The sequence below is a fragment of the Argentina anserina genome, chromosome 3 (assembly GCF_933775445.1).
Source record: "Argentina anserina chromosome 3, drPotAnse1.1, whole genome shotgun sequence".
In the NCBI taxonomy this organism is placed as follows: domain Eukaryota; kingdom Viridiplantae; phylum Streptophyta; class Magnoliopsida; order Rosales; family Rosaceae; genus Argentina; species Argentina anserina.
This window is the reverse complement of record NC_065874.1, coordinates 12,995,001-13,059,001: the sequence shown is the minus strand read 5'-3', so window position 1 is coordinate 13,059,001 and position 64,001 is coordinate 12,995,001. Positions and strand designations below refer to the sequence as shown.

General features: G+C 37.2%; 5 protein-coding genes and 1 long non-coding RNA gene across 9 annotated transcripts in view; 2 read left to right on the top strand and 4 right to left on the bottom strand.

The window, feature by feature from the left end:
* Nucleotides 1-2,818: 2,818 nt before the first annotated feature.
* LOC126788076 (cyclic nucleotide-gated ion channel 4) lies at nucleotides 2,819-9,144 on the bottom strand. The gene is made up of 7 exons (XM_050514038.1): nucleotides 8,462-9,144; nucleotides 5,809-6,021; nucleotides 5,119-5,432; nucleotides 4,861-4,969; nucleotides 4,474-4,710; nucleotides 3,591-3,677; nucleotides 2,819-3,514 (listed from the first exon to the last, which is right to left on the bottom strand). The coding sequence occupies exons 1-7, from the start codon at nucleotides 9,071-9,073 to the stop codon at nucleotides 2,993-2,995; spliced, it is 2,094 nt and encodes a 697-aa protein (XP_050369995.1). The 5' UTR covers nucleotides 9,074-9,144; the 3' UTR covers nucleotides 2,819-2,992.
* A 27,102-nt stretch (nucleotides 9,145-36,246) lies between these two features.
* On the bottom strand, nucleotides 36,247-41,008 carry LOC126788583 (uncharacterized). 3 transcript variants are annotated; one of them, XR_007671388.1, is made up of 8 exons: nucleotides 40,858-41,008; nucleotides 39,697-39,866; nucleotides 38,982-39,611; nucleotides 38,759-38,834; nucleotides 37,853-37,922; nucleotides 37,470-37,547; nucleotides 37,015-37,329; nucleotides 36,247-36,915 (listed from the first exon to the last, which is right to left on the bottom strand). It is a non-coding gene; the product is annotated as an uncharacterized LOC126788583 (long non-coding RNA). The 3 variants fall into 3 exon arrangements; XR_007671387.1 differs by lacking the exon at nucleotides 40,858-41,008 and having other exon boundaries at nucleotides 39,697-40,025; XR_007671389.1 differs by lacking the exons at nucleotides 37,853-37,922; nucleotides 40,858-41,008 and having other exon boundaries at nucleotides 37,015-37,547; nucleotides 39,697-40,025.
* A 464-nt stretch (nucleotides 41,009-41,472) lies between these two features.
* LOC126787090 (double-strand break repair protein MRE11) lies at nucleotides 41,473-48,521 on the top strand. Its single transcript, XM_050513024.1, is given in 19 exon segments — nucleotides 41,473-41,912; nucleotides 42,272-42,407; nucleotides 42,622-42,704; nucleotides 42,774-42,876; nucleotides 43,054-43,161; nucleotides 43,255-43,317; nucleotides 43,385-43,456; nucleotides 43,563-43,640; nucleotides 43,800-43,862; nucleotides 43,959-44,019; nucleotides 44,675-44,757; nucleotides 45,146-45,211; nucleotides 45,213-45,260; nucleotides 45,392-45,469; nucleotides 46,220-46,291; nucleotides 46,403-46,650; nucleotides 46,956-47,073; nucleotides 47,692-47,883; nucleotides 47,997-48,521. Coding segments are annotated over 19 exon segments (1,728 nt in total). The 5' UTR covers nucleotides 41,473-41,895; the 3' UTR covers nucleotides 48,036-48,521.
* Nucleotides 48,522-48,639: 118 nt separating this feature from the next.
* Nucleotides 48,640-52,464, bottom strand: LOC126788202 (uncharacterized). 2 transcript variants are annotated; one of them, XM_050514176.1, is made up of 7 exons: nucleotides 52,325-52,430; nucleotides 52,141-52,177; nucleotides 51,950-52,014; nucleotides 51,808-51,837; nucleotides 50,813-51,692; nucleotides 49,794-50,108; nucleotides 48,640-48,911 (listed from the first exon to the last, which is right to left on the bottom strand). In XM_050514176.1, the coding sequence occupies exons 3-7, from the start codon at nucleotides 51,994-51,996 to the stop codon at nucleotides 48,843-48,845; spliced, it is 1,341 nt and encodes a 446-aa protein (XP_050370133.1). In that variant the 5' UTR covers nucleotides 51,997-52,014; nucleotides 52,141-52,177; nucleotides 52,325-52,430; the 3' UTR covers nucleotides 48,640-48,842. The 2 variants fall into 2 exon arrangements, with proteins under 2 accessions (XP_050370133.1, XP_050370132.1); XM_050514175.1 differs by lacking the exon at nucleotides 52,141-52,177 and having other exon boundaries at nucleotides 52,325-52,464.
* Nucleotides 52,465-59,579: 7,115 nt separating this feature from the next.
* On the top strand, nucleotides 59,580-60,756 carry LOC126789138 (chlorophyll a-b binding protein 3, chloroplastic). The gene is made up of 3 exons (XM_050515215.1): nucleotides 59,580-59,751; nucleotides 59,858-60,019; nucleotides 60,180-60,756. The coding sequence occupies exons 1-3, from the start codon at nucleotides 59,644-59,646 to the stop codon at nucleotides 60,687-60,689; spliced, it is 780 nt and encodes a 259-aa protein (XP_050371172.1). The 5' UTR covers nucleotides 59,580-59,643; the 3' UTR covers nucleotides 60,690-60,756.
* Nucleotides 60,757-61,068: 312 nt separating this feature from the next.
* LOC126789139 (myosin-2) overlaps nucleotides 61,069-64,001 on the bottom strand; it is a 10,832-nt gene continuing 7,899 nt past the window's right edge. Inside the window, exons 22-23 of the mRNA XM_050515216.1 lie at nucleotides 62,628-62,816; nucleotides 61,069-62,045 (exon numbers count right to left, since the gene is read on the bottom strand). Coding sequence (XP_050371173.1) covers nucleotides 61,617-62,045; nucleotides 62,628-62,816 — 618 coding nt within the window. The 3' untranslated portion in view covers nucleotides 61,069-61,616. The remainder of the gene's footprint in view (nucleotides 62,046-62,627; nucleotides 62,817-64,001) is intronic.

The window sequence follows — 64,001 nt, the reverse complement described above, 5'->3', positions numbered from 1 at the left end:
ACTTCATTCTGCCATCTCCCTATGAAATATTCTCTACAAATCCCTCATCACATATAGTTCCAAGGTCGACAGTAGCTAGTGAACCCTATGCATTAAACATGTATGACTCGACAAAATGCATGTAGTTATACAGAATTGCTCAATCATACACATGCCAAGTCGACTCAAGAACCCAATGATAAATGCCCGGAAGAGAACAAATCGTCCTGTTCTAGATCGATTAGGACCAGAAACTCGCTGTGCATTTTCATGCCTAACTTTATATGTAAGGGTGTGCATTTTTTACCGGAAATGTGATATTGCACCGCTATAAATCGGATAGTGAACAGTACCGTTTTATATGGACTATATTAGGATCATGAAAATACTAAACCGCTTTTAAATAGACTGAATTAGGATTATGTATTTTTCAAATCGGAAAAACCGAACCGCACATGTTTAAAATAAATAATTATTTTTATTATTTATTTAGTAATAACATGGGGATATTAGGATATAATAATACACTAATACTCTAATAGTTACAAAACCGTATCTCTAAAACTTTAAACCACAAGATTGCCAAGATATATTCTAAATTAACTAAATTATATCTTTTTCTACCACTTCGTCTTTCTTTCTCTCTTTGTTTTCTATATTCTAGTATATTTTTCAAGATTTAAGAGACATTTTTTATATAGTATTATTCTAAGATTTGTGCCTTCAAAACTTAATTACTATTTTAGTTTATAATATTATTCGGAGACTTGATAACTTTTATTTCAATTTAATATGTGAAAACGAATGATTTATCTAAAACTGCATCAGAAATGTAGTTTATCTGGATAAACAGTATGACTAAATCAAATACTGGATATGATTTACAAAATCATTTAACCATTTAAAATAAATTCGATATGATTTTACCTCTAACCCGTATCCGACCGTGCACGCCCCTAGTATAGACTTCTCGCTGTGTACTAGTAATCGATTCGATGAGCTCGAGCCACTCACTGTTGGACTAATTTGGTGGCCACACATCACACATGTAACGTGCACGTGGCAGAGACCCAGTATAACCACGGCCCTATTTTCTCGTTATCTCCATACACATAAGCTGCACCACTACAACTTATCTATCCAGAACCTGGTCCAGAAAAATCTCCTCCATAATTCTCTCTAAGAAAGTTAAGCTCGATCGGCAAAAGCCTCCAGCTCTTTAACCATGTTAGAAGGCAAGGCAGTGATTGTTGAGACTGATATGCTTCAAAACATGCAGCAGAATGCGGTTGACTTGGCATCAAAAGCCCTAGATTTCTTCGATGTTACTGAAGCCACTGAGATAGGCCGCTTTATTAAGAAGGTACGTAGCTAATCCATACCGATATTATTTCAAATGTTTAAGGGTGGATATCAGAATTACGAGCATGTTCTAGATCTACGCCTACATAATTCGATTCATAGAGCTGGATATTGATCGATTTGCCCGTGTTTAACTTAATTTGCAGAATTTTGACAGTACGTATGGACCTGGATGGCAGTGTATTGTAGGAACAGATTTTGGTTCATTTGTTACGCATTGTCACGGTTGTTTCATCTATTTTTGCATTGGAAGCCTATCAGTTTTACTCTTCAAGGGATCTGCAGGTCCAGATCAAACTCAGGCAAACCACTGTTCTTCCCTAGAGGCGGTAAAACCATGATGTTTGAATTCCTTAGTTATGGGTTTTCCGCAATTTCTTGTATTATATCTGCTGCTGTAGTTGTGCAGACAATAGTATGAAACATCTCATCTTCTTAAGGTTGAACTTTTAGATTCACCTATCCGGTCAAATCACTTAAATGTAATTTTTCGAAGGTATGCTTAACATTTTGTCACAGGCTCATAGCGCGCCTTTTGGAAGATTTTACATGGCCAAATAATAGGAATATACTGTGACTGATCAAAGAGAATGTGAAGCACAATTAATGGAATACACGATCATAATCCAGCAATATCACAAAATGGAAATATAATATATATATATATATATATATATGATTTTTCTCAGCTAAGGAGGTCTGCACCAATAGTTTTGGTACAGATTTCTATTTTTCACTACTTTTCGATCGTATTTCCTCATCTCTACCGTCTAGTATCTATATAATATTATGTAGACCATCTCTGCAAAAATTAAACCAATTTGGTGATCGTTAAGACCCTCAAAATCGAAAAATCAATGGACGGACTGAATTATGTTAAACATAAACCGTTCATATTTTTAGAAGAAAAACATAATTTTGAGGGACTTAATAATTACCAAATTAGCTGAAATTTTGCATAGATGATATATATAACATTATCTAGATAATAGATGGTGGAGATGAGAAAATTTAATCAAAAAGTGGTGAAAAAAAAGAAATCTGGACCAAAACATTAGTGCATACCTTTGCAACTAAGAATGGATATATATATAAACTTAAACCAAACTCATTTCACTTTCTTATCAGTGCAGTGGATTACTCGATCAAATCATGATTCTTGTGAAAAGAAGTGGCTAGGTTGTAGCCATAATGCCATATATGTAAATCCACCCTGGTTATGTAAGGAGACATAAATACTTACCGGTTTGGATTGTGTTAAACTCCAAGTCACCAACATTATATCTCGGGGCCGGGGGTTTCGGCCAGAACAGGTAGCATGCATGAGACAAGCAAAGAAATCAATATACACGTGCAAGGCGGGCGGGGATTCGGGCAAGGCAATCTAATCGGACTCTCATGAGGATCCAATCGTACATTGGAAATTATCAAAATTAAAGCATGCATCGATTTAATATGTTATATTGCTATTCATTATTCTTATATGATGTCCCTTACATCCTCACAAGTCCATTTATCCTATGTTACCTGATATATTACCGCTCAAATGTAAAGGCGACTCTTTTGTTCCGATCCATTTGTTCATCCGAAGCTGAGGCATTGATGACAAGAGCAAACATCCAAATGCATATACATCTCTTGATTTACCTCGCTAATCGATGAAAAAATCATCTTGATCACTTGGCTTTGGAGAAGTCAACAAGGCTGTGTATAGTCTCAACCTGTCCTCTCCCAATGAAGAACATCTCGACAGAGGTCTTCGAGGCCTTATAAATGACAATGAAGTTAAGGTTAAGCGATGCTTGTACCTCCTCCAAGCCAATTGAATTGCCACAGCAGCCCATGTCCTCCAACCTGGTGAGTAGTACCTTGCACTTCTCTTGACCTTTTCGTTCACGAATGTGTACCGAAAATGTTGCGTCACATATTTGACATCCTCTGCTTCAAGGCTGAACGCTTCTGTGGTCTCGAGAGTGATTAGTGTCGAGGAAGATGGTGGCAGTCTTTCTATGAAGGGCCTTCTGAGACACCATGACAAGAGCTCGTCACCACTGAAATTTCCAGGGCCTAACATGCAGAAACTTTTAACACCATCTCTGAGAACCTGGCTGCTTTGAAGATGTCCTCTCACTACAAATAGCATTCTTTGAACTGGGTCTCCCTCTCTTGTGATCTACATCAAATTCATATATATATAACTATCGATATAGTAAAAATTTCAAGTTCAATTAGCTCGCGTGGGAACTCACTGTTTCTCCTTTTGGGAAGATAAGAGACTTGACGCGATCACAAATGTTCTCAAGAACCAGATCATCCATATGTTGAAACAATGGTACCTGAAACAAACTTCTATAGGGTAAGAGCATCTCCAACAGCCTCTCCATATTTTCTCCAAAATTTCATGTTCAAACTCCAACAGTTTTCTTATTTTGCAGATTTCTCATTTATTACAATAAGAAAAATATTCAATTTTATCATTAATTATTACCATAAAGTATTATATATTCTTATATTGTTAGCTTAAAATAAATTATTCATATTTTTTATTGGTTGTAATCTAAGTTTGAATTGTTGGAGAAAGTGTAGAATTTAATATTTGATTATGCAATTTTTTTGCCAAATCCTGTAAATATGGAGAATCATCTCTCATCTTTCATCTCTTTCTCTATTTTGGAGAATGTGATGGAGAAGCTATTGGAGTGAAAATTTGGTAATTTTTCTCCAAAATGCATAATTTGTTGGCGATGCTCTAAGGAATTTGCAACAAATAGAATGAATGTGCACATTATTGGTATTGGTATTGGCGTTGTATATATATGTCCAAAATGCATATATGACATCATTTTAGAGCCCCAGCGATTTAAGACTATAATTACTGAATAGTGTCCATGAAGGACTTGTATTTTAAAACTCTGAAAAAGAAGTCTAAAACAATGGAAATTGGAAAGTCTTGGACATAAGCAATATCAACAATCAAAAAATAAGCAGATCGAGAAAATCATGCAACAATCAACAGTTCATTCCAACTTTGGTCATGGAGGCTGGCCGGCCTAGACCTAGTATTATTTGTGTAATTAAGTAAATTAAAGGGTGCAAAGCTTAATTAGTTTGTTCCTTGAAAGTTGTGCATACCTGTCTAACCAAGTCCAAGCACAGGTGATACTTGATGTCCCTTCTAAGGCCCTCAGGAAGGTTCCTGATCATCTCACATTCATCAACTCCGCGCATGGCTGCCCATCGCTGACGCTCGTAGTTGCGCACCCTTTGCCTGAACCCCATAGGCAACTGCCTCTTCCTCATCCACCACTCTATGTTTCTCATCTTCAATTGCATCGCTTGTTTCTTTGAAGTGGTTGCATGCAAAAATACCTGCACATAAATATATAGCATCCAAAAAAATAAAGCAACTTATATAACTAATTCGAAATAAGAGGAGTTTTCTCTACCCAAACAGTCTGCAATAATGTTTTCGTGCATATTGTTTGAGGTATTTCATCAAAATTTGTGATAGAAGATTACCTTTATGTTTCCGATCAACATAGTGACCAAAAGGAGTCCACTGGTTAAAACAATTATGTTGAAAACAACCTCTAACCATTCCGTTGAGCTTTCCAAGTTCCCGAAGGTGCTGCAGATCCCAAACATACATATATATAATTAGATCAAATAGCTAATATGCAACTAAAGAACTAGTAGATGAATGTCAACGTGATCAAGGGTACGGTAAGTCTAGCTAGGTGATTATGTATATGTTGTTAAGGGAAGGAATGTGAGTACCTGAGGGTCATGAGGCCCCAAAAGATAGGGAAAAGTATCTTCTCCAAGCGGCTGGTATTTGTGAAAAGCTGAACAGTCCATGAAAATGCTCCATAGTCGTAATGATCAGAACTATCTAAGCACGTAGACCTTGCTTGTTTGTTGTTTGCCCAAGCTATTCTTGCTATGTCTTTCAAGCTGGTTTCTTTTCCATAATAAAATGGATCTTTGCAAGATAATATTCTCAATCCACACCCAGCTGTTGCCCTGCATTGCTCTTTTAGGCATTTCTCTGCTCTTTGGATTCCTAACAAGTACCAACATGCTCCTGCAGCCTGCAAACATATTTGCATCTTGTTGTAAGTTTTTTTCTTCCAAGCATATCCATTTCTTCCCTAAAAAGAAATAACCAATGCAAATAAACTATGAAACACGTTCCAATCTTCTTTATAATCACCCTAAAGATCAAACTAGAGAAACCAAAGAATATATATGAGTTAACTTAGGAGTTAGGAGCTATCCTTTTTGAACATTTACCACACAATATATATATATATATGGGGCATTTTTAACATTTTGAGTCGTCTTGTGCGAAGATGAATCCTATCATGAAATACAATGTGCATATCTTCGTATGATCGATGCAATAGCTTCTTTATATCTGAGAAGAGGGATTTAACCTAGTTCAGACGAGTAGAAGGGAATACTTACATGAGCGGCAACAAAATATGCAATCAAGTTGAGGGCTATTCCCCACCAAACGGTGCCAAATATGTAGCCAGAGAGGTTTTGCATTCGCCGCAAGAGGCAAACTGAGTGATAGATTTTCGGAAGATATTGAATAAAGAACATCAAGAACACTGTCATCACCACTGTCACCGATCCCCTCTCTAATAGTGTAGGAATCACCACCCATATTACTATCTGCAAAATGCAAATGTTTGTAAATGGCAAAGAAAAAAAAAGAATAAGAATTAGTGATATGCTACGGTCGTCGGAAAAGTAAACAATATATGAACTTAGCGTAAAAGTAGATAGTCACGTTCATTGTCCGGAGTTTATTCCCAACTCTTAAATTAACAATGCCTCTCCTCTACAAACTACAATGATCATAGACAAAACAAGAAGTTGATCGATATTGGCTGGTAATTCGCTTGTTTCTGTGTAATTCTGTTCAAAGAAACGACAAACTCTAATGAAAGATATTACGAAGAAGGGACAAAGCAAATCAAGAAGAACAAAGACTTTCTAATTAGTACTAGTCGTACGAATTATAAGGAAAACGACGTCCGTCCGTAAAGCATAAACGATATATATGGGTGGGGTGGCTTCATAACCTTCACTTATACTAATATGTTCTAGCATGGTGAACCAGAATTTAAAGGTGACCTGGCCTAGCCTCATTATTGCACAACAAAAAACTGGTATGTAATAATATACATACCGTTCATTTCATTACTTTCAAAAAAACAAAATCATATCTTTTCTTCTTCTTTTTTTTGAACTTCCACTAAAAAAAAAAGGAACAACTACAGAAAAATATCCTGCAGTTTTGTGGTTGTCTCTATTTAGAGATATTAACTCAATCCATTTACAGCTTAAAGTTTGTGAACAGACTTGTTTCTAAATTCTACTTAATATTATCGTAGGTTTGTTTTCTCTTAGTTTGATTTTCCTGGGATTTTTGATTGGGTGAGTTCAAGTAAACGATGGTTTTTGGGTCTATCTTACTTGGCGTCTTATTTTATCAGATTATAAATACTTTTAGTTAGGGTAAATGTAAAATTTAGTTACCTAAAAAATTGTAAAATTAGTATATATATGAAGACAATCCCAGCACCACATATATACAACCAATAGTTTTGATAGATATTGTCGTCTACTATTCACCATTATTCCTAGATACAAGAAAATTAGAGATCGATGAAAAATGAACAAAGAAAGATTGCAGGTTCGTGTTGTCTTCTACCCCTTACCCCTACCCAATGGTCTAAATATCGCTTATCGGTATCGTATCGGTCGAGTGGTAAAACGATATATCGGAGATATATCAGGGATATATCGATATATATCGGTTTTATCGGATTTGCTTATTTTTAATAAAATTTATAAAATTATACTTCAATATGTATCAAATAAACTAAAAAAACGGTACTAAGTAAACTAAAGAAAATAAATACTTGATTTTGTAACAATTAAAGTACACGAACGACATCTAATAATAAAAATAAGTATTTAAGAATGATTATTTAGACTTAAAAGTCATCATATATATTTAAAATATATATAAATAAAAAATATATATGAAAAAATATATATAAGTTTTTCAAAAAAAAAAGAAATAAATATTAAAAAAGTAAACAAAAATTGAAAAAAATAAAAAATCAAAATTTGACCGATATTTGACCGTTGACCATCATTTCTGCGTTGACCTATAAATTTTGATCGATATGCCCTTATCGTATCAGATTCTAAATATTAGCGATATATCAGCCGATATATCCGATATTTTGATGTATGCCCCTACCCCTAAATACAAAGAGAGTCTTTGAGAGAAGAGAGGACATAATTAACCATGTATCACATGTTTCAATTTCGATCTCTCTCTCTCTCCTGCGTATGAGTCTCTGGATAGTTACTGCACTTGTTTGCATATGAAAACAAGTGAAGTCATGTATCTGTCATCTCAAAGTATACGATAAAGAACCTTAAACAGAAAACAGGCATACTTCTTTAATAATGCCAAAAAATGGAAAAATAGCCATGATCTTCGTGATAATAACAGCATCCATTTGTCACAGTACTACCAAACACAGAGATTAAAAATCAAAATGGCATCAGAAGGCCGGTTATAATTAAACTTATAATCACCATAATTAATTAGTGGATACTGGATAGTAATAATAAAATTCACTTAATTTCTATTATTCTTTCTGTAGTTTTTTTTTTGAAATGGAGAAAAACAACTACAGAAATAATAATAGAAATTTCTTTCTATTATTATAAAAATTAAGAATAATTAAGAATAACAGAAATTCTTTCTGTAGTTAGCTGGTGTGAAATGTTTTGAGTCAAATCCTCTCTTTTGTATCAAAGCTCATACAGCTTTTCCTTCAGAAAAAAAAAAGGAAGATCAGACAGCTTTAGGGAAAACTGGAAAAGAAGGAAGGGAAAATGTCTATATATGTAAATAGATATTGAAGAACATGAGGTGTGTTTTGGTCTGAGAAAGCTTGTTAAACAACAAATCTCACTGTTAATATAGAAATTAAAGTGAAGAAGCTGGAATTGGAATGCTGTGTTAGCCTAATTAATAAATGAGCTTGAGTACGTCATAAAATTAGGAAATTAATAAATTTCATACCTGGGGGATTGGCAGGATAACAAAGAGGTCAAAGAAAAACCCTTTCTTGCCCTTGAGATAACTCATCGCCACAGAGCGAGGACTGGTGTCGCGCAGCCCATTGTTTGCCCCTTCACCACCACCAACCATCGCAGTGAAGGAGTACCTCTTGGCCATTTTCAGCTGCAGCCACATGTTCCACACGTGCAGAACGTCCGTCATGCACCGGAGCACCGTCACCATTATGGCAAACCACCCGTCCACATACAGACACATACATCTCCCACTGATCGACAGAGCGTAGAAGAACAGAGGGTCGATCACGAGCCCGACGGCGCAAACCAGGAGGAAAGCCCGGTTCCATTCCTGAACCCATTTGGCTCGCGGGTCCAGGACCTGACCCAGAGACCAACCCGGTCTCCTGCAGCCAGAGCTACCGCCGACGCCGCACGCGGTGAGCATGCAGAATTTACTCCCTTTGCCGTTGTCATCATCTTCTTCTGCGTCTTCGTCGTCGTCATCGTCATCGTCTTCATAGTCTTCAAATACTCTCTCTACTTCTTCGTCGGAGCTGTTGTCGTCGGCGTAGTGGTGCATGCGGGACGAGTGGGAAATCTCTTGCTCCACAGGCATATTGGTGATGTTTTGTGATCAAGGGAGGGGGTGTTTTTATTCAGAGCAGGAGTGCAGCAGAGATATGTGTTTTTGTTTCATGAAAGGCACAATAATTGGAGAGGTGGTGAGGAGAGTGATGAGTTTATTGAGTTAGGTGTTGAAGGGAAAGAGGAAATTGACAATCTTTTCGAAGGACCAGATTGCCCTCCAGTTATTATCCACTCATTTCTTTAACTGAACTGCACAAGTGTGTACTCAATCAGACATGTCAGTACTGAAAGGCGAACAAATCCCTATAAATCCTTGTTCAAGACTTCAAGTGAATCAGGGCGTGAATCAGAATGAGTTCACTTCTAAAAATATATCAGATTAAGCCAGGTTGAAAACAAATTCATGTTTCCAAAGAAAGAAAATGTCACGGCCCCAAAATTTTAAGTATGAAACTCGAATTTGAAGCCATGAAAAACTCTAAATTAATCTCAATAAATCGAAATCATTTTATCATCACAGTGGATCATTACTGAGTTCATGGTACAACTCAGTCAAATTGATTATTACCAACCAAATTTATAATTCAAACATTATATCAAATGAAAATATAAAAATCCTCTCAATCCTCACCACAAGATGAAATAAGACAACTTCGAAGTCTTCAGAGTTGTCCGTTGATTCCGCGGTAAGCTTTGCAGCTAGTATGAGTAAAACAACAAGATAACATTCATAGTAATACGAGAATAAATATTGAAACATCCAATTATAAATGTATTCATGAGTCAAAGGACGGCTCATCTAGTTGTCCAATAATATTTAAAAATATAAGTGCTCATGAGAAATCAGGAAACCCATCTGTTTACCCAATTACATTTATAATACGGGTACTCATGAGACACAGGTACTCATCCGTTACCACTCATGCAGTACGCCGTCGGGCATTAAGCAACCCATCTGTCACCCAAAAATCTCAAAAATATGGGTACTCACAAGCCGGTAACCCATATGTTACCTCTCATGACAGTACACCGGCAGACATACTAGAGCTCTAACTGTATCGTAACTGTCGCCCGGCCAAGGCTAGGTTCTGACATACCAACACGTCCGAAGACAACAAAAACGTTTTAACATAACTCAAGTTAATACCACGTACAAAACAATCATCACATGTTATTGTACAATTCAAAGTGGCATGCTCAAATAAATAAATATCAATGCTATAAATGAACTTATTTGCAAACGGCAATATGACATTATATAATATAGCAACCCATATATATGTACCGATTTTACCAATTATACACATACACAACCCACCATATCATATACATATCATAGTTCAATCTTTTTATTTAAGTGTAATTATGAATCTCCGCTAAGGGTAGATCACCTAGAATAGATGAAAAGTGATTTTAGAAGCGTTACGTAAAACCTCAAATGCCGAAACAGTAATAATGGTTTACTGTTCAGCAATTTCTGGTTTTTACGAAATTACAGTTCACGTAATTATTATTCATGTATCAGTATTCAAATATGTATTGTCTACGTATTTCTTTTCATATATGTATTGTTTACGTATTAATGTACATCAATGTACTAAATAGTAAATACTGTCAGTAAATATAAATCACTTATTTACCTTTTAGAAATTATTTTTACAGTTTATTGTACGTAAATTACATTTACATTTATTGTACGTAAATTACATTTACATTTTATTGTACGTAAATTACTTTTACATTTACTGTACGTAATTTATTTTTTACAATTATTGTACAAAATCACTTTTTACAAAAATTACTGTTTAAAAATCACTATTCACGCGCCGCCGCCCGTGGCGGCGCGTGGCGCTCACGCGCCTCCCCACAATGGCAGCGCCGCTCAAACCGGCGTGCGTGGCTTGCCCACCGCCGCCCAAAACGTTTCCTTCCTTCCTCCCCTCCCACGGCCCAAGGCCGCCTCTTACGCCCCTCACCTTCCCTCACGCGCTGCCTAAGGCGACAGTGCGACTTTCCCCTCCTCCTCCGATTCACCATAATTCATCTACAAAATTCTCCCAAACAACACACAAACACTCTTATTAATCATCCAAATGTGTTACCATACCTATTTGAAGCCCTAGGACGGCCGGGAATCTCCGGAGGAGCTTGAGGTGCCGGCGGGGTCGATTTCACGACGGGTGAGACCGGCGGGGTCGATTTCACGACGGGTGAGACCGGCGGGGTCGATTTCACGACGGGTGAGACCGGCGGCGCGATTCCGCTCCAATCTTGCTTGCAGATGGCTTTGGTGGTAAGGATCGGCGAGGGTGGTGGTGTCTTTGTGCCCTGGTTTCGCCAGCGACGTGCTTGGACGGCGAAGGAAGTCACAGAGCTTCAGGTTGTCGCGCGATAGCTCACGACGGCGAGGGGAGGCGTGTCGAGCTCGAGGTCTGATGCGGAGGGCCGTGTGAAGCTCTTGAGGCCGGCGGTGAGAGCCACGGTGGTCCGGCTGGTGAGATCGCCGGCGCTGTTTTCTATGTAAGAGAGAGATCGGGGAGAGAGAGAGAGAAGAGAGAGAAAGAGGGGGAGGCGGGTGAGGGGTTTCCGAAAATGGAAACCCTAATCCCAAAATTCCATTTTTATACCCTCTTCTAAAATCGGAAACTAACTTCTGTCGTTAATAACTTCATGTACGACGTCTGATTAGAACGCGTGACGTGTCCACGAATTCGTACCAACGAGCTCTACAACTTTCGTGAATGAAGTTTTCGGAAACGAGCGACGGAGTAAAAGTCGATTCTCGCGTCGCGGTTCCGTTTCGTTTTGACATAGTCATAAAACGAAAAAAAATACACAATTTAATGACTTAACAAGTTTTAAAAATATCACAGAATCCTTACAAATTAACTCCGAAAATCGGGTTATTATAGAAAAGTTTTGGGATCCCAAAAATGTTAGGTGTTGATGCCTTTTGTCTTTAATTTATTTAGATTTTGGATTAATTTTGAAGCAGCTCAATTCAAGTTGATTTTTTTGTTCCAACTTTGTAATCTGTCCTTTCATCTACATTTTGTTTTTCTTTTAGATGTTGAATAGAAATTGTTAAATAGATAACTCAATCTACCACCCCTCTCATATTGAATGAGTTTAGGTAATCTAATTTCTTTCGCTCATCTCAAATTTTAACCAATATAATATGATATGTTACAACAATCACACTAACAACACCAAATTGCAAAACGATTAACTTTGGTAAGGAGACACATTGTGATGTATGTAATACCTATCTATGTAACGAAATCATAAAGGATGTTGTACTGTAACTATCTAAAACAAGCAAATTAATTATAAGGAAACCGGCCTATAGTATCAAGCAACACATTAGGGGTAGTCATCATTGCACGCACAAGCCGATATGCAAAAAAAAAAAAAATTTATATCACAAGTCCCAACCATGTTAAAACCTTGGTCAATGATAAAAGTTAAAACTAATGGCAATTCAATCTAGGATTTCTGCATGCTCCACCGAAAGCAGTCCCTCGAGAGGAATAGCTCATCCAGCTACCATATTCCCCAAAAAACCTAAGCCACATTTCCTCGTAGCTTATCGGTATGCGTGCATTTTCCACACTTTGGCTTCTAACAGTGAACAAATCACATATCCACATGCTAATGCAAGGTTCTCATTTTTAAATCTTTTCAACATTAAGTATAAATCAAAGCTTATGCTCATTGTTCCCTAGGGAGGATCGAGAGCAGATTTCTGCATTGCGTCGGTGATTCTGGCGACAGGCGACACACAATAACGGCGCGGATAGTGCCGACCGTGATCTCCTTTCCTGGCGCTCTTATCTGCGTCGGCCGAAGCTCCATCACAGCCCACGGTGACCAGAATCTGTAAATTTCCCACATACTTAAAATTTTCTGAAAATTTGCAGATTCTGACCGTCGTGGCCGGCGATGGAGCTCCGGTCGGCATAAATAGGAGCATCGGGAGGGGGGAGCACGGTCGGCATCATCCACACCGTCATTGTGCGTCGCCGGATGCTGGAACATACAAATCCGCACCGTGCGGACGTTTGCTCCATAATTGGCCTCCATTGTTCCCTACATAAAATTATGTGTGATGCAGGATGAAATAATTGTGTATTATTGAATGATATGGTGGCCTATATATAGGCATTTACAAAAAAAAACAATCCCGTAGGATTCGGAGTCCTAATATATTACGGAGATACTAATCTATCTCCTAATGGGAAACCTATTAGGCTAAGACACACACAATGGTAGAATAGTAATTCTCCCAGAACACTCCCCCTTGTGTCGCATGCCTAGGTTGCATGGCGCACAACGTTGCCTCGGTAAAAACCTTGTCAAGCAAAACAAAAACCTCTCGGGTAAAACAAAAGCTTGATCGAAGGGAAAAAGAGCACAACGCACCAACTACTTAAGGATCTTAACATGTGATGTAGACTCCCCCTGAAGTCTACCAAACTCTAGTGTTCCGATAAACGACGCGTGCCAATGCTCTTCACATGTTTCACAAAAGTAGATTTAGGCAAAGACTTGGTGAACAAATCCGCAACATTGGATTCTGAACTCAATTGATTGATCTGAACATTCAAGAACTTCTGTTGTTGAACGTTGTAGAAGAACTTAGGCGAAATATGCTTGGTGTTGTCTCCCTTGATAAAACCTAACTTTGTCTGCTCTATGCAAGCAGCATTATCTTCATAAATGCACGTAGGTTGATCAGTTGTAGAGACTAATCCACAAGAATCACGAATATGGCGAATAAGTGATCGTAGCCAAACACATTCTTTAACTGCTTCATGGAGAGCGATGATCTCCGCGTGATTCGAAGAAGTAACAATAAGAATTTGCTTTGTGGATCTCCAAGATATCGCCGTATTCCCAATGGTGAACACATAACCGGTTTGAGAACGAGCCTTGTGAGGGTCAGAGAGGTACCCTGCGTCGGCATAACCAACTAACAAGTTGTTTGGAGTCTTTGCATCGGGGGAAAGAGCTGCACGGGACCGGTTGCTGCTCTCGGCACCGCGCACGGTCTCCACGCCATGGCGGCCGGCGGCGTCGCTGCGGCGTACGGCGGCAAGGCCGGGGTCGGCGACGGCGGTAGTGTGGGGAGATACTGTGGCGGTGTTCTCTCTGCAATAGGGGTAGAACAATCCCATGTCAAGGGAACCTTTCAAGTATCGAAACAAATGCTTGATTCCATTCCAATGACGTAGCGTAGGCGCGGAGCTAAATCTAGCTAATAAGTTCACTGCGAAAGATATGTCCGGTCTAGTGCATTGAGCAAGATACAATAGTGCCCCAATCACACTAAGGTATGGAACTTCAAGACCAAGAACTTCTTCATCATCCTCTTTAGGACGGAAGGACTTCGGACGACCATGGGAGTAGACAATTGACTGCATAGATTCATATTGAAACGTCGAAGCATCTTCTGCGTGTAATTTGACTGATGCACTAAGATGTCGTCGGCCATATGCACAAGCTCAAGGCCGAGATAGAATTTCGTCATCCCTAGGTCTTTCATCTCAAATTCCGATTTCAATTAAAATACGGTCTCTTCAATCTTATCAAGAGTACCGATTATGTTCATGTCATCAACGTAGACCACAACGATGACGAATCCAGAATTTGTCTTTCGTATGAACACGCATGGGCATAGTTCATCATTCTTGTAACCCCTTCTCACCAAGTATTGATGCAACCGATTGTACCACATTCTTCCTGATTGCTTTAACCCGTACAATGAACGACGTAATCTGACTGCATGAGCACTCCGTGGTTTGGAGGCACTTGATGGAGGTAAAGGTAGTCCCTCTGGAGCTTTCATGTATATCTCTGCGTCAAGATCCCCATAGAGATAAGCTGTGACCACATCCATAAGCTACATGTTTAGTCTTTCGGACACTACCAGACTAATAAGGTAGCGGAAGGTAATGATGTCCATAACAGGAGAATAAGTCTCTTCATAGTCAATACCAGGTCGTTGTGAGAATCCTTGCGCCACGAGTCTTGCCTTATAGCGCACGATCTCGTTCATCTCATTACGCTTACGAACGAAGACCCATTTATGTCCAACAGGTTTGACATCTCTTGGAGTCAATTCAACCTTTCCGAAGACTTCTCGCTTCGCTAATGAGTCAAGTTCTACCTGGATTGCTTCCTTCCACTTTGGCCAATCTGCTCTACGTTCGCATTCAGCTACAGAGCGAGGTTCAACGTCATCTTCAGATATGATCTCATATGCGACGGAATAAGCGAAACGTCATCAATGCATGTAGTGGCTCGGTTTCGGACCGACTGCTCACTTGTGTAGTTCACTGAGATTTCGTTGTTCTCTGGCATCAAACAAGGTTCCATAGCGTCCCACGGTAACACTTGAGTTGATTCATGGACATAGCTGTAATCAGAGACAACTTCATACGATGGTGATTCATCGTTGATGATGCGCTGTGCCTTAGTCGTTCGCTTCTTTCTAGGTTTTGAATCCCTAGAGTTTATCGGTCTCCCCCTTTTTCTTTGAGGAGCCGAGGCCGAAGCTGCTCCATGCCGGGCCATCTCGGCATCGTCGCCACAAGGGGCGCCGGCAACACCACGGCGTACGGTGGTGCCGCCGCCGGCCTCCGTCCCACTGTCAGGGGCGGTGCCAACGTTGCTAGGTCCAGGAGCTTGTCTTCCACGCCCGTATTTTGGGACATCCAACCGTGCCGGTACGTTCGCAGCGGGTATGTTTGATCTCGTCACTTTAGCAATATCTACAAAGCCATCGGGCATCGAATCCGCGACTTTCTAGAGGTCGATAATGCGTTGCACTTCTAACTCACTTTAAGCAGTGCGGGGATCATAATGAGACATAGTGGGGACACACCACGTCAATTCCTAACGTTCATTTGGAATGATAACATTCCCATCTCGAGCTCTAACTATATCGTAACTTTCGCCCGGCCAAAGGCTAGGTTCCGACATGCCACACACGTCCGAAGACTGGTCCGAAGACATAAACACGTACAATAATCTACTCATTATTGTACAAATTTCATCACACACTCAATATATAATTCTCATCACCACTGTGATCATAATTCACAACCGAAATCCTAACAGTATATAATATAGCAAACTACATATATATATATATGTACATATTTACCATTTATACAATATATATAATCCACTTTATTATATACATGTCATATTTCATAAACACGTCCGAAGACAAAACGTTTTAACAATTCTCCACGTCGAAACCACGTACAATAATCTACTCATTATTGTACCAATCGCATCAATATGCTCAACATATAATCCTCATCACCACCGTGATCATTTATCACAAATGAAATCCTAACAGTATATAATATAGCAAACTATATATATATGTACTTATTTACCATTTATACAATATATATATAATCCATTATATCATATACATGTCATATTTCATAAACACGTCCGAAGACAAAACGTTTTAACAATTCTCAACGTCACACCACGTACAATAATCTACTCATTATTTGTACAAATCACATCAACATACTCAATTCGTAAATAAGTGAGATTTTACTCACCTTCTTTCATGCGTGCAACTTCGACGACCCTGAAAGTAATTTCCTCACTCGTTTCGTCAGTCACCTAATAGCACGATAACCTAACGACGGGAAGCATGTCTCATCAAAGTGACAATCTGCAAATCTTGCAGTAAAGAGATCTTCGGTGGTTAGTTCTAAGTAGCGGACAATCGTTGGGGAATTATAGCCAACATAGATACCTAATCGTCTCTGAGGACCCATCTTAGTACGCAGCGGAGGCGTAATAGGCACATAAACGACGTAACTAAAGATGCGTAAGTGTGAAATATTGGGTTCGTAACCAGTTACCATCTGGTACGCACTAAACGCTTCGTTAGCCGCGGGTCGGAAATGAATGAGTGTTGCTGCATGCAACACTGCATATCCCCACGCAGAGACCGGCAGGTTAGTACCCATAACCATTGCCTGAGCAACAAGCTGAATACGCTTGATGGTAGCCTCTGCTAGACCGTTCTGTGAATGAACATGAGGAACGGGATGTTCAACTTCGATCCCAATAGACATGCAGTAATCATCAAAAGTTTTGGAGGTGAATTCTCCAGCATTATCCAAACGAATGGATTTGATAGGATAATCGGGGTGGTGAGCCCGAAGTTTGATGATCTCAGCTAATAACTTGGCAAATGCAGCATTCCTTGTGGATAGCAAAACGACGTGTGACCAACGCGTCGATGCATCAACCAATACCATAAAATATCGAAAAGGTCCGCATTCTGGTTGAATAGGTCCACAAATGTCACATTGGATACGTTGTAAGAATGGAATGTTCTCGGTTGAAGCCTTAGCAAAAGAAGGACTTCCTTGAAATTTAGCAAGAGAACAAGCTTGCAAAACGAGCGATGGGCATCAGAAATTGCCATGGAGGCATTTGAAAGCACGGGAGGCATCACAAGCTCCTGTGAAGGAGGGGATGCCGCCATTGACGGCATGAAAGCCGTGGAGCTGCCGAGTGAGGCATGCTCGGCCACACCATGCGGTGCATGGGTAGGCACGGCCTCACCGTGCGGAGCACGGGTGAGGTGATCCTCCAATCGCTTCCGGGACTTGAAAAATGGATGACCATGTGAATTCTTAAGAATTCTAATCATCATATCACGTCCAGGGTGCCCGAGACGGGCATGCCAAAGCATATAAGAGTCTGAATCACAAAAGTTGCGTTCAACCGCATATGATGCAAAGATCCGAATGGAAGTAAGATACAACCATTCCCAAGACTCTTCATCTTCTCTAAGATGCGGCGATGGCCTGCTTTCTCAGAGGTAACACAAAGATATTCCTCTCCATTCTCAACATAAGTATCAAGGTGAAAACCATTGGCACGTATGTCCTTAAAACTTAGCAAGGTGCGGGGAGACTTCGGCGCATAAAGAGCGTCTACGACGTTAAGAGTCGTACCATTAGGCAACATGAAAGAAGTTGTGCCTCTTCCTTGAATGATGGATTTCGAGCCAATCATTGTAGTCATCAAAGAAATCCAAAACACTAGATCCATGAACAACTGTCTGTGCCGTAGGACAGTGTGGGTGGTTCCGCAATCAGCTAGACATTCGATTTCACCGCGGGACATCTACAAAATGACAATTAAGAGAGTCAGCGACACGGGAACAATTCTATACAATACGCCGTAGGATATTGTAAGAATGGGAATCGGAACAAAGGTCGATCCCATCGAATGTATCACATGGCAATAGTACTACATTCTTCAACTAAAGAGTTCGAAATCATGGTATTGAAGCAGTGAAATACCAAACAGTAAACTAGGGTGGTAGAAACCATCCAAAAATGGTGTGGAAAACGCACACAAAGAGTACCGGTGAGTGCATATAACGGACTTGGAGAAAAACCGGAAAAACGAACCGGAAAACTATGTCAAAAGAACTCAAAACCGGGTGAATTTTGGACGAAGAAAACGTGGCAGCAGAGACTGCTGCAATATGCCGGAAAAATGACGAGAAACGACGGAAAAAAAATCGTCGAAAAAACTCGTTGGAAAACCGGCGGCACCGATTGCCGGAAAACTGGCCGGCGGCGGTCGGAACTGGCCGGTATGGAGGCCGGAACTTCAGGTCCGACAGGGGACGCCGGCAAGAACCGGGTGGCGGTGCCGGAAACGCGGAAAATGGCCGAAAGATGGCGAATACGCCGGCAAAACGTGCCGGAAACGCTGGAACAGTGTCCGGGTCCGGCCAAGGGCAAAACGACGTCGTGTTTCGACGTTCCGAGGTTCGTTTTCCAAATTTTAAGTTCCAAATTCACAATATAGTGCTATTGGGGTCCCATGTAACCCAAAAGCGTCCAATTTAAAAACCACGTGAGTTGCACACGTTGATCATCATGCTAAGTGTCGGGTAAATAAAATTCTCAAAGAGATCGTCTTGTAAGCAAGAATTGAGAAATTTTATTGAATGCCAATCTTTAATACATCACACATGAATTTCTAATTCCAAAATCAAAAGACTATTACAAAGTCAATGAAAATAACAATGGCGGTCGGCCATAACAATACTTGAATCATAAAACTAAAGAAGCTAAAACGACTAATCAAAGTCGGGAGTATCCATGGTAGCAACTGGAGGCCTAGCCTTAGAAGCAAGGGGCTCGGGCTTCATGGAGATATGGTGAGTCTCGATCTCATGGTCCTCATCCACATGATTCGATTCGGGTTGTAGAAACTTCTTGTAGGCGGAGTAAGCCTTGATCATCTCTTTGTTAGCGCGACAATCGCGATTAAAGTGCTTAAAGGAGCCACATTTGAAGCATGGAGACTTGCCATTACCGGAAGTGGAGGCATGAGGAGGCGCACGGCCTCCTTGAATTTTGGGACGGGGACGGCCTCCCCCAGAGGGTGCGGCGCCGCCACCATCACGGGTCCAAGTATTGGACCGAGGCCGAGATCGGCCTTGTTGCCTCCCACCACGAGAGTTGTTACTTTGGTGCTGATATGGAGCGTTTCTTGATTGATTCTTTTGCTTAGGAGCTTTCCCATAGTTAGATTGTGGCGTAGAAATTCTTTTAGTGCCAACAGGTCTATTGTTGTTGTTGAGAAGAATCTCAGAATGTCTCTCCTTCTTAGCCAAGAGTGCCATTAAGTCGGCAAAAGACCGGATGTTCCCTTCCTCTACATGAGTGCGGTACGTATGAGCTTGAACCTCATAGTTGATTGGAAACGTGTCCAATGTCTTATTGAGAAGATCTAGGTCGGTCTTGATGACACCAACGGTGCCAAGATCGGATTGCAAGCATAGCATATCCTGATTGAAATCATCCACTCTCTTATAGTCTAATAGACGGATGTTATCCCATCTAACGGTCAATTTAGGAAGAAGCTTATTATGAACGTTGTTGTACCACAAGCGTAGTTTTTCCCATAATTCTTTAGGATCTTTTACGTTCAAGTATTGCCTCTTGAGAGTTGCATGGATGTGACGTCTCATGAAGATGAGAGTCTGAGTCTTAGCCATGGGTGGGAAATCAGCAGGAGGGTCGGCAAACATGCCTTCGATCCCTCGGCTCTCGAAAGCGAGTTCCATGTCGGAAACCCAGCGGTGGTATTCCTTTCCTTCTAGATCAAGAAGGGCAAATTCCGGTCGAGATGGCGATGACATCTACAAAACGAATACGGAATCGATTAGATTCAAGTATAATAGGAATTAGAAGGGGTGACGTATATGGTCACAAGAAAAATCGATGCAAGCGGCGATACTCATGATCGCACTCAAAACAGCGGTGCACTCAGGCGACCACACGAAAATCGATTAACTTCCCTTTCAAAACAATCGTGACTCCCCTAGGACCGTCACACAGAAAACATCGACCAAGAGGGGAAACCCATCCCTCTATAGTCTCATCGGCGTTATAAGAAAGGCCGGAATTTAGACAAGAAGAAGGCTAATAGCGCCCGATATAATATATCTATATGTTCAAAAGCGGGAACGTTTATGAAAATTTACCTTTGAAGGTTTGTAGTATACGGAAGTAGCTACTTTTGAGCGAAGTCCTTGCTTGTGAATTTCACGTCTCTTGCGTGAATATGCGGGAGGAGCAATTTTGAATGCTTTGATGCGGGGACTTGCGGGGCAAAAAGATGTTTTTGCGGAGCGAATGCGGAGGAGACCCTGCGGTGCTGCGTGCAGGGGCAGCGTGCAGGGGCTGGCTGCAGGGGCTGCGTGCGGGGCTGCGGGGGGGGGGGGGGGTTGCAGGGGCAGCGATGCGGCGGCTGCAGGGGGTGCGCCGGCGAGGAGATGCCGGAGCTTGGAATCGACGGCGGCCGGCAGAGGAGAAGAGAGAGAAAAAAAAATTTAGGGTTCTAAAAGTTCAGGGTTTTAGGGCAAAGTGCTGATAACGTGATGCATGATGAAATAATTGTGTATTATTGAATAATATGGTGGCCAATATATAGGCATTTACAAAACCACAATCCCGTAGGATTCTGAGTCCTAATCTATTACGGAGATGCTAATCTATCTCTTAATAGGAAACCTATTAGGCTAAGACACACACAAAGGTAGAATAGTAATTCTCCAGGAACAATGTGCGTATTTTAGAGTTTTATCGGATGTCCCCGAAGGGAAACGCAAATATAATTTTAAAGCTATGTAAACACAACTTATTATGATACAGATTATCAAGTCGGATCAAGTATATATATAATTATGTGCAAGTATATAAATGAGCTCTCTATAACTCACCACCCCTTAAATTAAGTTATATTCACATACAGTATACGGATCGGATAGTCCCAACGGTGTATTTACGACTCACTACGGGTGCTTATGGCTAAATACTTTCCTCATCAGGTAATTTCATGGCTTGGGCATCCACTAGGAAGCAAAGTATTGGTTCTTCCTTAAACATAGATTCGTTGCATTACGGCAACGCTTGGCTGGCTTTGTTATTGGGATGCCAACATGATCGTCTAATTCCGTAGCTATTTGGAGATCGAACTTATTTTGCTAATTTGTGTACCTGCAAACCTGATACGTACGTACGTACGTACATCGATCTTCTTGGCAGAGAATTTCAGCTCCCAACTTGATTTGGATATGTTAGGCGCCATTTAATTTCTAAACATGTTGTGCGATCGATGGATGCAGAAGTTTGAAAGCGTTGGAGAAATTAACCTCACTGATAGTAACTGTAACAATAGGGTAAAGGGTAGTTTAGGAAATCAAAGAGAGAGGAGTGCGGGATTCGACATAGAGGCACGTAGCGAGCTTGGTATAGCTGAAATGAAGTGGGGCAAAGAAGCAGAGAAAGAGACTCATATGAGGAGGAGGAAGGCGTGGGTCATATTCACTTCGCACACATAAGTTCGAAGAAGTAAGGTTCCATGCAGCTTCGTCGTTTTTGTTTGCTTGCTCATCAATTATCATTTATCACCTTTCTCGATCAGTTTTGCTTTTATTTTGCCTCCAAGTCCCTCGCCATCGATAAATCCATTGCTGACCTCTTATTAGCACCTTCGGGGATTTTGAATGAAATGCAATGTGAAATATGGACATATAACTACCTGGACAGACTCCCCCATTTCGAAACTCCATCACATGATATGTGCTTTCTAACTCACTACGTAACTGATCTCTCTCTCTCTCTCCACCTCTGCTCGATCCCTTTTCTGGAGAACTTGTTTGTTTTCATCATAAGGCTGCTTATATATGCTGCACGACTCTGAAAGCACTGGAGGAACTGTGTCATATGACATAGAATGATTGTCGTGCATGTAAAGTAGAATCGATCCTAGATAGAGAGGCGTCAAACTCTATCTATAGCTTCCATCCCGATCTCTTCAGGGTCAAGCATGAGTATTGGGGCACAGCCGCACAGGGTGAACCCTAAATTTAAAAGATGAGCTAGATTATTATTCTTCCATGTTGTCCTGCATGTATTACTACCAGAAGCCTGATTAGAGAAGCATCATTTCTTTCATACTCTATCTAGTTGCCTCTCAATCTCGTCAGGGTCGAGCAACAGTATTGAGGCAGAGGGTGAACCCTAAAAGGATAAGATTATATATCTTCCATGTTATATTAATCAAGCTAGATCTACATTTTGAAGCCGGCCACTATAAATTCGGGATCCTAATTAACTGGACGCTGACACTGAGACACTGACTTCGGCCCGCAGAGATGTTATGATCCAATACTTCATCTCAATACTGTATAAACATATATATATATATATATATATATATATATATATATATATAGCCCGTCTTAGCTGCGGAAGTCCGTACCACTGTTTTTGTGCGGATTTCTATTTTTGCACCACTTTTCGATCGAATTTCCTCATCTCCACCGTCTAGTATCTAGATAATATTGTGTAGATCATCGCTGCAAAATTTCAGCCAATTTGGTGATCGTTAAGACACTCAAAATTGCGTTTTTCTGTTAAAAACATAAACGGTTCATGTTTGACAGAATTCAGTTCGTCCACTTGTTTTTCGATTTTGAGGACCTTAACGATCACCAAATTGTCTGAACATTTGCAGAGATGATCTACACAATATTATCTATATACTAGACGGTGGAGATGAGAAAATTCGACCGAAAAGTAGTTCAAAAATGGAAATCTGCACCAAAACCATTGGTGCGGACCTCCGCATTTGAGAAAAACCGTATATATATATATATATATATATATATATATATATATATATATATTGCATAATGAACCCTAGCTAATAATGTCGATCATATATATCCCTCTGTCGACTAAGAATGTGTTGCTCATTATCAAATTGCCAACTACCATTTAGTCCAGTGGCCTGGCATATCTCAACTTTCATTAACCTCTAACTTGCCTCTTTCATTACAACAAAAAAACATGGTGTTAAGCACATGAGTCCATGATTTTTGACCATTTGACGTACGTATTTAGCAAGTGATCTAGATGGTCAATGTACATATATATTACAACACATTGATTAACTTGATGAATAAATTGAAAATACAAGAATTTATAATAAGTCTGTATGGGGATATATATATATATATATATATAGTCTCTATCTAGAGTGAACATTCACTCTGAAATTACAGAGTGAAGTTCTAATTTTAGCACACTTTTCGGTCAAATGTTTTCATCACAAGTAATTCAATATTTAGGTATACTATTCAAGATCATCTATGCAAAATTTCATTACAAGTGATTCAATATTTATGTATGCTATTCAAAATCATCTATGCAAAATTTCATTACAAATGATTCAATATTTAGGTATGATATTCAAGATCATCTCTGCAAAATTTCATTCAATTTGACAATGGCTTGAGCTTTCAAAATTGAGATTTACATGAACGGTTTACATTGAATAAATTTAATTTGTTCATTGATTTAATCTAATTTCAATACCTTAACGATAACCGAATTGAATGAAATTTTGCAAAGATGATCTTGAATAGCATACCTAAATATTGAATCACTTGTTATGAAAAAATTTGACCGAAAAGTATTCTAAAATTAGAACTTCACTCTGATTTGCTATTCAAGATCATCTCTGTAAAATTTCATTCAATTTGACAATGGCTTTAGCTTTCATAATTGAAATTTACATGAACAGTTTACGTTGAATAAATTTAATTTGTTCATTGATTTAATCTAATTTCAATACCTTAACGATATCCGAATTAGATGAAATTTTACAAAAATGATCTTGAATAGCATACCTAAATATTGAATCACTTGAATTACAGAGTGAACTCTCAATTTTAGCACACTTTTCGGTTAAATTTTTTCATCACAAGTGATTCAATATTTAGGTATGCTATTCAAGATCATCTGTGTAAAATTTCATTCAATTTGACAATGGCTTGAGCTTTCAAAATTGAGATTTACATGAATGGTTTACATTGAATAAATTAATTTGTTCATTGATTTAATATAATTTCAATACCTTAACGATAACTGAATTGGATGAAATTTTGCATAAATGATCTTGAATAATATATCTAAATATTGAATCCCTTGTGATGAAAACATTTGTCACGACCCCGAAATTTCAAATCTGAACTCGAAAATCGAAGCCATGAAAAACTCTAAAACAATCTCAATAATTCGAAATCATCTTATCGTCACAGCGTATCGTTACTGAGTTCATAGTACGTCTCAGTCGAATTGATTATTACAAACCAATTTATAATTCAAGCATTATATGAAATGGAAATGTAAAATCCTCTCAATCCTCACCACAAAATAAAGTAAAGAAACTTCGCAATCTCCAGAGTAGTCCATCAATTCTGCTAATTCACACCTGCAGAACTATCCCCTACACCATCGAATAGGTGCACCGAGATTGTAAACACAAACCATGTAAGCTTTGCAGCTCGTATGAGTAAAACAACAATATAACATGCATAATAATACAAGAGGTAATACTGAAAACATTCAATTATAAATGTACTCATGAGTCACAAGACGGTCCATCTGGTTGTCCAATAATATCTGGAAATATAAGTGTTCATGAGAAATCAGGCAACCCATCTGTTTACCCAAATACATTTATAATACGGGTACTCATGAGACCCAAGTACTCATATGTTACCCCTCATGCAGTACGCCGCTAGACATTGGGCAACCCATCTGTCACCCAATATCCAAAAATATGGGTACTCATAAGCCGATTACCCATATGTTACCCCTCATGCAGTACACCGGCAGACAGACTAGAGCTCTAACTAAATCGTAACTGTCGCCCGGCCAAGGCTAGGTTCCGACATGCCAACACGTCCGAAGACAGGTCCGAACACAGAAAACGTTTTAACATAACTCAAGTTAAAACCACGTACAAAAAAATCCTCACATGTTTATTGTACAAAAAACAAGCGACTCATGCTCGAATAAAATAAATATCAATGCTATAAATAAACTCATTTGGAAAAACAGGAATATGACAGTAAATAATATAGCAACCCATATATATGTGTCGATTTTACCATTTATACACATACACAACCCACTATATCATATACATATCATAGTTCAATCTTTTAAAATAAGCATAATTATGAATCACCACTAAGGGTAGATTCGTCATTATGAGATTTTACTCACCTTGTTTTCCTGAGCGTAATTTCCACAATACCGAAAGCAAATCCTTTACTTGTTTTGTTGATCACCTAGATTTGATAAGAAGTGATTAGAAACGTTACATAAAACCTAAAATGCCGAATCAGTTATACTATTACTGATCAGCAATTTACGGTGTTTACGTAATTACTGTTGATGTATTATTGTTCATATACGTACAGTTTACGTATTACTTGTCATATACGTAATGTTTACGTATTACTATTCAAGTAAATACTAATCACTGATTTATCTTTCAGAAATTAGTTTTACAAATACTGTACGTAAATTAGTTTTACATTTACTGTATATAAATTATTTTTACTGTACATAAATTACTTTTACAATTGATGTACGTAAATTACTATACAGAACTACTTTTTACATTTACCGTAGAGAAATCAATTTTACAAAAACAAATTACTGTTTGAAAATTACTGTTCACACGCCGCCGCATGTGACGGCGCGTGGGGTTCATGCGCCACCTCCGGCAATAAAGCGTGGCTTGCCCACCGCCGCCCAAAATCTCTCATTTTTTCTCCTCCTCTCTTCCACGGCCTAAGGCCGCCTCTAGCCCTTCTCAACTTCCCTCACGCGCCGCCTAAGGCGGCGGTACTCACTCTACCTCCTCCTCCTCCGATTCTCCACCAAATCGACACAATTTCAACCCCATTCGATCTCAACAATTACATTAAACAAACCCTTACCTAGATTGAATCTTAAAACCACCGAAATGTCGCCGGAGAAGCTTGAACTAGGCGGCAATCGAGATCGAGCAGGGGGCGAGGTGGCGGCGCGAATCGAGCTCCAATCTCCTAGAAGGTGACTTCGGCGACGAGGATCGGCGATGGTGAGTTGGTCCCCGTGCTCTGGTCTCGCCGACGACGAAGCTTGGACGGTGGTGGAGTTGTTACAGGAATCGTCTCTTGTCGGCGAAGCTTCTCGGCGGCGAGGGAGGACGCGTCTAGCTCGGGGAAGGGAGATGCCGAGCTCGCGATGGCCTAGAGACCGAAGGTGAGAGTCACGCCGCCCGGAGTCGAGATATCGGCGGCAAAATTTTTGTGAGAGGGAGAGAGGCTCGGGCTGAGGGGGAGAGCTGTGGGGAGAGGAGAGAGAGAGAGAGAGAGAATTAGGGTTTCCGAAATTGGAAACCATACCTCCTAATAATTCCTTTTTATACCATTTTCCAAAATCGGAAACTAACTTCTGTCGCTAATAACTTTCACGTACGACGTCCGATTAGAATGCGTGATGTGTCCACGAAATCATATCTACGAGCTCTACAACTTTCTTGAAGGAAGTTTTCGGAAACGAGCGACGAAGTAAAAGTTGACTCCCGCGTCGCGGAAACGTAACGTTTTTCCAATTTAGATTTCCGAAGATGGTTCCGTTTTTTATTTGACATCGTCGTGAAGCGAAAAATGCGATTTATTAAATTTTCCAAATTTATTCAATTCTAAGAATTCATACAAATTAAATCCGAGAAATCGGGTTATTACAACATTTGACCGAAAAGTGTGATAAAATTAGAATTTCAGAGTGAAGGTTCACTCTGGATATGAATTGTATATATATATATATATACAATCCCTATCCAGATTGAAGGTTCACTCTGAAATTTCAGAGTGAAGTTCCAATTTTGGCACACTTTTCGGTCAAATTTTTTCAGTATAAGTTATTCAATATTTAGGTATGATATTTAAGATCATCTCTACAAAATTTCATCTAATTCGGACATCGTTAAGGTATTGAAATTAGATTAAATCAATGAATGAATTAAAAGTGTTCAACGTGAACCGTTCGTGTAAATCTCAATTTTGAAAGCTCAAATCATTGTTAAATTGGATGAAATTTTGTAGAGATGATCTTGAATAGCATACCTAAATATTGAATCACTTATATTGAAAAAATTTGACCGAAAAGTGTGTCAAAATTGGAACTTCACTCTGAAATTTCAGAGTGAACCTTCACTCTGGATATGGATTGTATATATATATATATATAGTGGCGTAGCCAGTAATCATACTTATGAGGGTCAAATTTTATTATGAATAAATCAAAATCATTTCCACGTACTTATTCTCAAGAATGAGACGATAACAAGAAAAAATCCAATAACACTAGCTTTCTTTAAGAACATTATTGTACAAGAGACCATCAAATGATCTTAAGGAAAGTCTGAAATGTAAATATCACAACGAATGTATTGTTTTCATTTAGCTTAAATAACATTTAAATAATATATTAATAATGTAAGAAACCTTCGAAAGGATCTATATTGATTGGATTAGGTATTTTAGTGGTATAGATTCATATTTCATTTCATTAATATCATAAATATTTAGGTCTAATTGAGTATTTTCAAAACTCATAAGGGGTAATTTATGTATCATTCCATTAATATTCAATAGAATTTAAGGTAAATTAAACATTTTAGAAATTGAGACGGTCAATTCTCGCCCCTAGCTAGCTACACCTATATATATATATATATATTAGAATGAATGGGGATATTATTCATGTGTGGCTTAGCTCAATCTTAGAACATCAAGATAGTCTGCATTAAGTTGCTCATGGGGCCGTGGGGTTCTCTCTTCCCTTCATCCTGCTGACACAAATAGTTTAACGCTAGACCGCTAAATCAGTAAATCCTTTCGATATATTCCTAAGTTCCATTGGATATAATGTATTAATGTATTATTACTATTATACATAATTCAAAATACACATACGCATGCAAGAAAATCGCATATATACACATGCAGACTCGTGCCATATTATTCATTTGTACGTAGAGTACGTTTATAACAGATTCAATATAACACATGAATATAACGTACGTGGTAGTTAATATATGCGATTGCGAATTCGGAGTTTCAGTAACACCTCAAATATGGACCATTTTTATTTGAAATTTCTCTCCTGTAAAGTGCTTTGATCGAATTCTCGTAGCAGTTGAAGATCAACAGGTTGATCAAAGACGAAGATCGAGTGGCTTGTCATCATATGCATAATGCAATACTGGCTCGGTCGTCGCTTCATTAAGTTTTGAGATTCACAAATGATATCAAGGAGGATGATGGAGGAGTAATGTAGGATAGCCGGCCAGTTAAGTTGAGCTCTCTGGAACTTCTTCTGAGTTTTGAGATGAAAATGATGACATGAATATTGTGGTCCATTGAAAGGAGATGGGGGATTTCTTAATTAGGTTTGTATTGTTTGATGGTTAATTTATTATTCAATTTGGACATTTGCATATCAATATGTCTGATCGATAGGTACGTGATTTCACGGTACCCCTTATTCCTCCTATGGTACTTAAAGTATGACTACTTGGACAATTTGGTACCTGATGTATGAAAACGGATAATTTGGTACCTGAAGTTCTCATTTGTAAGCTATTTTGGTACCTCTATCAATTTTGATCATATTTTTAGGGTTATTTTCGTCATTCTAGCCATAAACTCATTAAATTCACATTTTTCTTCATTTATTCTTATAATTGTCTCTCTTTGGAGATAATTAAATTGATATTTCTACTCCACTTAGCATCTACTTCACATATATTGAAAATAATATTTTTCTTAATATACTTATTGTATCCTAATTATTTTATGCAAATGAAATAAATTGCTTTTATTCAATTGTAATTTTTTATAAAATATTTTTTTAAATTAATTTAGATTGATAGCTACATTATGAAAACTTATATACGTAAATCATCACAAATACTAAGTTGATGAGTTATCAAATTTTTAGTGATAATTTAGAGGCAATTTGGAGGTATTATGAAAAAAAGAAGTAAAGTAGAGATAAGATGACGGAAATAATCCTGAAAATATGGTCAAAATTGACATAAGTACCAAAATTGTCTAAATTTGAAAACTTTAGGTAACAAATTGTCCGTTTTCATATATCAGGTACCAAATTGTCCAAGTAACCAAACATCAGGTACCATAGGAGGAATTTACCCATTTGCCTTCTCTAATGCATTCCTAAGCTAGATAGGTATTTTAACTAATTAATTAATTAATTAATTATGTAAGTGATGCACTACATATGCATGTTGAAATATCAAGAAATTATATTTTGAGTATGTTAGGTATATGATCGACTAGTTCAAGTGCGAGCTCAGGCTCTCGAATTTCTAGCACAGCGCATAATTGTGACTTGTGAACTACAACTCGATCATATACTACATCTAGTTTTTCGTAACGCCTAAACTTCTAACCTACAAATAATATTGTGGAACTAGACCAAATAATACTCAGCTACATTCAACTAATTATTGATGCAAGATCGGACGGAAAGTCAAAATTTTCATCTGAAAATAGACAAAGAACTTGACAAAGGCAACATTGATCAGATGTCAAGAACTAAATTGTCATGAAGTTGCGGAACAAAATAGCTAGTAAACTGCAATTTACTCTTATGTACTTGTGCATGTCCTAAGGTTTCTATATACATATATATCATGAGATTTTGGAACCGGCATGGGTTGAGCATCCCAGCTAGGCTGAGTTCCAAACCACTAAATAAAAAAGAAAATATATATATATATGTGTTCTGGAATTTTTACTTAAAAACCGAGCTAGAAGCATTAATGATCAATGAGAATAATTGAGAAAAATGAGTACAGTTGCCGGTGCAAACGTCGTAGGACCACCACATTCATGCGTGTGAGCTTATCAATATACTGTAACATGTTACAAATGAAATGTGTCAAAATATGGACGTCGGGTAAATAATCCATCCCTACCCGAATCGATTATTCAGAAGTTGATTGAAACTATAAAATGTATAACATGTGGGTTCTGAGCTTGTCGCAGTTCATGGCATTTTAGGTTAATTACCTGCAACGAGCTCACGTTCTGAGTTCTGACTTTATGTTGTTTCTAATGTTTCAGCTTGTGAAATTTAAACATCTTAAATTACAATCTATATACACTCTAAGCCTCTATTTACTATAGAAATGTAAAAAATGTTCATATATTTTTTTGTTCTCTTCAAATTGGCCTGATAAAGACATAGTTGCTATTCTTATTGTACAAAGTAGGCAAGAGTGTGCAACTTGTAAGAAAAAATGGGTGCGAGTTTGTTTTCAAAGGGAGCATCATGTATTGGGTGTTTCCCTAGCTTTCTCTTATTTTCATCATATGAAAAAAAAAACTCAAATACTACAGTTTTTAATCCCTTGTATTTTGTAAGTCGGACTCACGGTTTCTCACTCATAAAAAACGACTAAATTACTACACTATTTAGTATTCAGCCAATACTATTTTTTTTTCCGTCATGGAAATCCAACGATGGGCAAAGATTATTGACTAAAATAAAACATGCAGGTCAAAACAAGTAACCCAAACGACGTTGCTAATCAGGCAGCCCTAAGAAGGAGCCGCCCCATTCATCAACCTAGTGAGGAGGAGGAAGATTGGACCGCCCCAATGAAAGTTGCACGTACTTCATGATCATTGAAAATCAAGAGATGAGGCACTGGTGATAAAGTGTTACTCTTAATAAGGATGGCAAGAGTTGTTAATAAAGTGATATGAGATTCACATCTAAAACTAATTAACAATAGATAGAATAGCATAAATTTTTATAAACTCACATGCTATGTCTCAATTCCCAATGTGAGATGTATAATCTCAACACGTCTCCGCACGCGTGGTGAATTTTTAAGTCATACACGTGGAAAACATTGGGTGACGTGGACTCTGTATGGCCATTTGGCTTCACAAGTAGAAATGGGTAACCCGCTCTGATACCATAATAAAATGATTTAAGGTTCATATCTAAAACCAATTGACAATAGATGGAGTAGTCTAAACTCTTATAAACTCACAGGTTATGCCTTAATTTCCAATATGTGATGTATAATCTCAACAGTTGTATTATTCAACATATTTAGTTTATATATGATTAATAACAGAAAAGAAAAAGTTCTTAAATTAAAAAATCCAGAAGAGCAGCTATTTAGTAGGTTAGAGTAAGAAAGCGAAATGAACCAGTAAGATGGCCAGAATCCTGGAGAGATGAACGTGGCTTAGGTAATAGCAGCTAATTTGTAGTTTTGCCAAAAATCTTGGATGCATCCGAAGTCATTAGTTATGATACTTTGGACGCTACACCTAGTAGCAAGTATTCACATGGCTTCCTTGTTATTCTGGTGGACTGTCCAATACTGATCCGTACATGTATCAATCCCCAGAGGATATTATAAGGGCACAAATGTTGGGGAATGTTTTAATCATAGAATATAGAGGCTAAATTATCAAGCCAAGCAAACAAACAAACAAATTGGAAAATCTAGAGTTCACTATCATAATATTTTATTTATACGTTGATTATACCAGGCTACGAGAGAGTAGAGATCGAATGTTGTCCGTTCAATCTAATGATCTTTGTTTATACTTGCAACTAAACAAATCTTACTTCCCATGGAAATGTTGTTTGGAAAACGAGGCAAGGCGCCGAGGCCCATCAAATAAATGAACGCCAAACATTTAGGAACAACGAAAAATATGAAAGTTTTTATGGGATTCGTCTATGGTGCAGCGCTGCATACCATACATACCGAATCTAACGGTGGATAGAGGGTGTCTTAAAATACACGTGGGATCCGTGAGATGTATAAACGGTGGATTAGAGGCGCTGCACGCATGCAGTGCTGCACTATAGAATTTCCCGTTTTTATGTACGTACTTATGCATTCCGAAATTCTGTGGCGTACTTGCATTGTAAGTGCGGTCGGACAAATATTATAAATTACAAACTACATGATTTCAAATGCATGACCATCAGTGCATCGATGATTAATTGCTCGATTCCTAATTGGCTTCCAGTTAGGATGAAAATTTCCTGAGGTTGAAAGTTTGACGGGATGCTTCCGATAGCAAACCTAAGTTAAAATATTAACATATTGAAATAGTCATACTCGCGGTTCGGTTCATTTCGGTTACGAATAATATCACAGGTAGAATTAGTTTGCAATTTAGTTGGGAATGTTCAATTTTTTCTGTGGTACATTTAGTATATATTTAAGCACACTGATCACTGAAATTTGGAACGTTCCTCTTCTCTGATTTAAAAAGCAGAAATATACTGACTCCATGAAACTGGAGTCTAGAACTTCTCCTCTATATGTACTTTAGCTTTCATGTATTGTACGATGATGACCATTTACTTCATTGGGAAAGAACTAAAGTCTATATATTCATTTCTCATATTGTATGTCTGCTAATTTCGTTTACATGGCCTTTTTGTTAGGTGCTGGAGCTTGGAATTGTGGTTCATTCTGTAATCATTGGAGTATCTTTAGGTGCCTCTGAGAGTCCCAAGACAATTAGGCCTCTAGTTGCAGCCCTGACCTTCCATCAATTTTTTGAAGGCATGGGACTTGGTGGCTGCATCTGTCAGGTAGTTACAATCTCCTCCATGATAATTTATCCAATGATTATCTTAAGAAGATGAATGTATCATCATTCTTCATATGTGATATGAAAGATTATGATGCAAGAAATATTATATGATGCTTGCCATTTGGCATTTACCAACCTTAGTCTTCTTAGTTCTTACCAATGTACAGGAATTTTTAGTGCTGAAACCCTCTACTGTTCAAATCCTCATGGATCACTACCCAAACACACAGCCGGCCCAATCCAGATTAAAGAAACCCCAACAGGCCCGTTGGGAAACAATGGTCAAAAACCAGAAAAGCAAGGGTAATTGGTGTGTTTGGTACAGCTGAGCTTATAAAAAAAGCTGGTTTATGCTGATTTCTGAAAATAAGTGGCTGATAAATAAAGTTACAGACTATTTGGTAAACTGACTTATATAAGTGGTTGTTAGTGACAGAAGTAATGTCAGAGCGTTTGATAAACTCAAACAAACTTATGTTTTTTATTTGTCAAATGACCAATTTGGACATGTAAGATAATTTTTGGTTAATTTTAATTTAAAACAATGCCTAAAAATATATGTCATATAAATATTGGATAGTTTTTAAATTATCTTAAATCAATATACTCTGATATTGATAATTTGGTTTTGATTAGGATCATGTTAATACATAAATACTCAATCACGTGCATCTATCAAACTTTGAGGAATCATATCTCTTAATATATATATTTCTTGTGCGCCATGATGATTTTGTTCTTCTACATCATCATCATCATCATCATCATCATCATCATCTCCACCACCTTCTATTTCTACGCCTCAGACAAAATGTCTATCACAATTTGCATATCTTCGGATATAATTATGAAGTGTCATAGTAGCGATGACAATCTTCACTTGTTTCTCGAATGAATATCATTGCATGTCTATTAAAATCTTCCTTTTTTTTTCCAAACTTCAAATGAGCGTTCTATAACTCCTCTAAGTGAAGAGTGTGCTTGGTTAAATAGTTCTATTTTATTTCTTGGTTCTCGGCCACGATATTGTTGGAAGTGTTGTGGTGGCCCTTTATAAGATCCCAAATACCCTGGCAGAGTGGGATATCTTGAATCCACAACATAATATTTTGGGCAAACGTCTGTTTAGTCCATGTACTTTTAGTTGGTCATTTATTTAGTCACTGAAGTTTCAATATCATCTATATAGTCCTCGAACTTACAACTTTTAATCTAGATAGTCCACTCCGTCAATTCATCTGTTAAAATGATGAGGTGCCCGTTAAATATCATCCCAAAAAATGTGTATTTACCAAAATGTCCTTATATCAATGTTTTCCTTTTATTTTCTTTAGTATTTCTTTTTATTTTTTTTAATATGTTTTTAAGAGATATGAATGCCTTTACTTGACAAAGTCATTTCCATTGTTTTTTTGTGTCTTCATATAAATTTAACACTAGGTGAAAATCATAAATTTATTAGATTATTGAAAAAAATATTAGAAAAATACTCCTAGGTCAAACGTTTTCTAATATTTTCTTCAATTATCTAATAAATTTATGATTTTCACCTTATGATTTTCATTTTAAGTTAAATTTATATGAAGATACAAAGAAACATAAGGTGAAAATCATAAATTTATTAGATAATTGAATAAAATATTAGAAAATGTTTGCCCTAGGAGTATTTTTCTAATATTTTCTTCAATTATCTAATAAATTTATGATTTTTCACCTTAAGTTAAATTTATATGAACACAAAGAAACAATGGAAATGACTTTGTCAAGTAAAGGCATTCATATCTCTTAAAAACATATTGAAAACAATAAAAAAGAAATACAAAAGAAAATAAAAAGTAAACATTGATATAATGACATTTTGGTCAATACAATTTTTTTTTGAGGATATTTAAAGGCCACCTCATCATTTTAACAGATGAATTGACGGAGTGGACTATCTAGATTAAAAGTTGCAAGTTCGAGGACTATATAGATGATATTGAAACTTCATGGACTAAATGAATGACCAACCAAAAGTACAGGGACTAAACAGACGTTTGTCCTAATATTTTCCTACAAAATTATCATGTAATAAATTTTGAGAAAATGTCATTTGAAGCATGAATTGAAATGAAAAAAAAATTACTAAAATTAAATATATTACCTGGTGGAGGATGAGGAAAGTTCATATTAGGATTTCGAAGAACCGATTGCAATACTTTTGTATCATGAGCTGACCATTCCCAACCCGCACATACAAAGATAAATTGCATATCAAAATTGCATACCTCCATAACATTTTGGGATGGAAATCCTTTCCTATTAATGTATAGAGTTTTTTCGTCATCACAAATTGAAGCAGGAATATGCATTCCATTAATAGCCCCAATGCAATCCTGTGGATAATGTAGTTATTTGACAATTAATATTGATAATTATATTCTTAAATATCTGTAAGAAAATAATAAAATTACCTTAAAAAATATGGATGATATCTTATATCCCTCATTATCTCCGGCGCAACACCATTGAGCTCAGGATCCTTTGGCTTAATTATTTTTTTCCTTAGCTCACACACTAGATCCATTAATTGCTTCAGTAATATATCTACACACAGTTTCACTGGAATGCTGAAATCGTTCTCCTACCAATCTAATTCCACATCCTTGTCTTAACAAATACAATAACATTCCCACAACTTCCATATGACTAGTTCTATTTGAACCTAACAACTCCTTGTTAATAACTTCTAAATCAGTACATAAGCAATAAAATACGTCATTTTACATTCTAAAAGCATTATAACACCGGGTTTCATTCCCACATAAAACTTCTATTATCCACCTATAACATGTTTGTTCAGATGTCATACAAGGAGTTTTGTGGACATACTTCTCATAATAATGTTGAATCAATAGAGCATTAAGTTGCATAGCTCGCAAGAATATCTCTTCGTCAATTTCATCATCATGACCTGGATTGTTCATAATTCAATGACAAAACCTGCAAATTTCAAGGGCTAAACATGTAAATCATATAAATGAAAACTATTCATATAATGTAATGATCGACAATTTAATAGAGACACAAATATAACAAAACTCAAATGCATATATATAAAGGGTGTCAACATGATGAAAAATAGAAGATAAAACATAGTTTCATGGTCTTGAGTAACATTCCAACTTGTGGTAAAATATGAAAATACGAAACTAATAATTTCTCATAAATAGCATAAGCTCATTTCTCGGTCATCTCAAAGTTCAACCATTCTAACTTCATGTTAGGATCATCCATAGTGCAATACATCTCTCTCTTCTCTGGACTCAAAAACAGTCGAGTAGCAAAGAACCACAACCTAGTACCCTGCTCAGCTCCAGGCAATGTAGTGACATCTTTCATCACTTCAGCAATACTAGTGCGGGCATTATGCACCGTTGAAGATGTAGTACTTCTACTTTCAATTGCCAAACACATTCTGCCAATTTTTTTGGCCAACTAAGCAGCACCCCCAACCTTCTCCTTCTTTGCATCAAATTTTTCCTTATCTTTCAAAGCTCTCTCACTTCTTCTCCTCTTAGACAAAATGTTGGTGGATACATCTCTCTCATCAGAGTCACCACCACCTTCATGGTAGTTATCATTATCACCTTCCTCTAGACTATCTGGGATAGGAAGTGTAGAAGATGGTGCCCATGCATGCTTTCCAGTGGCTGTAGTACCTAAGAACAGCTTATCCAACTTGGCTTCAAACTCGGGTGATATCCTTTTTTTCTAAACCTTGCATATTCCTTTGTTTTCTGCATAAAAACAGTATCATTTATCATAAGATGTATGAAAAACAACCCATTGTAAATATATTTATCAATAAATAAATTAAAAGAAACAGATTCGCGTACCCCAATATGTTCAGCCCAAAACTCCTCCACATCAATGGTGTTGAGTACGGGATTCCACCCAAGACCGGTTTTTAAACTCTTCAATATTTTCCATGATTTCCAGTCACCTTTAAGGGAATCCCACTTATTTTTAAGTTGTTTTCTAGTATAATTTTTTCCGGTTTGTTCAACAAAAGATTTGACAATAGTCTTCCATCCAGCTGAACTAAAATGAGAACCTGGCTTTGAATTTTTATGCACCTCCTTGATACATAAGTCAACAAAAACTTCAACTAAATTCTCATTCCAACTAGCTTGTTCTTTGGAATTTGCCATCTATCACATATACGCAATGAAAACACACAATCAAGTACACAACTATATAGGAACCATGCACATGTCACCAAATACATAAGTTAACATGATGTTCAATAATATAGTTCATCTGTTGTTAAGGTTCGAATTTGAGGAGATACCTTGGGAACACTGCTGTTTTGTAAGTTACTGCAGCTCTCTCCTTAAAATTACTTTGTATCCAGATCCTTGAGTTCTCCCTGTAAAATGAACAATGTGAAAGAGTTATACTAATTAAAGTTGTGATATGATTAACTTACAGTGCAATTATATTATTATTACTGAATATATATTTTACTTCACTACTTCTGTTTCATATACTTGTCAAGGAAGAAAGACAAACAGTTATCTAATTATCCTAAAATCATAAAGACTAGGAATAACGCCCCCGGATGGCCGGGGGTGATTGAATTAGTGATGATGATGGACTGATTTTGTAAGTTACAAAAGATAGAGGTTGTATGTTAATAGGCTGTCTATCCTTGGTGGGTTTGTTAGAAATAACCTCTGCTAACTTCATTCAAAGAGAAAAAGTCTCCTTGTTGTGATTGTAGTATTTTTAAGCACTCTAAAAACTGCACATAGAAGACATAAAAACTAATTAACAAAGTGAAATATATATATATATACACATTTTCAAAGAAAAACAAAACCAGTAAGAACAAAACCAATAGGAACCGAATGGTAGGCAGCAAGTAGGAAATCACCAGCAGAACAGTACATAACAGTATTAGTATAATTGCAAAAATATTAACAATAAGAGTAAAAAAAAAAGGCTAATTTCAAGTTCATTATTGGTAATAACCATCAAACAACATAATTTTATTTTAATTGTACGCGAAATTGGAATTGCATATTGCATAGTCCTAGTTGACCAAACTAAACTTTATGAAAATTGTATCACACAATAAGACTTAGCACATACGAAATGCAAACTGGCTTGTATAATCAAATAACCTAATTTAAAGAGACCCTAGTATCATTAGCCTTCAAATTGTTCATTTTAAAATTTTAACAAATGCACTGTTGAAGTTAAAACAGTAACAAATGTCTCCTTCACCCCACCTTTAGGTAATAACAATGAATTGCATATCAGCATAACTACACTAACACCTAAGATGCAACACAAACGTCGTTGCGTGCATCATAATCACTCACTGAAGTCAACATGAAGCATAAAACTAAGAGAATGACAACAGTTGTGATCACCTCAGTTGAAGATGGCTAACCAGGAACTAAAATAACAACATATTGATAAACGGCATTGCACGCAAAAGCAAGCAAAAACGTCTAGTAGACTGAGCAGTCGTGAAAGATATTAGTTTTTCTTAGTTAAACAACAGAATTGTCATTTGATATTTTAAAACAAAATCAAATGAAGATCAATATATATGACTCGGTAAACATGTACCTTCAAAGAGATGGAATTACATAGTGACTTTGATTTACAATATCTGAAAATTGCCCAAATCAGAATGGCTATTTACCTAAAGAATGCAAAAGATGAATATAGGTTAATTTGATTGAATTCAAAAGAGTAAGAGATGTATAAATTAATCATAATGGTAATTGAACTTAATTAGATACACATGTGGTACACTAAAAATATATAGTACAACGAATTTAACTATTACCAAATAAGCAAAGGAGAACAACATATCCACATTCTTATCAGCATGCCGACTTACTTCAATGAACTGTGGCCTTTAATTAGATAGAAAAATAAAACAAAAGACAAATCGTGTCACACCCCAAAACCAGGGGTGCAACTTAAAGCAAGAGAAGATAAGAGTACAACCAAGTTTGGCAACAACTTGGCCTCAAAAGATGATGAGGCACAACTTTGAAATGAGAATTAATCATGGAAGGAACAAGATTAACTATATAATAATTGGACAATGATATATCATGTTTCTGACTGGATATATCAGGTTTCTGAAGAACAAAGCAGCAGTCAGGACATCTTCGAAAATTCACAAAGAATTCATTTAAAATCCAAATGATGTAAAATCAGTTTTGGAGTGACTATCAGGAAGTCTACTTTCACATACAAAAAGAACAAATGCTAAATAGAACAAATGATACCTGAAAGATGAACAAAAAGCAAGGAGGTTTACTGAAAATGTCTAGAAACTATTTCAACGCATACTGAACTTTGTAAAATCACAGGTCATTCATTGTTCAATGAAATCATCTGAAAATTTTCAGATCAATAGTCAACAGGTAAGATATAAACATATCCCAAATTTTGATCAAATGAAGACCTGGAAATCAAGAAAACAAGAGAAGTTATGAGTATTCTTGACTTGAAAATAAAGTATGAACTTAAATTTGAAAGAAATGGGATACCATTTGTCTTTTGCCTTTTCCCATCGGAGTGGTTCGAAGTTCTCTGTCTATAGATCCAACAACATGATGGGAACAGAAGAATTCCAACAAGGAGTGTGGAAGCAACAATCAGTGCTATTAGGATGCTCTTGTTCAAATCTTGATGATGAACTACTCTAACCTCAAGAACTCTTGTTCAACAAAAAAATTACCAAAATTTCAGACAAAAATCAGGAGTCTGAGTCGAAGAGATACTAATAAGCATATGAACAAATGCATATATAAAATCCATAATGGAGAAATCATGCACTTCGAAGCTCAAAAGAATCAGGGTAAGGTTTAATTGAAAAAGTAAGTATTGTAGACATAACCAGTAGGAAATTTAGCTTCTTCTTAATCTAAAAATCCAAATAGGCCACACTACACGACACTCTTACATAACCACAATCGACAAGAACCTTTGGCTTTTTGTGTTTTAGAAAATGAACATCACTAAGATCCACAAAATCAATCTCTTTCCTTCCCCACATTGTCTATACAATAATTGTGGACAAATATATATTAAACAACATATGAAAAGTATTAGTGTTTTAATTGCTTTAACTTTCCCTAAGAACCTGGATTGGATATTTCTAAATTTATCCCCTCTTTCTTTTTTTCCCTTGTATTTTCTCAGCAATCAAGCAAAGCATCCACATAAAAAGAAAAAGAAAAAAAAACCTAAATGCTTCTGACACGAAAAAATTGAACAATCAGAACCCCATTTAGTTCTTTCTCGACAAAGAAATCAAACATAATAATGGAAGACACTAAATGAAGTCAATGATAGTTGAAGCATAAGAGAATCATATACCCATTCAAACATCATCCAATTACCCAAGAAATTATTATCAGAACTAGCAAGCCTCAATATGCACAGAATCAAGAATCATACTGCAAACCAAACTAACAACCAACAATAACAGATGAACCCGAAATCCCAAAGCAATCTAACCAAAACAAAACTTTCTCTAGCTTCTAACTCTAACCAATTTCGTGTTTTATTGATACACATTTCAGAACAAACTTCAAATCATAAACACCATACCACTAATCCCAAATTACATACAACCCAGATTAAATTGAAGCCAACTTTACAAAGGAATTAAAGAAATTTGAAACTGATATTACTAAATTACTAACCTTCAATCAAATTCCGAAAACACGGGCTTGATTTTGATTATTGCACCCAAAATCGTGATCTCAAATGTTGAAGATGTGTGTTTTGGATTCTTGAACTCGGAATCGTGATTGATGATTGACGAAGCAGTGAAAAAAATTGTTAGGGAGAGCTTGTGACTGTCGTTCACAGATAGAGAGAGAGTGAAGAGCAACGCAAAAGAGAGGGTGAAGACGAGGGTTTCAGTGGCAATTCCTCGTAATTCATCAAAGCATAAAAGGGTAGGAACCGGTATTACAAAAAATTCATCTAACTACAGTATTACGCGCTACAACGGCTGAGCGGCTTCTGCTTCTAAAAGGACCTAAGAGGAGCTTCTCTTTTTTGAGCTCAAAAGCACTAGGTTATTCAAGCCGGGAGATGATAAACTCATTTACCAAACGGCTTAATTACTAATGTCAAAAGCCTTACTAATAGCAGCCGTTGGGCTCTTTTGGTTTGACTCCCAAGTCCTAACCTCACGGCCGGACTTCACTCTCTTGGCGCTTTTCACCTTCCTCCTCAGTCAAACGGTAATTCCTTCCTCTTCTTCTTTCACCTCTCGCTCTTTCTCTCCCTTCCAAATATTCTCAGTAAATCTTCAATAATCGGAAGCGGTTTTCTGGTGACGGTGTTTGGTTTCGGTTCAGTGTGGAGTCTCTGATTGTTGTTTTGTCTTCGCTCGAATTTTGATTGATTAAGGATTGCGGTTTAGCGTTCTGGCTTTTTCTTGTGCTTCACTCTTTACTAAATTTGTGTGCTTTGCTGATAAACCCCTATGCTAGGGTTCTGGTTGCTATATATATCTGAGCTTTGAGGAATTGGGAGATGATTCTGGCTTCTAATTTCATTTGTGCTTACTGCGCTATAGTGTTCATGCAAATGTCGATTTTTCGTGTTTAATTTTGGATTAGTTGGAATGTGGTTGTGGAAACAGTGCTGTTGATATGTCCAATTTGAACTGATGATTTATTATTTTTATTTATCATGTTTGTAGAGGTAAATAGTATCAGATTGATAGCATGGGAGACTCGTCGAGGTAAGACCCAATATCTTTTGTTATCTTTGTGTCTAGTAATGTGTACGTTTGCAGCTTGGAGGAGTATGGAATTTCGTTCATTGAACATATTGATTTGGAGTAGCTGTTATGTGCTGAGGATTTTAAGACATTGATCAGAGGGTCTCTAGTTTTGAAATGAATGTGTAACAAAACTGTGTGGCTGTATATATCATGTTCTCCTCTTAACAGGAGTTCTGTATTAAAGAGTTCATGTCCCAGAGTGTGGCAATAGATGCAAGAAAGTCATGAGATAGGAAAAATGATATCTGTCCTTGTCTTTAACATTTGCTGCTGCAGGAGCAAAGTTATTTCTGTTGTTCTAACACAAGAACTTTCAGGGACGATTTTAGTGATACACTAAGAATACTTGTTGCTACTGATTGCCATCTGGGCTATTTGGAGAAGGATGAAGTGCGGCGGCATGATTCATTTCAGGCATTTGATGAGATATGCTCAATAGCGGAACAAAAGAATGTAATATTTAATGTTCCTTGTTGCTGTTTTGTTTTTTCGCGTTTCAATAAATAACCATCTGTAATTTGTGGATTGTTCATTTTGTGTGAAGTCCACATTTGGGATATATATTATAATGCAAAGCTCAGGGAACAGGTTTCCAGATAAATTTTGTGCAAGTTGATAATCTGGACCAAACGTCTTATGCATACATTTTATGTTTGTCTGTTATCAGGTGGATTTTGTGCTCCTTGGTGGTGATCTTTTCCATGAGAATAAACCCTCAAGATCAACACTAGTTAAGGCCATAGAAGTTTTATTTAATAACATTTGAACTTAATTTTGTTAATTTAACTATTGACCAAATACTCATCATGCTGTCTGCAGAGTGAAGGCAAACCCAAAAAATGCCATAAACGAGCACATGTTACCAGAATTCCTGGATTTCATAGTGTGGGGACACGAACATGAGTGCCTTGTTGATCCACAGGTGTCAATTAGTATTGCTTTTTCCTATATATGCAACATGCACATTTTCCTAGTCATGCACACAGTTTGGAGTGTGCAGATCATAGTCTGCTTGTGTCAGTGTCTGGATTGTGTATTCTGGTTTGGTTGGGGATGGGGATTCTTATAGAAGTGGATGGATTTTTTTTTTCTTTGACAGGAGGTTCTAGGGAAGGGGTTTCACATTACGCAACCTGGTTCTTCAGTTGCAACATCATTGATTGATGGAGAATCAAAGCCAAAACATGTTCTTCTTTTGGAAATTAAGGTTCTCCTTCAGTCAATCTCATATCTATGCATACAGATATCAATATCTTTTGATCCTTTTCATATATACTGTTATTGATACACTTTGATATAGGGGAATCAATATCGACCAACCAAGATTCCTTTAACATCAGTGAGGCCTTTTGAGTACACTGAGGTGATTTACTGCTACTAATCTTGTATTTATTGTAAATTAGGGTGAATAAATTAATTATTTGATACAGGTCATATTAAAGGATGAACCTGAGATTGATCCCAACGATCAAAATTCCATTCTCGAGCGGTTAGACGAAGTGGTGAGTATAAATGTCAAGTAATTTTGGTTTGTCATAATCCCCCTTTTGCCTTCCTATCTTTTGATGTGTTTAATATATGTCAATGTCATAACTTGGAAAATTGCAGGTCAGAAGGCTAATAGATAAATCTAGGAGCAATGCTGGTAACAGATCAGGGGTCAAACTTCCATTAGTTCGAATAAAGGTAATATGCCCATTTTAATCTAAGTTGATGGCCGGACTGTGATAGACTGTGATAGTGCCTTTCTTATCAGCACCTGAATGCTTTTAGTTTTTTCTGATGTCATATATCCTTATATCTGGTTGGTCTTGTAAATCAATGAACTTCTCTGGTAATTGGCAGGTAGACTATTCTGGTTTTATGACGATAAATCCCCAAAAATTTGGACAAAAGTATGTCGGGAAGGTACATTCACTCCACTGATCCTAGATTACTGCAGTGGTACTGAACTTCGGATTTTTAGATAGCAGTATAAATAATTTATTTATGATTGTTTCTTAGGTTGCCAACCCGCAAGACATTCTTATATTTACAAAGGCATCAAAAAGGGGTCGGAGTGAAGGTATCATCCACACTTAGAAACTCTTCTCGTTGGTTGATTCAATTGCATTATCTATATTCTGAACATGACATGCACTTTGACTTGTTTTAATGGGTAAACAGAACCTTTTGTATCTTTTCTTCTTCTTTTTAAATGTGTTTTTGGGCGAAGGAGGGGTTTCTTTTTGTCGTGTTGTTAGGTTTTGAGCTGAGCCTAAGCAGAAAGGAGTTGAAAGTGAATGTTTGCCTGCTACCTTACCTCTTATTTTAATTTATTGAATTTAATACTGTAATGATACTTGCTGATGCTATTTGATTTGCATGGTGTCTTCTGAGTATTTTTGGGAGAAAGCTTTTTGGGAGAAAGCGGGGGCCTATATAGATTGGTTTCATGAGAGTTAATATGAAGTTGTTTTGATAGTATCTGCTATGGCTCAATACGTTTTAGAGAACATGCAGGCCTTACTTAGGAAACCTAAATAATGATAATCCGCATCCACTAGTAATCTGATGCTTTAAAATGTATGCCCGAGTTACTCTGATAGAGTTGGGCCTTGATTTGCCTTTTCTTGTTGATTTTCACTGTTTTGAGTTTTTTTGGTCCTACATTGATTGCATCAGAATTGAGTTGCTGACCTTTAATTTTACCAACAAATTTTTTGATATCTTTTATGCAGGTAAATTTGATGATTCTGAACGGCTTCGCCCAGAAGAACTAAATCAACAAAATATAGAGGCTCTAGTTGCTGAAAATAATCTGGTATTTACAATCACCTTCCTCATTTCTATTGGTTGCACACATTCTTCAAACTTATTGATTTGGCACCTCACCTCCAGTGGACTGTAGATTGGTTTTCATACAATAGTTTTAGAGGACCTTGCTAGTAAATAGTTCACGATACACTAGAAACACACACCTGAACAAATTTCTTTGTGAAGATCTAGAGGAAACAGAATGTGGTTTTGCGACTGACAAATTTCTTCACCAGGCATGCTTGCTAGTTTGACCTTTTTGACCTATAAAGTTATGATTCTTTGGTTTACCCATACATTTTTTTTTATTCTTTTTGTTGTGAAGTTAATTATAAAATTACTACAGCAAGATGGGATTATTTCAAGGCTAAAGTCTTAATGGTCTTATCATACAGAAAATGGAGATCCTTCCTGTCAATGATTTGGATATTGCACTACATGATTTTGTTAATAAAGATGACAAAAACGGCTTTCCATTCCTGTGTGTTGTACAATCTCGAAGAAACTCAAGTATCCCTTAAACCTTTTTTTTTTCAAGACAGTAAATTTTTGTTTATAAATGATGACTTTTTTTTTCAAGACAGTAAACAATATTACTTTTGTTTCCTTTACTTGAAATTTTCACTTTTTTATTTGAACAGAACAAAATTGCCATGGATTCTGATCCTCTGAAATTTGAAGAGGAAGATTTGATCCTTAAAGTTGGAGAGTGCTTGGAGGTAAGAAAATTATTTTAAGATATTATTTAGTCATCAAATTAGTAGTGAATGAATACCTATTGTAGTCAAAAGCCATAGACACTTTTTTGTTTCTGGCGCTTCTGTAAATGCATAGAAGGCTCCGGTTAGTCTTGTGAGGATTCATGCTCAGTGTAATTTTATTCATTTCTATGGCTTTAGTTATTACTTTTTAGACACTTAGACGTAGGAATTACACGTGCATGTCAGATTTTATCAATTGCAAGCCCTTTTGTGGCTAAAACAAGCCAATAGGATTTTCAGTTAAGGGAAGACAAACAAGAATGTAGTACTTTTATTGATATAAATAAGATGTAAAACAATCTATGCTTTTCTTACCCTCTTGCGGCCTAATAAGGCCATGTCTGGAAGGGTTAATTCTAATTCACCATAGAGTTGGGTTTCTCCAGTTCAGCATCATGTCTAACTTTCTAAATCATGCATCATTTTGAGGTGACAATGAAATTCTGATACCCTGGAGTCCAGTATCTTTATCATATGTTAATGTATTTCAAGTGATTTGCATAGTACTGTTGCAGATGTTACTTCTTTAATTTTCCATGTTTTGGTTAGTGCAAGACTTGTTTTAGTGTAAATTTGAGGTGGTCTTTCATATGCTTTATTTTAGTCCGCAAAAGGCCACCTCCCACTAGCAAGACACTAGATGCTCACATTACGTGTTCGCATTTGATAACGTGGCCCCTCATTATATATTAATGTTTATACTTGCAGGATCGCCTGAAGGATAGGTCTACACGCCCCAAGGATAGTTCCAGATTCACCCCCACAGCTTCATCCTTGGATGTAATTCGTCTTTTTGTCTACTTTTAAATAATTGTGTTTCCTATTTGACATTGGTTTCTTTCAGCACTTTTTTAGCCTTACCATCCGCATTGGACTTTTGTTTTTCTTTAGGGTTTCAGAGGTAAAAGTGCGGCAGGACTTGGAAGTGCAGTTTCCTTCAGTGATGACGAGGACACAACCCATATGACTGGCTCAAAGTCTACTGCAAGAGGACGCAGGGCATCAGCCAAGCCATCTTCTTCACAAGTTGATAAGGGTAAAACTTCTACAAGAGGAAGAGGTAGGGGGAGAGGCAGGGGCTCCACTAATTTGAAGCAGACTACTCTCGATGCAACTCTTGGGATTCACCATTCTCAGAGGTTTTTTTCTTTCACCGAAATGGACCCTTCTAACTATAAATTAAAATGAACTATGGTTAAGTTTGATTCAGACACATAATTATTGTCTGCAAGACAGAAAACCGGTGTAGCAACAATTTTAGTAAAATAGTATCCTGCCACCTCTCTCTGTCGCATTGCATGAGATATCAATGGTACCCGCTTGTATGCAGCATTAACATAGCACAACAGGCATCAGCAATAAGATTAAAACATTTGCCTACAACAGTATTTTTTTTGTAGTTTTTATTTCATTTCCTATCTTTGCTGATAAATTTATACTGCAGATCTGCATCAGCTTCTGCGAGTGCTGCAGTTCGAAGTATTGCTGCTGATGATGATGATGTTGAGGATGTGGATTCTCCGTCGAGTTACAAAGGCATCAATGAGGTCGTCAACAGTTCGGTATGGCATACCTTCTTGAGAATAGCATCAGTGCTAAATTTCTGCTTAAATTCTTTTTTTTTAATTCAAATGGAGGACCTTCTATTGGGAAGGGAAGGGAGTGGAGAAGGGGAGAAGGATCATCCGTTTTGACATGGTGTGATAAGAAGTACAATTATCAACGGAGATGGAAGGGATTTTTAACCGTGTTTCAAAGGTCGAGCAAAAGCCCTTGGAAGGACATTTTGATTGTAGGATAAACAAATTTTTCAAGTCTTTTCAGGGTGCAGTAGGTGGTAGAGACTAGAGAGGACTCGATACTTTTTCGATTGTCGACATTCTATAACACTTTTAAGAAGTCTAGCCATTCCAAACACATCAGGTGGGTTTAGAAGTTTAAAATATGAGGAGACAAGGAAATTTGCAGATTGGTTGGCTTAGTAGGAAGAGTAAGGTTGTCGATTTGCTATGATGGACCGGAGAGCAGCAGCAGTGCAGGACTTTGTTTTTCTCTGATGGGTGTTTTCCTTACAGCTTCTGCTTTTTTGTGGACATCTTGACCTTCACTTTGTATTTGTCCCTTTTAGAGTTTTAGAACAGGAAACTAAAAAATGTTTTTTTTTTTAAATACATTTGAAGGAAAATGAGGAAAGTGTACAAGGCAGAGGACGTAAAAGGGCTGCTCCAAGGGGAAGAGGTAGAGGTTCTACACAATCAAAGCGTGGAAAGAAATCGGACAGTACGCCTGCTTACCGAATGCTCATGAACCAAGGTGATGATGATGATGACGACGATGACGTGACAAAGAGATTCAATAAGCCTCCACCCAGGGTTCGTACCTTTTTACCTCATTTTCATCTGTATGCATCACCAAACCAGTGTGAGCTACTAGTGCTATTTGTTTTTCTCTATGGTCGTATCATTTTCTTCTCAATTTTCTGTAGGTCACAAGAAATTATGGGGCATTAAGAAGGGGTAATTAGCAATCGTTAAACCCCAGTACCTCACCTATTCTAGGCAAGGCCACCCTGATATATTGTCTTGCCTTGTGTACAACCAATTTGATGCACTAGGGGTTGAAGTTCGTCAGGGCTGGAACAAGATGAGCCTTCAATAGAAGCCTGCGCCGGAAGTCAATTTTCCAACCGTTTGAAGAGTTGATCCTGGTCAGTGCACAAATTGGGGCATTATTATACATGAGAACGTCTTGGATCAACACAATGTGCATGCGTTCGATTGGTTTTGCCAATTTTATATGAGATTGCAGACCCGATGTATACAATCTTAAATATCTGATGTGGAATCAGAACCCCAGCCAAAAAACTCATTTGAAATTCTAGTTTATCTTAGGCGGAATTTTAACCCACCATTCCCCTATATGAAAGATTGATTAGGGTGCCCAGGTCACCAGACCCTTCTCAGCATATCCAATGTAATGACCCCTAAAATTGTATAGAAATTATCACACTTCAGCGGCAAAACTCTGATTTTGGGTGGCCTTAGCTGCAATTATAATATTGGGTAGGTAACTTGACATTGGCATACTAGCAAAAAATGGAATAGAAAAAAAAAACCATATGGGGAAGTCGGCTTCCAATTGATTCAGAGAAAGATAAAAAAAAACTTCTGACACTGAAACCTTTCTCCGGGTCAGAGAATTTCCGCAAATAAGAATTCCCACAAGAACCAAATGTGTTACCAAATCAGGGAGGTAACAGGTCGAGCTCACAACTGAAGTTAGAAGTACACTAATACCTATACATACTGCTCCATTGGGCTGCATTGATCTTTCACCTAAAATGGGGTCTTTGGGAAATATCTTTCACGCTCATCGACCGGCTTTTGACGTTGATATTCTCCTGTAAGATGTTCAGCAATATCAGATTTTGAAGTTCACGATGTTAGTAAAGCAACTTGTAAAAGCAACATATTAAAAATGCACTCAGATATTGGGAAGAGCATGTCGGAGTTCTTTATTGTAATCTTTGCATTCAGATAATTAACAAACGTTTATACACTGGATTTTAAAGCATCTGTCCTTAATTAAAACCATAGAGATTGGAGATCATAGAAAAAATGCACATGTTTAGATTAGCCATGATATAGTTACCACTATTGAAGATGTGATACTCCAGCCCCTAATGCAGCACATGCAAAACTCCGACATGGTTTCCCTGACTGGTAATAATAGTCGACGCTTAATTTGGTATAGTACTTCCATTTGGGAAGAACTGCAGTCAAAAGCCAGGCTTTGGCTTCTCTAACGTATGAAAAGATGGGAGTTGTTAAGAATAGTTCTCCATCTTCACAAAGCTACAGTATCTAGCTCCAAATCACATAAAAGGAACCAAAAATGATAGACCATAAATAATCAACTGACCAGAGTGGAGATGATAATGAAAACCAAATACATGGAAGTACCCAAATAATATTCATTTTTTCTGAAAGTTTCGTTTTTCAAAACCTGCAAATGCTGTGAACTTCATTCATATATATATATATATATATATATATATATATATATATATATATATATAACTTTTTTAAAAAAATTCCTCATCTGTCTTATCAAGCAAACAATTTTGCCTCTATTGGCCAATCTAATCTAGAGCAGTAAAAATCTATCATAGGAACTCCTTCACCCTTTTAATCAAAGATAGCCACGGTGACTTGTTTCGTATGCTTTTTTTGTTTTCTATTAAGACAATATGTCAAATAATATCAATTATCGACTTATGTACCTTTCCAGCCAGTCCCTTTCTGTCATGTCCTTGCAGAATGCTGTTTCTTGTCCCTTTCTGACCAGTAACAATGGTCACAGCAGCAACACCTTTGCTATTGCAATTCAGAGTTTGACTCCCAGCGGTTTCGCCTTTCACAATATCCTCTTTTTTATTAGATGTAGCACACCCTTTCATATTCTCCATCCCTGAGGCAGCCAAACTGTAAGATACTCCAACTACTGGTTTTTCCTTGGACTTTACAGTTGCAGTTGCTTTGTTTTCATTGACTCTAACTGGTCCCAAGGGTTTTCTTCTGAGAGTCTGAACTTGAACCTTCACAATCAGTATGATTCAAGTTAATTTCACACTTCATGAATACATATGTATCTTTCATGGGCATGTGCATAAGAAGAAGAACAATGGGAAAAGAATAACAAGAAATTGCAAGTAAATCAGGACTCTATATGAGAACTCTTGCAGCTGAACATATCCGGAGCGATTTGATGAGAGTTCTTTTCAATACCAAGGATCAAACAACAATGTGACAAATTACCAAAAGAAAATGGCTATTGCCAAGGGAATGTCGGTTTCTTTCCAGGACATGATGGAACACAGAACATGAGATGACATCCCCTCACCCAAACTAACCTCAGGAGATTAAATGAGGACAAAAGACAGAGATAAACAATCAATAAAAATGATTAGCATAAAGAATAAACAATCTCTATAACAATATGACTGAATATGGTACAGGTTTTCTGTTTTTCCTTAAGTAGACAGTTTAGACTGCAAATCTGATAACATGAGGAGGAAATAAAGAGAGAGAAGTGTACAACCTCAACCGAAAGTCAACAACTCAACCAATAGAAGTGGAGACAGATCACATCTTGCATATACTAGATAAGTTCCTCATAGTTTGGCGGTAAATAACAAATCTTTTTTATAACTGGACATACTAACAGTACCACAGTATGTCAACAATATTTCAAATACCTCAGAAAAGTAAGCAAATATTGGATATTGGTGTCTAATATAACCTTTGGTTTAGCAGCTTGCTGATTGGTAGACTTCCCAGTATTAGGTCCCGTTCTGTAGCTAGAAGTCCCTTGCTCAATCTTGTTACTAGATGACTTGGATGCTTTAGAAAATTTTACTTTGTTCTTGGCTGCAATACTTATTCTTGTCATATTTCTGCTATCTGGTGTTCTTTCTTTGTATTGCATTGATGTAGATGTTGAGCTCTTGACATCATAACAAGGATTTGATGATGACCCAACACTAGACTTTCCGGATGAGGAGTTGCATCCCCTTGATTGTCTTCTATCGCCATTGATCTCTACTCTGGATGTTTTTCTTGTAACAAAGCTCTTCCTCATACTAGTCTTTATGAATGACAGGCGCTCTCTTGCTTGACTTAAGGGGTTACTAGATTTTCCCATATTCTGCTGTTGCTGCTGGTCACTCTCTTGTGTAATTGTGCTTGCTGTAGTGCTTTCATCTGCTTTCTTTACCATAGAATTCAAAGCAGACGTTGAGTCCCCACAAAAAGATATTGGCTGAGAGCAACTTGGTAAGCCATTTCCAGTAGAACTGCTATTACAAACCCAACTCGTCTTTGAACGGGAAGTTCCTCTCAGAAGTGCATAGCTTGGTTTGGTTTTCACATTATTACCAGATTCTGAAGTCACACAGGAGGATGTGCCACTCAGAGCATTGACAGGGTGTCGCTTATCGATCAAAATAGCCTGGCTGTCCCCTCTCCATTTCTTGCTCACGTAGTGTTTGCCTCTCGACCTAGACACAGAAGATGGAAGCTTGGGCGAAGATTGTCCCAGCAAGTCAAAGTTTAACCCCGTACCCTCCTCCCCAGAATGAGAAAATGCAATCTTCAACTCACGAGAAGAACACTGGTGGAACCTAATACATACCATCAAATCACTACACTCAGCATTCTCATATCAAAGTCATTAACCCCAAAGCGAAAAATGGAGGTAACAAAAACAAATAAGAACTTCATTAAAGAAATGCTTACAAGTGGCTTGTGTAGAACCAGACATCATCACTGCAATGCATCCCAAACAAGAAAGATTACTTTTCGATACAACACAACCCCACAAAGCTATTCAATCTCTCCCAGTATAGAGAACTCAGTAACATTATATAACGAAACTCACCGATCTTGCTTGTTTGAATTGACTTCTGATGTGAGATCCACCCACATTGGAGCTTCAATTTCTTCCTGCACCAATCATCAAACAAACAAAAACGGCAACAGTTTAACTCTGATGATACACAAGCTTCAGTTTCGGCTTTTCGCAAACATAGAACAAAGGAATCAACTCATAATCAATGAGAAAATGAAGACCTACGATCAAGCCCAGTCTCAAAATTGAACCAATAACCTACTAAAGAATCAAATCAAACAAGTATACTAGCATTTCCCAGCAAACAAGTAGCAAATTATAAACCTAAAGACCATTCGAACCCTAAAGCAAATTGAAATTGAAAGCCAGGCTTTTGATAATCAAGAATCGGAGTCTGATGTTTACCAGAAAGTCCCAGTGACTATTGGAATTCATCTTCTTCTTCTTGTTCAGCATGTTGTGGAGGCGTTGAGTGTTACTGACTCCGAAAGCGTTAGGGGAAAGGGGTCCGATTTCATTCATCTTCCATTTTGGTTTTTGTAGGAAGAGGAGGACGAAGAGTGAGGGGTTTGAGCTTCAGGTGGGAAATGAAACGGCGTCGTAGCGGGTTGGACGGTTGAGATCAGAAGAACGTTCTGATACGGTTTGATATTAGTGTTTTGTAGACCGTTGCAGGATTCAAATTCCACCACACGAAATGAACAAAAAATAATCCCTATTTCTTACTAATATCAATTAAGAAAAAAAATCATATTACTATTTCACTATTTACGTATGGATCTCCTTGACGTGTGAGGTTTGATCGTGACAAACTTCGGTAGAACCTCGTTAAATTAATACCTAATTAATTAATAATTTTGCTAAATAATATTTTTTACCGGTCTCGATTCGGGACTAACGTGTTAAATTAATAATTTACTAAATTTATAAGATAATATAAATTTAAGAATTCATATAGACCATATCAAATATATAAATGAATAATTGCATAATTTATATAACATGACCGATCAGAAGAAGACCGTTTGTACTACGGACGTTGGCGATTCCGGCGATCGGTAACGCGCAACTCCGGCGATCGGTAACGCGTAACGACGGCGCGAATAGTGCCGGCTGTGCTCCCCCTCTCCTAGAGCTCTTGTCTGTGTTGGTCGGAGCTCCATCGCCGGCCCATACAGAAGCGCCGTGAGGGGGGAGCATGACCGACACCATTTGTGTCATCGTTATGTGTCGCTGGAATCGCTGACGTCTGTAATGCGGACGTCCACTCTCGATCCTCTCTGGTTTATATAATAAATTGTACATTAATGAGGATTTCATTAAAGATTTTATTAATTTAATTATCATCAAATATAATATATCGAATAATATAATATTTTTGAATGACGGTATTTATGATAAATCAAACAATTTGATGCATGAATAAAGTAAAAAAAATTCAAAAAAGTGAAGAAAAAAAAATATATATATATATATATTATACCTTGATAAATGAATAAGTTATTAATTAATCGATAAATTAATAATTTATTAATTTATCGATATAGTAATATCTTACTAAAATAATAAATTTTGTTAGTCCTAAAAATATTTAGGCATAAATGCCGATTTGCACCCCAAACTTGGCTGAAATTGTCAATTTACACCCCGAACTTGCATTTGAGTCAATTTACCTCTTAAACTTGGTAAAAATTACGGATTTACACCCCGAACTTGTATTTGAGTCAATTTACCTCCTAAACTTGGTAAAAATTGCCGATTTGCACCCCATCCGTTAAATTTAACTGTTTCTATCCAATTTTGCGTCACATGTCATGCATTTAAGGTGTAGTATTGTCATTATATATTTATATTTTTCTTAAAAATAAATAAAAATATTCTTTAAAATGAGGATTATTTTGTTAATCAAATTATTTATTTACATCTTTTTTTCTACCTACTTAACCCTACTTTGAATTATATATTCAATATACCCACCCATTCAAATATAGTTTGTTGTGTATAAATATATTTTTATATGTACACATTGTTGGAGGATGAACAAAACGAGAATAATAACGACGTAATAGAACAGAACGTAACCGTTTATTGATTGATAATGAGGCCAATTTATAGGCATTACATAACCACAATCCCGTAGGATTCGGAGTCCTAATCTATTACAGAGATGCGAATATATCTCTAACATAAAACCTAATAAGGCTAAGACACACACAATGGTAGAATAGTAATTCTCTCGGAACACACATTTATTTTTAATTTTCAATGTATTTATTTATTTGTATTTTTTCTAATATCTTTTAACATACCATATCACATAAAATAATAAATATATAAATCAATAACATGTTTCGAAAAAACAAACATTGTAGCAAGTGTTCCTCTTAAGTAATTTTATTAATTTATTTCATTATTCAATATGAATAAATATATAATGACAATACTACCCCTTAAATGCATGACATGTGACGCAAAATTGGATATAAATAGTTAAATTTAATGGATGGGGTGCAAATCGGCAATTTTTACCAAGTTTAGGAGGTAAATTGACTCAAATACAACTTCGGGGTGTAAATCGGCAATTGTTACCAAATTTATGAGGTAAATTGACTCAAATGCAAGTTCGGGGTGCAAATTGACAATTTCAGCCAAATTTAGGATGCAAATTGGCATTTATGCTAAATATTTATTTATAGAGGTTTTACTATATTTGTATTTTGGGACGTCAATTTTGATGTATATTACATGTAATCAACTTACAATAAAACTCAATTAAATAAATAATATTGAGACCATAAAAAATTTATTTTAAGTGGGCTCATGCATGTATGTATAATATTTGTTTTTATTAAAGAATAAGAACTGATACGGCGGTCTTAAAGTTTGAGTGTTTGACAACGGAGCCATTCCAACGGTGTCTCTTGATGGTCATCGAGTGTCTACCCGGTTTAGTGGCGGTGAGACTCAGGCTATCAAAGTTAATTGGTTCGAGAAGACCACGTGCCCTCATGGCGTGTTTGTCAGTTATGTATTATTGTGAATATCGTCTTATCGTTTTTCCCAGGTTAATATCATTGCTAATTAAAGTCTCTCATATTTGATTGGATCGATCCAACGGCTACAACCAACCGCTGCAGGTCATAGAGTTCACTCTGCTAAGCAGCCTAGTCTGAGCTCATACCTGTGGTGATATTCGAAGAAACTAATCCATCTAAAGCCTAAAACTTGACCGGCAAGTTAATTCCAGTAACCGACATTCACCGTCATTACTAGGTATATATTAGTGTCAACAGGCAACTCTTGAAGATCCACTCTCAGTCGATCTCTCTCTCTCTCTCTCTCTCTCTCTCTCTCTCTCTCTCTGCACTTTCTAGGGCACCAATCACTCAAGGAAACCTTCATCAGTTCATCAAGAAAACCCTCCGCAGTCCAGACCTAGCTGCCTTCGCCAAATTCTCTTGACCCGATAACCAGAGCACGATGAGTCTTTTCAAACAAGTCAGTTCATTTATCAAGAAGGAACATGGAATTCGGAAAGGTTACGTACCTCTGCTCATCGGCCAAGAAAGAAAGAAGTACTACGTTCCTCTGAAGTATCTGTCATATCCAACTTTCCAAGAACTCATCAAGAACCAACCAGATCAAGATGTGTACGATCCAAGAATTGACGGGCCTCTTGCGCTTCCATGTTTAAGAGCAGACTCGTTCGATCAGTTGCTGAAGAGTTTCAAGAAAGTGTAGTTCCAGCGGATATGCTCGTTCATGCATGCATGTTTACTGATCTTTTATTTCTTTCGTCGACTCGATCTAATGTTTTCCGATCGATCGGTTCTACGCTTTAATTGAATTTGTATATATGTGCTCAAGATCAGTTATGTATTCATGAAGGAGATTCTTCAATCAGCTGTACGAGTAGTTTATATTCCATGCATATATCGTCGTATTGATGTTCGATTCTGTAATCTTCTTTTTTTAATAGACGGACAACCGAAATTGAGGTTGATTTCCGTAAGAGTCATCTCCTCATCTCCTCGAATCCATCGAAACTTAATTGTACAAACACCCGGTTGTTTATGTGCTTTGTATTTTGCTGCTGAACATATAATGATTTTCAAATCAAAGTGATATGAGGGAGGATTCTGTTTTTTCATTTTAGGAAAGAAAAAAACCCTAACTAAAACCTCTTTGCAATTAATTCATTAATTGAAAACCCAAAGCTAATGAGCTCTTTCATAACTAATGGATACGGGCCGATCGATTATAGTACTAGCTGATGAATTATTGGTTATGGCTATCGTAATTGAAATATCAACGGTTTTGCATTCATGATTAGAAGTCTAGAACGAATTGAATTTACTTATTTTTGCACTGTAGGACGTTATTAGTAGTGCATCGTCTATGCATATTGTAGTACTTAATTCCTATTTCAAAACTATGAATTAATTTTTTAAGGAAAATTATACAATTTTATAATCAGCAAATGACGAAATAGCCGTTACATACCATCCGTTACCACTATGAGTATTGTTGTGGGGCAAGAGCAATTAGGCCCAGGTCTAGGGCCCAAAAAAATAGTGGCCTTTTTTTTCTAAGTTTACATATAAATTTCAATAAAAACTAATAAAATTAATATATAATTAATTATTAGTCTAAAATTATGATTTTTTTTTCATATTTGTAAATCTAATATGATATTTAACTCTTAAAGTTATAAATTTAGTATGAAAATAATACATTACATTGCATTATGAATGTGAGGGTCTTGAATTTTATTTAATTAATTAATATATATATTTTTAAATTTTTTTGTCTAGGGCCTTGATAAACACAGGGCCGGTCCTGACTATGAGTAGACAAAAAATTATGAGAAAATCTTAAAGTTGGTACATAGCATAAGTCTATGCACTAGAAATTTAAATTGCTCTGATTAAAAAAATAAAATGCATATTCTACGACTTACATCATAGTAATAGGCATATATAATGGTTAAATTGAAAATTTGAGTTTAGACTCAAACCCAAAAACCCAGGCCCAAACCCAATTATGGGAAACCCTAGTTTGAAATTGCATCCACCTCAGACCACCCTCCAGCGGCCACCGATTGACATTGTTCGCTACCTTTGTCGGAGACATCAAAACCATGACCATTATGAATTAATTAGTAGAGACCTAAAGGGGGGATAGTCATTTTTATAGAATCTATTTGCATATATGTATATATATATATATGCAATTTCCTGAGTAATATTTACTAACCAAATATTATTAAGGAAAATTATACAATTTTATAATCAGCAAATGACGAAATAGCCGTTACATACCATCCGTTACCACTATGAGTATTGTTGTGGGGCAAGAGCAATTAGGCCCAGGTCTAGGGCCCAAAAAAATAGTGGCCTTTTTTTTCTAAGTTTACATATAAATTTCAATAAAAACTAATAAAATTAATATATAATTAATTATTAGTCTAAAATTATGATTTTTTTTTCATATTTGTAAATCTAATATGATATTTAACTCTTAAAGTTATAAATTTAGTATGAAAATAATACATTACATTGCATTATGAATGTGAGGGTCTTGAATTTTATTTAATTAATTAATATATATATTTTTAAATTTTTTGTCTAGGGCCTTGATAAACACAGGGCCGGTCCTGACTATGAGTAGACAAAAAATTATGAGAAAATCTTAAAGTTGGTACATAGCATAAGTCTATGCACTAGAAATTTAAATTGCTCTGATTAAAAAAATAAAATGCATATTCTACGACTTACATCATAGTAATAGGCATATATAATGGTTAAATTGAAAATTTGAGTTTAGACTCAAACCCAAAAACCCAGGCCCAAACCCAATTATGGGAAACCCTAGTTTGAAATTGCATCCACCTCAGACCACCCTCCAGCGGCCACCGATTGACATTGTTCGCTACCTTTGTCGGAGACATCAAAACCATGACCATTATGAATTAATTAGTAGAGACCTAAAGGGGGGATAGTCATTTTTATAGAATCTATTTGCATATATGTATATATATATATATATGCAATTTCCTGAGTAATATTTACTAACCAAATATTATTAGGGGAACAACCATATAGAAGGCGTAATTCAATCAGGTTGAGCTATCGGCTACGTTTGCCTGTGTATCGCTGAGATATCCCGTATCCGTGAAGGGTAATAGCATAAAACTCAATATATGTAGCCATGTAGGCGAGTCTATAAAAAAAGCCACTAGCTGTCTAGCTGACCATGGAAACCTAAGGCATGCACATTGATCCTGTTAGCTTGGGTTTCATAGCCTTAGGGCTTTGCTCTTCGGGCTGTCCCTATTGAATTATTCATTTCCAAAAAGTTTTCTCAATCCTTTTAGCTTGTGTGTGTCTGGACATCTTTAAGGTAGAGTAGATGAATTATTCATATAAGTTTCTTAATGCTACTAGCGCAGTGGACAGCCTTCAATTGTTCATGGATTAGGTTCTCGATCGCCTACGCCACTGCCAGTCAGAAATGTTGTTATCATAGGAGAGTTCAATAATCTTTTTTAAGATTACAATTAAGCAGATCATTTAATTGTCGTACGTATGAAATAACACCTCTTATTACACAACCAACAAAAGAGGTGTGTTACATCTGCCGGACGAAAACCTCTTCTCTTCAATTCATCCTCCCCACCTTCAATATGCCATTGTCGACGTACTGATAATCTACAGTCCAGGCCAGTATGAACGAATAATGTCGTGAATTGCATGATTGATATATAATAATAATCATTTAAAATTTATCTACCTTAGTTGCGTGAAGGAAACCTATAATCATCATTCTCGCACTAGTACTCAACGTACCTTAGTTATTAACCTAAATTGTCCGTGTGATCTTTGATTTTAGCAAAGTTTCTTACAGTTTAGACATAACTCTTGCAAAAACATCAACAAAACTCATATTAATTTAGTTTTCTCTAATATCACACTACACTAATATTCGAGCCTTACAATAGATGTTATGTTCATAACACATTTTTGTTAACGATCATATATGAAGGCTATGAGGGACGAATAGAATGTGACACCGGAAGTCATGAACATCATCTTATTTGTACATATCATGCGTACATCATGAGTCATGCTAATTAACAAAAATTAACAAACGAGGTAGAGAATGTTCATCCCCGTCAATAAGGAGATAACCTCTTCACTGTTAACTAGCTTATGGATGGTTTACAATTTTACATCAAGAGTTCTAACAAATTAAAATCCGATCGTTGGTATCAAAATAACGTAGTTGTTGACGAATAAACTAAAAAACTTCCTCTTCGCTCTCATATTTCTCACGGCCTGACGGCCACATATTTTAGGCCCCATAAATCAAAGAAATCCATTCATAGCCACCAGTGGTTCAACCTTCAACGATGTGCGCCACACATTGAATATTTTCCCCCCAACAAGTCAAGTTCACATTTCTGATGCCAGAGATAAAATGTGGATAGAAAGATATGAGTTGGAGTTGCGTGCGATCCTTTGAAGCCTTCTCATTGGTTTACTCAAACCCTCACAGCCCCACCAATGCTACTTCCAACTCCGTTCTCGACCACGCATAGCTTCCATTTTAATTATAAACACACAGCTCCTCTTAATCTTTACTCACTTGCAAGCTTCATTGAATTCCCAACTCCTCAGAGCTAGAACAAGTTTGCTCATTTTGTCAGTTAAAGGTTGACAGTCATGGCCTCCATGCTTATGGCAGCAGCTGCTAGTTCCAGCACTCTTCTTAGACCAAGCACCAACTCTCTTAGAGATGTTGTCCCAATGGGTCAGGGGAAATACACCATGGTATGTATCTTCTTTCCAATGTACTCTGAATTTCATGTCTATAAATCGCGACTGCGTTTATGTTCATTCAACTGTGGCTAATGTATATGTTTGGTGACATGAATAGGGCAATGAGTTGTGGTACGGACCAGACAGAGTGAAGTACTTGGGACCCTTCTCTGCTCAGACTCCTTCATACCTCACCGGAGAATTCCCCGGTGACTACGGATGGGACACCGCAGGGCTGTCAGCTGACCCAGAGGCTTTTGCTAAGAACAGGGCTCTTGAGGTACTTCATCCACTCTCATATTTCTTCTTCTCATGATCAATGGGTGCTTTTAGTTGACAAAAACCCTAGTGCATACATGCAAAACATATAGAGGATACTAATAATATATATCTAATCCACGGTTCTTAGCAAAAGCCTCTGGGTCATATTTTGCTACTAGGTTATCCACGGTCGATGGGCAATGCTTGGAGCATTCGGCTGCATCACCCCAGAAGTTCTTGAGAAATGGGTGAGAGTGGACTTCAAGGAGCCAGTCTGGTTCAAAGCCGGATCACAAATCTTCACAGAAGGTGGTCTTGACTATTTGGGAAACCCCAACCTTGTCCATGCTCAGAGCATCCTAGCAGTTCTTGGCTTCCAAGTCCTTCTCATGGGACTTGTTGAGGGATTTAGAATCAACGGCCTCGACGGAGTTGGAGAGGGCAATGATCTGTACCCCGGCGGCCAATACTTCGACCCACTTGGCCTTGCTGACGACCCTGTCACATTTGCTGAGCTCAAGGTGAAGGAGATCAAAAATGGGAGACTAGCCATGTTCTCCATGTTCGGTTTCTTTGTCCAAGCCATTGTCACTGGTAAAGGTCCCCTAGAGAACCTCTTGGACCATCTTGACAACCCAGTAGCCAACAATGCTTGGGTCTACGCCACCAAGTTTGTGCCTGGATCGTAAATCAAGCTTGAGGCTGGCCTCTAATCTTGTGTTTGTGAATGTAATGGAATGGAAACCTTCATGTGAATGTACTTGTTAACGAGTTGCCTTATCTAATTTTTTCAGAACATCCTACAGGCCTACATCAAACACTTTTCTGAACATAACAATGGGCAAATTTCAATCAAAGTAAATTTCACGACTAGAAACCGGAAAATCACACTCCGACCATGACCTATAAACACAAACCAACCTACATGCATTCAGTCAGTTAGACACAAACATAGAACCAATTGGAGGAAACTGGTTAATCTCTAAAACCACATTAGAAAACCATATGCCCTACTGTCCAATATTTACCTGGATATGAAAAAGTAGAAAACATTGAAGGCATGCTCCATAAAGGGAAATGTGAACATTTTCCTTCCACCTCTTCAGTAACAAAGATCTACACGGAACTGAACTACAACAATAACAGAATATACACAAAGGACCTAACTATTGAACGCTGAAATCACTAAATAATGTCCTAATTGGCTATGCACATGTTTCTCAATGTTTCCACCAAGTCACAAAAATTTGGTTGATAAACTAGTCTCTTCCTACACTAATCCACACAACAATTCACCAATATATACTACCATATGTATAAACAGAGCAGCTCTTGAACACGGAGAGGTAGAGAGTAATGAGAGACCTACTTTCGCCAGTCATCCTCTTAGTGTCTTCCTTTTGGTTCATTGCACAACAATGAGGATCATCAATTCTAGATTCCAGACTGTTTTGCCGTCATCAATCCCCCCAATCATTTCCTTCACCTTTTTCCTCTTCTGAATGCCCATGTTTATGAACAGGGAGAGTATTGAGAGAAGTGAGAGACTTACTTTCTCCAGTCATCCTCTTAGTATCTCGCTCTTGGTCCATAGCAAAAATGATGATGATCTAAACCTAGATAACCCACCATTTCCTTCGTTTCTTTTCGTCGTCTGAGTGTCCGTGTTTATGTCCATGTTTATGGAGCCTTGTCTTTGTCTCCCGTAATCTTGCCTTGTACTCTTTCTTCCATGACTCGAACCGGTGTTTAAGTTTCTTTAATTCTTCATCAGAACTCCCAGATTTCACCTCAATCAGAGCTTTCACTTCATCATCAAATGTTTGTCTCCGCTGATCAAATTCCTTCACCAGATTTCCAACAGCATTCAAAGTGCCGTTTGTCTCACGCGCTACCCCATTGATAGGAGTGCTTGCACCAGGAGTCCGAGATCCCATTGACATGGCATCTTCTGAATCATATCGAGGTGAAGAAACATCTACTCTTCCAGGTTGAGCAGCTGTATTGTCAGAAGTAAGACTCTTCCTGGCTGCAGCAAGACTCACCTGTGCAATCATTTTTTAAAAACAGCCATGAGGAGACATCCATGTACTTTATAAGGAATAAAAATATACAGAATGTGAAGTATATGTGCACGCATGTGCTTCTCTGTTTGTGTAATGTTGAGGCCCAAGATTATAGAACTACAGTGCGTTTGAAACAGTTCATCAATCTCAACTCAATATAACTACGGGCAGTTTGTTTCTCTTCTCAGCAAACATGAACCTCAAATTTAGCACTTAAGTTATGCTCTTTAAAATGCAGCATAAAAACCAATGGACAGCTTATCAATATTGTTGTTGTTTCTAAAACTGAAGCTTATCATCAGGTGACAAATTATGATTATATTTATTCCCTTGAAATGCACTTGTCGTAGCATCCACCAAAGTGAGACTCGAATACTTTAACAGATTGATTGGATGAATTGCAGAAACCACACAATTTGAAACATTGTCCCAAATTTCGGCATAAATTAAGGTTCCTTTTCTTTTTATTGGTACAAAAAATGAAGGTTCCTTTTGATTAAGTATAAGGTTGTTATTGCAGAGATTCCAAAGTTGACAACAAAGTAGAACAAGAAAACTCACTTGCAAAGAGGACATCTGCTTTTGCCAGATATCTTGCATTGATTTCATCTTTGCTTCGTATTCTGACCATCTTGTTTCAAACTGGTGCAGTTGCTCCTGCAGATCAGCATTTTCCTCTTCCTTTTGCACCAGAGTTGCCTCGGCCTGAAGCACACGCTTTTGTAACTCTGCTAAATCTGAATGCACGTCCTGGTTAAGAATATAATCCACTTTCAGTTGTCAGAGCTTCAGATGTGCATGTGGGATTTTAGCTTACAAATGTAGTTAAAAAAGGCAAAGTCTACCAGTATAATGACTATGCAAAGAATGGGTTTCATTGATTGAATATTGTTCTTTACAGTATACAATATATAGACTGGTTACAAGGCAAATGAATATAAATGATACACAATCAAAACTGATCCTACAGCTAAAACACTATAGATGTACAGTTACACAATCAGCAATGATTGGCTAATAATGCGAAGAGGATTATGTTCTGACAAATTATCCAGATCAATTTCACAGTCCCAAGTCTTAACATATCTTTGGATTCTTTCTCAAAAGAAAAAAAAAACAAATTGGGTTGAGTGAAAAAAAAAAAGATATACAAGAAACCAGATTTAGATAGTATGTAGGTTTAGCCTTGGTACAACTTTTAATGCTGGAATCTTGAAATTTCATAACCCAGGGTTAACAATCTTGTCAAACCCACTGGAAATCCATTTTCATTCAAAATGACAACTCAAGATCAAAGCCACTGGACTTGCTTTGGTTCTACTGACATATCGGTTAACAAAGGAGACACCACTTGAAGGAGGGCAAAATCAAACAGATTCTGAACTTAAAAGAACCCTTTTTTCTTGAACTTCTAGGGGACACATTATAGTCTTATGTGGGTTGGGAAAGTATAACTATACCTACTGGATAGGTTTACCTTTTAGACAGAAGTTAAAAGGGCTCAATCAAAGAATAGGTCATGCAATGAAAATGATATTATAATATTAATAACTTTGGGTAATTTCTGCCTCGATTTAGCATTAAAAATTGACAGAGGTGAAATTTCTGCTGGATTTAGCACTACATTTCACAACTGAGCCCTACCTTTCATCAAAATACATAAGCAAAAAAAGAAAGAGTGGTAGAAGATCAAAAGAAAATACAGTTTAAAAGAGAAATCGAGAAGGATTAGCCTAATTTAGAAAATTTATCAAGACATGGCTAGTCGAATTTCTGTCTGATTACAGGCAAAAAGTTATGATATTAAGTGGTTGAAACAATAACAAGAGAGGAACCCAAGATTGAACAAAAATAAGTCAATAAGAAAAGAAAACAATCGACAGTGTCATTCACAGTTCAAATTGTAATATATTTTCACAAGCAGGTAACGGATTT

Excerpts from the sequence above, each read along its gene's own strand:
- LOC126788202 (XM_050514175.1), bottom strand. The coding sequence starts at position 52,441 with ATGAATGAAATCGGACCCCTTTCCCCTAACGCTTTCGGAGTCAGTAAC. Across the intron at positions 51,838-51,949 it reads AATTCAAACAAGCAAGATCG|TGATGATGTCTGGTTCTACA; the intron begins GTGAGTTTCGTT and ends GATGCATTGCAG. Across the intron at positions 48,912-49,793 it reads GAAAGGGACTGGCTGGAAAG|GAGAATATCAACGTCAAAAG; the intron begins GTACATAAGTCG and ends AACATCTTACAG.
- LOC126788076 (XM_050514038.1), bottom strand. The coding sequence starts at position 9,073 with ATGCCTGTGGAGCAAGAGATTTCCCACTCGTCCCGCATGCACCACTAC. Across the intron at positions 6,022-8,461 it reads TTATCCTGCCAATCCCCCAG|ATAGTAATATGGGTGGTGAT; the intron begins GTATGAAATTTA and ends TGCATTTTGCAG. Across the intron at positions 5,433-5,808 it reads CATATTTTGTTGCCGCTCAT|GCTGCAGGAGCATGTTGGTA; the intron begins GTAAGTATTCCC and ends ATATGTTTGCAG.
- LOC126789138 (XM_050515215.1), top strand. The coding sequence starts at position 59,644 with ATGGCCTCCATGCTTATGGCAGCAGCTGCTAGTTCCAGCACTCTTCTT. Across the intron at positions 59,752-59,857 it reads GTCAGGGGAAATACACCATG|GGCAATGAGTTGTGGTACGG; the intron begins GTATGTATCTTC and ends TGACATGAATAG. Across the intron at positions 60,020-60,179 it reads CTAAGAACAGGGCTCTTGAG|GTTATCCACGGTCGATGGGC; the intron begins GTACTTCATCCA and ends TTTTGCTACTAG.